Source organism: Ictidomys tridecemlineatus, chromosome 13 (genome assembly GCF_052094955.1).
Source record: "Ictidomys tridecemlineatus isolate mIctTri1 chromosome 13, mIctTri1.hap1, whole genome shotgun sequence".
NCBI lineage: Eukaryota > Metazoa > Chordata > Mammalia > Rodentia > Sciuridae > Ictidomys > Ictidomys tridecemlineatus.
In genome coordinates this window covers 99881359-99953447 of record NC_135489.1, presented here as the reverse complement: position 1 = coordinate 99953447, position 72089 = coordinate 99881359, and the positions used below count along the sequence as shown (strand labels likewise).

Here is a 72089-nt window from a genome sequence, read left to right as displayed (position 1 = left end):
AACACCAAGGCGAGCATAGAAAGCAAGTTTTATTTAGATTTATCTGTAGAAGAGGGGTCCCAGACCTGCATATATAAATATGTGGGGGTGCCCAGACCCTTTTATATTTTAGAATTTCTCTGCTCTCATGTCCTCCTTCTCCCCTTATCTTGCCTCTCCTCTCCCATCCTGCACACATGACCCAAAGGTGGGCCCAGTGGTGGAGTGATCCAGGCAGGAAGGCAGCAGCCCAGGAGGCATCAGATGACAACTCCTACAGCTCCCTGCAGGGAGGAGCACCTCCAGGGCAGGCAGCCTTAGCAACAAGTTGTAGAGGGGACATGGGAGGAGGAGAAGGAAAGAGCATTTGATTTCCTTTCCTCTTGGGACATCTTCCCAATGGGACAGATATATCATCTACAATGACTGCCCTTTGTCCACCCCCAACACACACACTTCACCTGGATATGGTTCTGGGACTTCCTGGTCAGAGTGTGGACAAGCTCTCATGCCCTTAAGACTGATCCTCTTTCTCCCCACAGGGAGTATAATGGGGGTTGGTGGAAGTGTAAAAACATGACAAAGTGCTGCCCCTGCCTGTGCCTTGCTATCCCTGTCACCTGTCCTGTGGCCTTGAACACTGGCTGGCCCTCCAGAGTCTACTCTCCCAGTCTGCCCCACAAGGACACTCCACTCACCTCCCTTCTCCACAATAACGCAGCCTCCATTTCCAGGCAACAGTGATTGCAGGAAGAAAGTGGAGGAGACTGAAGACCTGCTCTCACTTCTACAAAGGTGAGTCCTTCCCCTAGTCCCTGTGCCCTTCCTCCTGCTGCCTGTGATAAGATCCAACAGCACAACGCTCTCATGGGGCAGGATCTGACTAAAGCTCTGGGGTATGGGAGAGCAAGGCTTTGGAAACTCAGGGTGTGGGGTAGCGAGGGGCCACGACCACAGGTGCCCGCCCCTGCCCCACTTGCCCTACCTCCTGGCCCCATCTGCTCCTGGCTGCAGCCTGGGCCTCCTATCTCTTGTAGCCACCTAGGGAAGTGCCATGTTGACAGCGGCTTTCACCAGCTCTTAAAAGGAGACGACCTAGATAAGATGTGCAAACCAGGGTCAGCTGGAGTCCACCAGTCACGTACACTGCCTGGGGAGGATGCTTTGGCCACTGCCTTCCTCCCTTTGGCCTCCCTGACTTTGAGCAAGCGTCCTCTGCTCCTGGCCTCTACTTCCTCAGCAGACCTAATGACTTCCTCAGATACTGTTGAGTCTCACTCATCCCTGAGTGCCTCTCAGTCTCCAGAGCCTGTGACTCCTCTAGAACGACGTTCACCTCAGCCACGAGGACTTTCCTCTCCCCCATCTCATGCTCCTGATCCCACGGACCACCCTCCATCTCTGCCAATGCCAACTCCTGGCCAATCGCCTTCTCTTGTACCACTGCCATCTCATGTGCCATTGCCATCACCTGTCCCACAGCCACCTCCTGTCCCAGCAGTCTCAGGCCATATTCTCTCTACCTCTCCCATCTCATCCCTGTCCTGGTGGCAGATGGCTGCCAGAGTCTGTGGCCTCTCCCACTCCCCACACAGTGAATCCAAGAAAGATCATGCTCCCCACCCTCCAGAGCACTCACTCCGGGCAAGCCGCCCACCCTCGCAGGTAGAGGCTGGAGGGACCTCTTTCATTAACCCTGGTGTCCAGAAACTGCTGGAGACAGAGATCAGCAAAAGAGCAGAAATGAAAACTTGTAATCTGAAGACAAAGGGTGAATTAGACAACTCCCTGAATAATCTAGGAATGACCATAAAGTCACTGGGCAGGGAACAGGACACCACCATCCCACAACCCTTCTGGAACACAAAAAGCAAGCCAGAGAAGCTTTCTGTTCCTCAGCAGCTCTTTTACACTGAGATTCTGAGCGACCATTTACAGCAGAAATGGAGCCAGTTCTTCTGGGGCCTCCCCATTCTGCACAGCGAGTCCCTGGTGGCTACTGTCAGCATGTCTGGGCCCTCAGCAGACTTTTCCTCTATTGGATTCAATGAAGTCCCTAAGTACATTCCAGGGCAGGTGCAGGCTGCACCTGGGCCACTCTTTGCCTCCCAGTTGCTCCACCCTCTTGTCCAACTGCAGCCTGTGATTCCATCTTTATCCTGGTCCCAGTCCCCACCGCTGGCTCAGATCCACCATCAGGACCCTGTCCCACCGTCTCTCCCAAGCCTGCCATGCCATCTTCCTCTGAAAACTGCCTGTGGGTTTCCATGCCCCACAAGCCACAAGGGGACCCAGCTGCTTCCCCCTTCTCTTCAACACCTTAAATATGAACACCTGAGGAAACAACTAGAAATTGGAGAAGCTTTATCTCATTTGTTCCAGAAGTCTCAGAAGCTCTTTAGCCATCTCACTTCAGAGAACAGGGCCTCCTGTGACCCCAAGCCCCCAGGGGACTTCCCGAGCCTTCATCTTCAGGAGAAACTGGATCAACACCTTCAGAAGAGGTTCCTGCTACATCAGTGTGGACTACCACCCAATATGGACCCATTTCTGAATCAGAAGGAGTCCTGGGATAACATCCCAAGAATAGATCAGGCAAAGGACAGTTGTGGGTCTTCCTGGAACTCAGTGATTCCAGACAACAGGAGCCCTGCTGTACAGAGGACTAGTTCTGAGAGGCCAGAGATAATACAGGAGGGCACGATTCCTGTGGGTGTTTGTGATTCCAGGCTTGGCACATACCATGTCTCTGTCCGGCCTGGAAGTTCAAATACCCAGAAGGAAACTTGGGGTGGACCAACCTTAAAAGGTGGGGAAGCCTTCAGGAGCACCTCCCAGGAGCTCTCCCTCCTTGATGCTGGCATTCGGCAGGAACTGGAGGCGCATGTTACAAGTCTAAGAGTGAGGCACAGGTGGGGCCTAGCCCTCAGGGTCCTCAAGCATATTAACATCTTGGCGATGAGGAACTCGGAGGCTTCACCACCTCCACAGCCTGCCCTTCCCTCTTCAGCCTCCTATGACTCCAGGGCTAACCCCATTGCCCATGATGCCAAGGTCCTGGGAAAACCCACTCCGAAAGGTCCAGGACTGAAGGAGGTAGCACAAACTCCAGTTCCCACCCAGAGGAGTCCTCTCTCTGGCCCCTCTTTTGAGTCCCTGAGCAGAATTCCATCTGGTGACAACTGTGGGCTCCCAGATGCTCCTTCAACGGTACATGAGGGCAGCCTGCCCTCTCGGCCCCACACTTACATTCTCGTGGGCAGAACGTGGCACAGTGATACTGTCCTGGGATCTGCAAGAGACAGTCTGGAACCAAGTCCAAGCCTGGAAATGGGCAGACAGGAATCCCCGGGGAGTGGAAGTATGAGCTCACAAGGCTCATGCCACAGCGTGTCATCATTTCAGGTAGGACCCCAATTTTTAAAGACTGAAGAAGTCAGAGAGCTGGAGGATGACTGGGGAATCACCAAGGAAACCAGGAACATATCAAATTTCCCAAATGTTCATATTAATTCCCTAGGGAGTTTAGAATCTCAGGGGACCAGTGAAGGACCCTCCTCTTCTATAAGTCCTATTTCCCAGGGCCAAGAATACTACTCATGCCTGAAAGCACAGACTGAGCCAAAGAATCAGCCTCAAGATCTGGCTACAGGTGTCATCCTGCAAGACTGTGCCACTGACAAGTTTCATCAGGACTGTGCCCCTGAGGTGCTCCTGGTTGCAGACATCCTAGCTTCCCAGGAGAGAGGGTCCAACACTCTAAGCATGACCAGTAGGAGTTCATCAACTTCCCAGTGTGGACTCAGTGAAGACAGCATCGAGGACCTGCAGGGACCCAAGATCCCTGAGCTCCAGGATCCAGGGAAGAGCAGGAGAAATACGTGTAAAGCAACTACCAAGAGGGAGGACAGTGTGAGGCCCAGGTCAGAAGCACAGAAAGAAAGGCTTTCAGAAGGGAGGCCCGCCTGTGCTGGGGAAATGGGCCCCTCTGTCCCAGTTATGGATGTAGGGGACACTGTGGGGGACAAGTCCTCCCAGGCTCCTTCAAAGAGAAGCTTTGGAGACAGAATAAAGAACTTTCTGCAAAATATCTTCCCCAGTAAAGCCAAAGAGCAGGCAAACTCTCTACCCAAAGTCATGATCCCATCAACTACTACCCAAAGCCAAGGGTCAGTCACAAGCCAAGTGCTTATAGGCAATGCAGTGTCAGAAGCCCAGGCACTCATGACTACTTTTGGATGGATCATAGATCAGAAAATGAGGTTTCATGATGAACATTCGGCCTCAAAGAAAAACACACTTCAAGAGGAACTGCAGGCCTCTGTGGGTAGACAATCCCATTATTCTAGCTGTTCCTCCTCCCTGGAGAAAAGAAGAGGGATGGGAGCTATGGCTCATGGTCACCAGGCCAGCCTCAGGGTCAGCCATCCTCTGAACAGGTGGATCAGAAACCCGGACAACCAGCAGGTCTTGCTGCTTAAGAAGTTTGCACCTCTGCCCAGCCCCTGCCAGCAGAGGTTCAGAGTGGCGGGTATCTCGGGCCACAGTGTCCACTGTCCAAGGCACTGTGCTCTTCAGAGACATCTGTTGTCTCATCAGCATCAACATGCTTCCCACTCCTGTCCTGCTGGCAAGAAGTTTTTCCCACAATTCAGTCCATACTGAGAGAAGCTGTCCTCATGTGAGCCCAACCTTTGTTTGATAATGGCTTCTTTCTAATGGGGTGATGATGGCTTAATAACACTGTTTTCTTAAACCAGAGAGCCTTTTGTCTGTGTTGTGCTTGGTCACAGGGAAGGGGAGGTCATGTGTGCTCTTTATTAGACTGGTGGGCACTCAATGCCACTGTCACCTTCATGCATGTCCAGTCTCTTCTAGAATCCAGATTCCCTCATTATACCTTAGGAATTCATGACTCGATCATTACAGAAATAATACAATGCCTTTGGGACTCGTCAAGATGGGGCAAGCCCACAACGACCCCACCCTGAAGTCTAACAGCCTTTTCTCTATTCTGAAATTTGTGAGGCTGTAGGGATTGGGGTGCAGGTTTACCATGGAACCTAGTAGGTTCCCATGTTCATAAAGTTGGGGAGGGGTGGGATCCAGGCCCTGAGTTCAGAGGTGGCTGGAGAGTCCTGCCTGGTGGGTACCTTGGCGGGGATCAGAGGACCTGTCCTGAGAATCCCTGCCCTATGGAGCCTGACATGGAGATGGGCCTTGCCAGCTCCTTTTAGCTTAAGGTTCATGCTGTAGCCATGTCACCTGCTTTTGCCATCTTCCTCTCTTTCTAGAGCAGTGTCCAGAATAAAAATTGTAGATGGGTGTGTGTCTGGGCGGGAACTGTAAGTTGGCCGCTAAGGGCTGTTTCACTTGCAGCTCGCCACCTCTCAATCTGCCTTATAGCCGACACAAATATGCATGCACTAGCCATCTGACAGTGGGGCACAGAGGGCAGAAAATGGGCTGTGAATTAAAACGGAGCCAAACAAAGAGGCAGAGTAACATGGGGATACCACAGATGATGTGTTTAGCTTGAGACCAGCACTGGCTTCATGAATGAAGGTTCGAAACTTCTAGGGAGTTTTGAATTAAAGAGACAAGACTTCTAATTACCTTTAAACCAGCTCCAGGACGGCTCCTCCTAGCTCTAGCCTCAGCCATCTATTATGGTAGCAAGGTTTACTGAAGAGGTGAGAGAGAGAGAGAGAGAGAGAGAGAGAGAGAGAACATGCCTGAGAGAGAGAGAGAGAGAGAGAGAGAACATGCCTGGGAGTGGACTTTTATTGGGGAACAAAAAATTCTGGGGAAAATCCCATCCAATGAAGATTAAGGGGGGCAGTGTCCCAAGGTCAGGGGTGACGATTGGGTCTTTGGGGTAGTGGCCAGATACGCCTCCACACGGACAAGCCCTGGGACCTCAGAAGGGTGGGGAAAGCTCTGGACAAAAGAGTGGCTAAGCGTCTCTCATCCAACCAGGGAGGTAACTCAAATCACGTGAGAGGATGGCCTCCCACAGGTGTGGTGGACGGCACAGCCATGGTGGATGGTGCCAACCTCAGGGAGGAAACCTTATGGACTCATCCTGGCCCCACACAGACCACGAACCTGGAGAAGCCTCTTGAACAACGACACAGGCAAGACAGGAAGCAGCCTTTTGGTAGAGAAAATTCATTTCCTGGCATTATACTGAATAGGGCTTCATGTCTTTGACTGTGATTATAGAAGGGATGAGTTATAAAACCGGCCCTAGAGTGCCGCAGTCCGGCTGGAGTAGCCAGGAGCAGGGGACTCTAGCTGTGACTCCCAGTTTAGGGACCTTCAGACAAACACAGGGCCCTAGCACTTCTTCTGCAGTGGAAAGGTGGGGACCAGAAAGGCCAAAGGGGTGGCTTGGGCTCACGAAGCAAGATTCTCTAGGCTTCCAGAACTTGTTGTCCACAGACTAAAGAAGAAGAGGTGGTTCAGTCAGAACTTGTCATATCAGGGCAGTGACTGTCCAAAAGGGCTCACAGACATTAAAGAAGGTTCATAGATAGAGGATCATGGTAGAGATAGAACAGCCAAAAAGTGCCTGAAGCCTTGGGAGAGAGATGAACCTCCTGATACTTGAAGCATGTAGGAACTCACAAACCAAACCAGAAAAAGAACTTTCTCACACCCTATTATAATTGCAATGCCAAAAATTTTAGTTCAAAGAAAGAATTTTAAAAACTACAATAATTTTAAAAGCCAGGTTACATTTAGAGAAAAACCAATCAGCTTAAGATCAATTTCTCAATAGTAACCCCAATGTCCTGGAGGGCTTGTAACATTGTATTAAAGTCCTGAAAGAAAATAACAGCCAACCAAGATCACTGTATCCAATAAACCATCAGAATCATAGTAGCAGAAATGAAGAAGAAATAAAAACCTACTAAGGTGAGCATAATAAAAAAAATTCATTACTACTATGCCAGCATTACAGAAGATACTTAGAAGAATTCTACACATAGAAGAAGATTAAAAACAACTCAGAGATCTTGGATAAGAATAAATTAAATTAAAGTGCGGATGAATATGTAACAATTAGGATGGAAGCAAACATTAAATGCAAATCAACATGACAAGAAGTAACACATTCTTCCCTATAATAACACTGAATATAAATGGTCTCATTTTTCCAAATAATAGACATACATAAGACTGGACTAAAAAAACAAGACCCAATTATTGTCACCTGCAAGAAACACATCTATGGTCAAAGGTACTACAGGCTAAAAGAAAAAGAATGAAAAATGACATTACGGGGCTGGGGATGTGGCTCAAGCGGTAGCGCACTCACCTGGCATGCGTGCGGCCCAGGTTCAATCCTCAGCACCACATACAAACAAAGATGTTGTGTCCACTGATAACTAAAAAAAAATAAATAATAAAATTCTCTCTCTCTCTCTCTCTCTCTCTCTCTCTCTCTCTCTCTCTCCCCCCCCCTTCACTCTCTCTTTAAAAAAAATGACATTACATGTAAATGAAACCTGAAAACAAGCAGGAATACCTATTCATACCCAACAAAGCAGATTTCAAGAAAAATTAGTTAAGAGGAGAAAAAGGTCACCACATACCAGTAAAGGGAACTCCAACAACAAAATATAAAGATAGTAAATATGTATACCCCAAACACTGGTGCACCTAATGACATAAAACACCATGCAACATAAAGGTGCATACAGGCCCCAATATAATAATACCAGGTGATTCCAATATAACTCACTAATAGGTCATCTAGACACAAAATCAACAAAGACACTACATAGTTACAGCAAACTCTAAATCAAATGGATTTAAGAGATATTACAGAATATTTCATCCAACAACAGCTAACACACTTTCTTTTCAGGTTTCTCCAAAACAGATTGTGTTAGGCAACAAAGCAATTGTTAGCAAATATGAAAAAGTTGAAATAATTCCATGTATCATATTGAAATGATAATGGAATGAAATTAAATATGAAAAGCAAGAAGAAAACCATGGAAACTATAGAAACACTTGGAGAATTAACAATACACACTTTAATGATAAGTGGATCATCAAAGGATTCTGAGAAGAAACTAAGTAAAAAAATTCTAAAAATCAAATAATAGAAATACAACATACCAAAATCTCTAGGAGACAGTGAAGACAGTTGTGTGTGGAAAGATTATAACTATGAGTGTCTACATTAAAAGATCAGGAAGATTCAAAATAAATTAACTGTTCATGTATCCTGAGATCATATACAAATAAGAACAAACCATTCTCAAATTTCAGATGAAATACAGACTAAAAAAAAAACACATGAAGGAAGTATAAAATGAAAGATCCATTCTCTGAAAAGATAAATAAGATTGGCAATTTCTTAGCCAAAATAACAAAACAAAAAGAAGACTCAAATGAATAAGAGTCAAAAATGGAGATATAAAGGAAGATATTTAAGAAATTCAGAGTATCATTAAAGGTTAATTTGAAAACATATATTCCAATAAATTAAAAATGAATTGAAAAGTCTAGAAAAAAATAGATACTTTTTAGACACATACAAAATTGAACCAAGGGGATAGAGAAAATCTAAGCAGAAAAATAACCAGCAATAAGATTGACACAGTAATAAAAAGACTTTCAACAATGAAAAGCCTGGACCAGATCGATTCTCAGCTGAATTTGGCCTGAACTTTAAAAAAGAACAAATGCCAACATTCCTCAAATGATTAGATGAAACAGAAAGGAAAGGAACACTCCCAAACTCATTTTATGAAGCCAGTAAACCCTGATACAAAAACAAAATAATAACACTTCAAGGCAAGAAAACTACAAACCCTGATGAACATGGATGCAAAAATCCTTAATAAAATATGAGCAAATCAAATTAATTAACACATTAAGAAGCTTGTACATTGTGATCAAGATGGTTTCACATCAGGTGTGCAAGGGTGGTTCAATATACGCAAATCAACAAACATAACCTACCACATAAACAGACTCAAGGATGAATCTCATGTGAAAAAATCCTTTATGAAATAATTCAGTATGCACTCATGATAAAAATACTGAAGGGACCAGGGGTGGAAGGAACTCGCCTTAACATCATAAAGGCCCATATATGAGAAACCCAATGCCACAATGAACTGAATAGAGACAACCTGAAAAAATTTCCTCAAGGATGTCCACTCTTATCACCCCTATTCATATTGTCCTTGAAACTTTAGCCACAGCAATTAGGCAAGAAAGAGAAATAAAGGAGATTCAAATAGAAAAAAAAAGGTCAAACTGCCTCTGTCTGCAGAAGATATTATCCTACACTTAGAAGATCCAAAAAGCTCCACCAGTACACTTCTAAAGCTGATAAACAAATTCAGCAAAGTAGTAGGACACAAAAATCAACATATATAAATCAATCACTTTTCTATATACTAGTGATGGATATGCTGAGAAAGAAATCAGGAAAAAACTTTCATACAAAGAAAAGGCTGCCATCTACAATTCAGGATGAAGGTCTTCACCAGATCCCAGCCAGGCTGGCCCTCTAAACTTGAACTTCCAGCCCCTGGGAAGATGAGAAATAATCCAGCCACGGTGTAGCATCCTGAGCTGACTAGGGCATGGGGTAAGCAGAGTGATTCAAATGCACTACTTGAGGACAATGAGAGGGAGCCTCAGCCTGAGCCCACTTGGTTCTAAAGCATGGAGATACTCTGAGAGGGAGTGGGAGAGGAGGTCATCCAGGTTATTCAGGTGCTGATTTCCTGGGTTAGGAATTCAAGGGCCAGGAACCTGATTCAGGCCTGCCCAGCCCCTTCCTCCAAGAGGAATTTGGTACCAAGGCCCTTGTGACTGTTCAAATGTAAATGTCTGGGCAAGGCTTAGACCTCAACAGAGGGGAAGGAAAATCCAACTGTGGGTCATCTCCACCCATATAAAAGATTTCAAGCCCCAGGTAAGCTCTTTGATCTAGGTTAGGTTGGAGTTTCTCTTTTGGTGGTGTCAAAACCACAGAACAGGGGCTGGGATTGTGGCTCAGTGGTAGAGCACTTGCCTGTATGAGGCACTGGGTTCGATTCTCAGTACCACGTATAAGTAAATGAATAAAATAAACATTTTTTTAAATAAAAATAAAATAAACATTTTTATTCACTTACTTATTCATAAGTAAATGAATAAAATAAACAACAAAACATAAACAACAAAAACAAAAATCCTGCAGAACAATGCAGATGTGTTTTGCCCTAGAGCTCTGTAATCAGTTACTGGGGAAGGTTTCTTTCTGCTATTTTCTCAGTCTCTAAATTTTGGGGTCTTCTTAAGATGATTTTCAGTCATTGCATCCATTTAATTCTTCCTTCTTTATCCATTTTCTTGTAATCATTCTTTGTCAAATTCATTTCTTCCTTTGCACTTCTATTGTGTATCCCAGCTCAGCCTTTCAATCAGACTCCTGCAGTAATTTGCCAACTCACCCAGTACTTCTAGGCTCCTCAGTACATCCTAAGCATTGCTAAAGCAGACAAACTTGTGCCTCATGTATGGTTCGATCAGCTTCTTCCGCTGGTCCACACACTGCAGTACCCCACACCATCTACCAGGGCCCTTCTAAATGCCTCAGTGCATGTGTCCAGCACTCCCGTCCATGGTCTCTAAAGCTCCTCCTAACCTGATATCCACTGCTGCTCAGCCTGGTTCATGGTCATTGAAGGGAACCACAATGGAGAGTAGAAGCCACAGTTGCCTCAGAATTGTATGCAATATTTTAACTCTTCTTTTTTTCTGTTTCTGCTTTTGTTTTGTTTGTTTTCACTTCTGGGAAGTTTTCAAAAGATGCTCTAATACAATTTGCATTGCCTGAGTTCACAAAATCCTCCCATTCAAGCTTGACTGTTAAATATATACTCAAATAATTCAAATTCTTGGTGCATGAAGGCAACCAGGGGAGCAACAACTACCTGCAGCATGGTGGACAAGTGGGTTACAAGTACATGGGTGTACATCAGGGAACAAGGCATCAGATGTTGGAGGAAGTCAAGCAGCGAGAAAGTGACTGACTCACAGAACGGTTCCATGTAACACTAAAATCAGAGATTTCTTCCATGACATATGCAGAAATGTTAGGCAAGTAGAATGTTATAAGAAAGTTACCAGGATAGAGGTATGACAAAAAGGACAGATACAAAAAGTTTGTAGGGAGATAAATAGGAGTGAGCAACAATCTATTTACAGATGAAAGACCACTTTGATGACTGTTACAGTTTGGATATTAAAAGCCATCTAAAGGCCCATGTGTTAAAATCCTGGTCCCCCAGGTTAGCACATCCTGAAGAGTTTGGGCTTAGAGTGACGTCTTCAGCCACTGCCAATATGGGATACTGGTCTCTTCATCTCCTTGGGGTGTGACTGAAGGACACTGTGAGATTCTGGTCTGTCTTTCTATCTCATTTGTTTACCTGCCAGTTAGGTGAGTAGTTTTATTTCACCACCTGCTACCATAATGATTTGCTATGTTGTCACAGGCCCCAAAGCAATAGAACCAATAGATCTAGGGTAGGAATCTCTCAAACTGTGAGCCAAAACATATTGCACTTCCTAAGTTTTACCTTGGGTATTTGTTTGGTAATGGAAGGCTGACTAACACAGAGACTGTGTGAGGAGAACAAGTTCTCTCTCCCCCTATTCATTTTCTCCCAGTTACACAAATTTGTGGTGATGCTGAGGGTCCAAAATACATATCTGTGTTATAGAGAAAGATCTCCAATTCTGTAATTCCTCTCAGGATATTATTTTATTTAGGAATGAGATGAGGATATAAACTAAGAAGAAGAGGTTAAAAAAATCCTCTTGAGGTCTTTACCAACTTCATCAACCTGAACTCAGTGGCGGCTTCATACTGAATTGCTTTTCTCCCTGCCAAACTGTTAGTTATACACTTGTGGGCACAGGACAGAAAGCCAATGAGCAAGCTCCTTCTCCAAAGAAGCCAGGTTGGGGTCTCCATACATGAAGATCACTTTTCAAAGCAGCTGGTTGGCTTTATCTTTGCCAGTGATGCACTGCTTGAGCACCAATCACTATCTGCTTTTATCTATGACAATGCACTAAAGGCATGAAGCCTTAATGGAGGAGACATGTTAGCTTAAAGACAGGCTGAATAAATGTGAGCTGCAGGGTAAAACTGAGTACCCAACCCCCACTCGTTGTTAGCGCTTCCTTCTCGGGATATTTATTTGGTGCCTTTTCCCTTTACTTCCTCCAGTTATTTTTCTGATTTGAAACCCCGCACCTAGCCTATGCCCAATCCGCTTGAAGGCAGAAGATGACACCCATAGCAACTACTGTGTGATCCAATCGCTGTACGCCACAAGGCAGCTTGCAGACACAGAGACCCTATTAGACTTAAGCAACACAGCAAAGGGCTATAAAAACCTTCTCCTGCCGGGCCCTCTCTCTCTCTTTCCTCTTCTTCTCTGGTCGATCAGATACCACCGCAATAAAGATCTCTTGGTCACTCCAAGTGTCATGGTCACTTTACTTTCAAGACATATACCTGTGCCTGGGGGTAACACCATATCACTTTCTAAGAATAGAATTGAGATTCACTCAACTACTGGAATGTATTTTTAAAATCCATCCACTCCCAAGTGTACATTTAAGATGAAGGTCTTTACCATGACACCATGGGCTCCCTTTCAAATAAAAAATGTTGGATTTCAGTATACATATATGAGTACTTAAAATACACACAGATGTTACAGTATAAAAGATACATCTCCTATTTCAAAAAAGTTATTAGATATACAGGTGAAGATATTTTTATATACTTTGGGGTAAAAGTTACATAGTTTATCTGCCAGATATCATCTATATTATAATTAACATCAACTCAATATTGCTTATGACTTTTTTGAACACAAAATCCTGGGTATTTATATAGAATATGCCAAAATAATCAGTAGTTATTATAATAGCAAATGACAATAACAATAATAGCTCATTTTTATTGAGTGATTATTATGTGTCACAGCTGCTGTTCTATGCACATAAACTCAGTGGAAAAAAAAGGCTTGAATCAGGAGAAGCTTTTGTGTCTGTTTCTCAATACAACTAGACTAAAGCAGAGTCTGAATTTAATTAGCTAAATGAACACAATTAATAGGCTATAATGTTATACTAATGGTCTCCCAGTGTGGGAGGTAATACTGCAACTCCCTTTTGTGCTTCTTAAATTCATCTCATAAGGTTTAGTTTGTGACTTAGTAATATCCTTAGAAAGGAATTATGGCAAGATTCAAGGACACTGTGGAAAATGATGAAATGTCCTCTTAGTTACCAGTGAATGAACACATTTCTAACACAGGAAACCACCACTTCAATGACTGAGTCAAAGTCAAATGAATTCTTTATAAATTTCTATTCCATGTAAGTCATACAGTGTGATTACTATTGCTATTAGTTAAATCATAGAAAATATGGTAAACTAGCTTTTGGTGATAACTTTCCCTAAAACCCAATGAAAGTCGGTACAGAAAATTCTTTATCAGTACAGTATTTTTATTACATGTTCTTCATTCTTTTTTTGAGAGGAGGGTGTGGAGTAATTTGCTATTAATGTGTTTGGAACTTTACAATGGTTAACATTCAATTGCAATCTTTAAAAACAAATCATGGTTAAAAAGCCATTTTAAAGTCACATGATAATTCCTGGAACACTTAAGAATTTTTTCATGTGCATTTGAAAGTGAAATTCCCAGTGTAGTTTTTGGATATCTTCCTGAAAAATAGGGGAAAAAAAGTCCTTGGGTTTGGCTCTCCCAAAGGGCCTTGCTCCTCGATGGCTCTATTCCCCTGAAATACATGTTGAAGGACTAATGAAGCCCCCAGAAGGCACGCACCCCCTGGCCCATCTGCCGGAGGTCAGGGTCACATCAGCCTTTCCAATCTTACTGGAAGAACACCAATCTCATTAAAGATTCAAAACATGTCACTCTAGTGACAATCACTCTACAACAAGCATGTGTGCTGACATTACATATTCCAAGAAGAGCAGAGCAACATGGAAACTGAATGACTCAAGATATAGGCATAATGATGAGGGAAGCCATTTGCTAGGTACACAGGAGTTTAAAAGTGTGTGCCCAGCTTATCATTTTTCCCACTAGAAATCAAAACAAGGACCCACAAAATGTGGTCAGGAGCACAGTTCACAACAGAAATATGAAGAGCCCCTAAAAAGATTTTCCCATGTTTGAACCATTTGTTATTAAATTCCCATTCCTAAAGTGGACACCTGAGACGTAAAATAATTTCTTCTAGTACCCAACAAGTACTTTGTTTGGGTGGTAGGGAATATTTGGCGAAACCGTGTGTGTGTGTGTGTGTGTGTGTGTGTGTGTGTGTGTACCATGTTCTATGTGCTGTTACTTATTGCTCCCAACTTCCTGGGTCAGGTGCCCACTCTAGTCTAGTAAGTGTACAGGATGGAGAGGAAAGTTGCACATCAACTGTTCTACTGGCATTCTGAGCTTCTAACATGGCAGAGGAAGATGTGAGAACCACATCAGTATACAAGTTATCTCCACTGGCAAGCAGCGTCCAAGTAACCGTGGGAAAACTTGCAGTATAATATGCACAGGACATACTTAGTCCCTGCAAAAGTTTTCAAGTTCTATGGCTAACGACAAAGGAAATTGCCTTCTTATATTTGTCAAAACATTTCAGTTGCTATCATAATTTCTTTATCAAAAATCCTGCCCATGTACCATATTCTTTGGGGCCAGGTCTACTTTATAATTCTAAGCACCAAGTTAGGAGAGGTAACCCATCCATTCTGTTCAGTGACAGCCTGAGGGGCAGACCTCCCCATGACAGGGCTCAGGCATGGGCCCCAAACACACCCTGCTGGAGGGTTGTGTGGGTCAGATCAAATCCCCAGCTTCCCTCCCAGGCCCCTCTGAGCGTGGTATTTCTCTTGCAAGGAACTCTTCCCCTGTTACCTGGATGCTTAGGTGGGGGCAGCAGGTCCCACTGGGATTCTGGTGGCAAACTGGGCATTGTCAATTCTCTTTGGGGGAAGTCTGCAGCTGGAGACCCAGACTGTTGGGGAAACCAGGCTGGAGGAGTGGGCCTGTGGCGTGGCTGGCAGTCCTGCTCTCTCCTGCTGAGGGCGCCTCTCAGGAGCCCGTCCTCCAGCTGCAGGGAAGAGGCAGGAGCCTTTGTGCAGGGCTCCAAGGGGGCCTGGTTCATGGAGCTCATGGCAGTCTTGCCCCTGTGCCTGCACAGCAGCTTCTTCAGCGGCAGAGGGAGGGTCGACCCCTTCTTTCACGCACGCTCATGTGCTCATGTTGGGGCAGGAACATGAAGTCTTTGTGTGACTGGCTCATGCTGGGGTCTTTCTCAGGTGCCATCGGTGGAAAACCAGCTTGGCACCCCTCCTTAAAACTCCTCCTTGGCTTCTTGGCAGCTCCTGGCTCTAAGACACTCAGGGAGCTCTCAGATAGCTTGTCCCCACCAAGCTCAAGCAGGCTGGGCCACCCAATGCTGCCTCCAGGGGATCCTTCTCCAAGTCCCAGGAGTCCGTTCCTTCTCCTGGGGCTCCGGGGTAGCTGGGCCTGGGATGGCTCATCTGCTACCAGTGGGACAGAGGTCAAGGCTGTCTCTGGGAGGCCAGATGGCATGTCCTGGTGGGTGCTGTCCATGGAGGATGCATAGTCCTGCATCAGGGCAGCGTTGTGGTCCTCAGAGAGGGAGGTCTTGGAGATCCCTGAAATGATGTTAGTGCTCTTCTTCTGAGGAGAAGACTTGGTGGGCTCCCGGATGGCAACTTCAGCGACCTGATGGAAGCCGTTCAACCAGCAGCAGTTCTGTATCAGAAGAAGAGCATGTACTGCTGTCGGAAGCACCACCTGGCCTGGGTGGAGATGTCCTTCTCCTTGACCTTCACTGGATGGACATCTTCAGAGGAGACTCAGGTTAGCCAAGACATCCCATGTCACAGTAAGGCTTGGTCTTCATGGCAGTGACAGAAGTGACCAAGGTCCCACACGGCATCTCTGTCAGTCCGTTTCTCTTGGCAGCAGCATCAGGGAAAAGGGTTTGCGAGGATTTCACTTCACTGGTTTCCATGTAAGGAAACTGTGCAGTGACAGAGCCCTGTGCTGAGCTGCTGAGGGTGGGCCCACAGATCTGGAAGGCTGCTGCTTTGACAGGTCCAGAGAGAGAGTGGTCATGGCCAGCAGACCTTCAGAGGACTGCCTGCCCTCTGTAATCTGCAGGTGTAACTCCTTGGACTAGGTGTTCAGCTTGAAGGTGAACTCTTCCTCCCGAGTGAGGTGAGTGGAGTGCTTGGCGAGGGTGCTGGTGAACCTCTGGGTAGGATCATTCCGCTGGGCACTGCACAATGGGGTTATACTACCTGAAGCACCGGGATCATTTAGCAGCAAGGCATGGATGTTCTTCACCAGTGGTTTTAGTTCATGGGCCCTAGGAGGTTTAGGAGGACAGGATTCCTGAGCAGTAGATGCAGTGCACTACAGGTTCTGAGCTTCTTTCATGTCCCTGGGCTTGGTGCTCAGAATCAGTGACAGAGAGGCAGAGCGCACCAGGTGCTTCAAAACACCCTGGAGGGTTTCAGACACAGCGTTTGTCTCACCACCGGGCCTTCCCCTAGTGCTCCGGGCTGGACCTTGATGGTTACTTCTGGCATGTGGATGTAGGACCTCCTAATCTGGATGTCTTCTCTCTCTTCTTTCATGTGTAGCTCCAGCTATAGGTGAACCAGGGAGAGCTGCATGTCACACAGCTGATATCCCAAGCCCAGCACTGAGGGCACTGCGCTGACCAGGAACTGAAGGGTCTTGCCCACCATGTGACAGGCCACCATGTGACAGGCCACCACCCTCTGGGCTGACTGAACCACAGTGGTGACTTTTCCAACTGCCAGCTCCTAGAGCTGAGGCCACTAATCCTGCTGGAAGGAGAGCTGCAGGGGGCCCCTTCTCCTTTTGGCCTCATGGTTCAGGGTGATCACCCAGCCTGCCTGCCACTGGTCCCTCCAGCTCTTCAGCCTCAGGATCCAAGAAAGCAGTGCATAGGACCCCAGGCACTGCTCCTCTTCCAAGTTTGCCCACCACTGCGGCAGGGGTCTGCCCTGGCCAGTGCCCCCTGCTGTCAGTTACATGTCCACCGTGGCCTCTATGAAGAGCCAAATCAACACAAACCACTGAACCTCACCATGCCACCAGCCCAGCTGGCTATGCTGGTGAATACCCAGCCCACCTTGCCCCAACTTCCTGGAGCAGCCCCCGTGCCAGGACACAGAGTCCTCCAGCTGCAAGCTCAGGATATCCATTGATGGACTGGCAGGAGCTGCATGGGGGGAAGTGGTCCCAAGCCTGGTGAGGTGTGGAGTCTGGGATCCTGAGGCCACACAGGGTGAACAGGAAGCAGATACCTGGCTGGAGCCAAGTGGCCACGGTCTGGCACATCTGGGAAAAAGGAACACAGGAACAGACCTTGCAGCCAGAGGGCCTGATTAGCATGTTTCTCTTCATTGTTTTATAAATTGAACTTTAAGAAATATCATTGCTATTAATCATTCATTGCAGAGATTCAATGAAAGCATCATCCAACTAACAACATTCTTTACAGAACTACAAAAAAAAATCCTCAAATGGACGAACAAAAGACCCTGAATAGCAAAAACAATCCTGTAAAAGAGAGAAATGCTGGAGACTTCACAATAATGAATTTCAAAATATATTCCCAAGCCATAGTAACAAAAATGGCATGGTCCTAGCATAAATGCACACATATGGACCAGTTAAGTGGAATAGATGGCACATAAATGAACCCACACAACTACAGCCATCTGATTCTTGACAAAGGTAACAAAGCCATGTGCTGGAGAAGTGACAGCCCCTTTAACAAACAATGCGGGAAAACTGAATACCCATATGTAGAAGATTGAAACTAGATCCCTATCTCTCACCTCTGTCAACTCAAAATGGATCAAAAACCTTAACAAAACACCTGAAACTTTGAAAGGACTAGAAGAACACACAGGGAAAACACTTCAAGACACTGAAACAGGCAAGGACTTCCTGATCAGAACTCCCGTCTTCTCTCGGGAGATAATAGCAAGAATCAACAAATGAGAGAGCGTCAGTCTAGAAAGCTTCTGCACAGCCCAGGAAGAAGCTTCCACAGACAGACTTCAGAAAGGGGAAAACACTTCGTCAGTCACACTTGAACAGAGAGTTAATATCCAGAATATATACAGAAGTCAAAAAATGTAACACCAGAAAATCAAACAGCCCAATCAATAAGTGGGCAAATGAACTGAACAGACACTTCTCAAAGAAGTACAAATGGACAATTATTATACAAAAAAAAGATGTTCAACATGTGTAGCCATCAGAGAAATGCAAATAAAACTACACTGAGATTCCATCTCACCCAGTCAGAATGGCAATCATCAAAGGAAAAAAAGAAAAAACAAAACAATAAACAAATGCTGATGAGTATATGAGGGAAATGGAATATTCACATACTTTTGGTGAGAATTTAAATTAGTACAGCCCTGTGGAAATCAGGACGGAGGTTCCTCAAGGTAAAAATATAATAACTTATGACCAGCTGTACCATTCCTTGAAAGAATTAAAGTCAGCATACTATCCTATAGTTAATTCCTTCTTGTGAATCACAGCATAATTCACAATAGACAAGTTATGGAATCAGACCAGGTATGTCTATCCATAGAAGAACAGGCAGACCATACTACCAAAAGCACTATACAGATTTAATGCAATTCCAATCAAAATCCCAATGGCATTCCTAGTAGAAATAGAAAATGCAATCATGAATTTTATCTGGAAAAATAAGAGACCCAGAATAGCTAAAGCAATCCTTAGCAGGAAGAGTGAAGCAGGTGGTACTGCTATACCAGACCTTAAACTATACTACAGAGCAACTGTAACAAAAACAGCATGGTATTGGCACCAAAACAAGATGGTAGACCAATGGTACAGAATAGAGGACACAGAGACTAACCCACAAAATTACAATTATCTTATATTAAATGAAAATGCCAAAAACATGAACTGGAGAAAAGATAGCATCTTCAACAAATGGTGCTGGGAAAACTAGAAATCCATATGCAACAAAATGAAATTAAAACCCTATCTCTCACTATGCACAAAACTCAACTCAAAATGGATCAAGTCCTAGGAATTAAACCAGACACTCTGTGTCTAACAGAAGAAAAAGTAGGCCCTAATCTTCATCATGTGGGACTAGGCTCCAACTTCCTTAATAAGATTCCTATAGCACAAGAATTAAAAGCAAGAATCAATAAATGGGATGGAATCAAACTAAAAAGTTTCTTCTCAGCGAAAGAAACAATTTGTGAGGTGAACAGAGAGCCTATATCCTGGGAGCAAATTTTTACCCCTCACACATCAGATAAAGTACTAATCTCTAGCATATATAAAGAACTCAAAAAAAACTAAACAGCAAAAAATAATAATAATAATAATCCAATCAACAAATGGGCCAAGGACCTGAACAGACACTTCTCAGAAAATGCTCATCATATCTATCAACCAGAGAAATGCAAATCAAAACTACTCCAAGATATCATCTCACTCCAGTCAGAATGACAGCTATTATGAAGACAAACAACAGTAAGTGTTGGCGAGGATGAGGGGAAAAAGGTACGGACTACAAATTAGTGTAGCCAATATGGAAAGCAGTATGGAGATTCCCTGGAGATCTGGGAATAGAACTACCATTTGACCCAGCTGTCCCTCTCCTCGGACTATGCCCAAAGGACTTAAAAACAGCATACTACAGTGACACAGCCGCATCAATGTTTATAGCAGCACAATTCACAATACCTAAACTGTGGAGCCAACCTAGATGTCCTTCAATGGATGAATGGATAAAAAAAATGTGCATATATACACAATGGAATTTTACTCAGAATTAAAAAGGAACAAAATCATGACATTTGCAGGTAAATGGATGGTGCTGGAGAAGATAATGCTAAGTGAAGTTAGCTAATCCTAAAAAACCAAATGCTGAATGTGTTCTCGGATATAAGGATGTTGATTCACAGTGGGGTAGGCAGGAGGGGATGGGAGGGTTAGATGAATTCTAAATAGGGAAGAGTGGTGGGAGAGAAAGGAAGGGGGCAGGGGATTAGCAAGGACGGTGGAATGTGATACACATCATTATACAAAGTACATGTATTAAGACTTGAATTAGGCGTCAACATCCTTTATATACAGAGATATGAAAAATTGTGGTATGTATGTGTATTAAGAATTTTAATGCAAAAAATACAAAATACAAGTATAAAGGCATGAATTGTCGTGAACATACTCTATGTGTAAAGATTTGAAAAATTGTACTCCATATGTGTAATAAGAACTGTAATGCATTCCACTGCTGTCATGTATTTAAAAAAATAAATAAAAGAAAAAAAGAAGAATGGATAAAGAAAATGTTGCGCGCGCAGACCCACACACACACACACACACACACACACACACACACACACACACACACAAAGAGTAGAGTATTATCCAGCCATAAAGAAGAATAAGATCATGTAATTTATAGGAAAATAGATGGAATGGAGATCATATTATTAAGCAAAATAAGCCAGACACAGAAAGACAAGTGTTATACAATTTCCCTCATATGTGAAGTCTGGGGATAAAAAAATATGAAAGTAGAAGGGAGACTTAAAAGAGAAGACAAAGGAGAGTGGAGGAGCAGGGTAGAGGGTCACAGGCATGGGTATCACTCTTGACATATTTAGAATCAGAAGTGCAGTCCCAGCTCCCACACTCTGAAGCCCCTCCTGCTGTACTCAGGTGTTGCATCCAGACTACAAAGCTTCTTAGCTCCTTAGCACATTGATGGATCTCCCAAGAACACTGGTGCCCTAGGGTGCTAGTCAATTCCCCCCACTATGATAAATACCTGACGGAGCCAACCACAAAGAGAAAGGTCACTCTGGTTCACAGCTTCGGAGGCCATGATTGACCAGACCTGTTGTTTTTAGGCCTCTGTGCTGGGGCACAGAGTGGGGTGGCAGGCAACTCATCATGGAAGGAGGGTTGGCCAAGCAAAACTGCTAGCCTCAAAGCCAGGAAGAAAAAGAGAGTCAGAGAACGGGGTCTTAAAATCCCCTCTAGGAGGACACCCCTGGTAACCTAAAGACTTCCCACTAGGCCCCAATCTCCTACAGGTTACACCAGCTCCCAAGAGCACCACCCTGGGAACCAGCCTCGACCTCAGGGGCCTTTGTAGGACTTTGCAGATCCCAACTCTAATACATCCACACTACAACACCACCTCCTAGTGCACAGTGACAGCACACTACTTTGGGATAATGCTGTTGCTGTGTTTACCCTCTGCTTAGTGATGTTTGAGGGCCTGAAAGGATGTAAAATCAGTAGATTTATTCTGGATATGTGAACTCTGTGCCAAACTAGTTTCCTCATTTTTGGGGGGCTCTTTTTATTTATTTTTTTCATATAAGCTTTAATTCCTATATCTTTATCTGGCAACATCTACTCTAATATTTAATGAACATTTCCATTTGTTTTTATCAGAATCATTGTGACCATTGTAGGGAAAAAAAGCCTGCCATTGAAAATTCAGGGAAAGAATGTCTTTCTTTTAAAAATATTTCAAGAATTAAAATTATTGTAGTCTTCACCTTCTTTCCTAAGGTAGATATGGTACATAAACATTACATAGTGGATGCTAAATCAATTTTATGATATATCTAGAAATTCACATTTCTAAACTCATTTAGCTCACCCAATAATCCAAAATTTCAAAAACATTTTTTTCTGAATTATTAAGTTTTCTGTTGCTATGATAAAATACCTGAGAAAAACAGAGGAGGAAAGATTTGGGCTAATGACTTCAGAGGTTTTCATCCATAGTCACATGGCTCCATTGGTTTGGGGCCTCTGGTGAGGCAGAACACCAAGGCCAGAGGGTTTGGGAAAATAAAGCTGTTCACCTTATAGCCGGGAGAGAGAAGAGGGAGGGGTGAGAGAGAACACTGGGGACAAAATAAACCTCCAAAGGCGCACCCCAAATGACCCACCCCCAAGGGGACCCAACCTCCTAAAGTCTCCATTACAGGGGACCGAGCAACCAACACATGAGTCTTTGAGAGACATTCCAGGTGCAAACTAACACTTTCCTAAAAGGAAATGTGAAGGTAAGAGGGAGCTCTCACCTGAGTCCTTTAAAACTGCAGGCCAAGTTCACGTCTTAAAATCTGGCCCTGATCAAGCAAACTGCGTGTCCCTAGGTTCCACATGAACCCCACACTTTGTAAAATATCAAGCAATGCATCAAAATTAAGTGGCATAATTGTCCAAATTGGTGTAAGATCTTAAACTCTTGGCACTTTTTCTTCTAAGACTATTTTTTTAAAAAGTTAATTGTCACTAGGTACAGTGGCACTCGCCTTTAATCCCAGCAGATTGGGAGGCTAAGAGAGTAGAATTACAAGTTCAAAGCCAGTCTCAGCCAGCAACTTAGTGAGGTTCTAACCATCTTAGAGAGAATCTATCTGAAAAATAAATAAATGAAAAGGGCTGAGGATCTGGCTCAGTGGTTAAGATCACTGTGTTCAATCTCTGGTATCACAAAAAAATTATCTGTCAATCAATGGGTACCCAAATACATAAAGTGATGTTTTAGTACTCTACAGCACAATGAGGGGATTATAGTTCAAAGAGTCTATCAGATATTTCATAAAATAACCCAGACCCAAACTCTGGGGACCTCACACACCAGCAAGTAGAAGCCGGGGGCCTCTCTTTCATCAACCCTGAGGTCCAGACACTGCTGGAGATGCTCATCAGCAAGAGAGCAGAACTGAAAATGTGGAAGGAGAATGCCAGGAACGGGTCCTCCTTCAAACCTGTGGGCCCAGAGCACTGCCCGGACTCTCTGGGGACAATGCTGCAGTCACGGGGGGACAAGAGGGACACCACCGCACGCCCCTTCTGGGGCACAGAAGGGAAGCCAGAGCAGCTTCAGCATTCCCCTTATCACCAGGCCTTGGGGGACCCTTTAGTGCATGAATGCAGCCAGCTGTTCCAGAGCCTGCCCTCTCTGCCCAGTGAGTCCCTGAGTCTCTAAAAGGTCCTCCTCTGCACAATCTAAAGCTGTTACATTAACACAGTCTCTGACTCTTCCCCAGTTCAATCTCAGGCTGAAGAATCTCACAACTTTCCCAGGACCAGCCCTTGTGCGACTTTGTGGTCCAATTACAGTTTTCAACACAAACACGGCCCCCATCTCTGTGTCAGGCCCAGAACCACACACACCTCACATCCACTCCCCCAAACCTACCACCTTCTTCTCCACCCCAGAAGAGGACCCAGAGAACAATTTACCTTACATCCAGGAGAAGGTGTGGCCTCTCATCCCAACTAAAAATCATCATGTGAAATGGTCCTTGCAGAAGCAAAAAAAAAAAGAGATGAAGGTTTTACCCTCTTCACTCCAAAAATCTCAGGAAGGCAATAGCCAATCCATTTCAACCATCAACAGAGCCATTGTCTCTCCCTGATCCCCAATCAGCCTCCATCCTTCCTGGGGATTCTAACAGCACTGAGCTCCTTTGGGGCCTAGCAATGAACAGTTTGCATTAAAGAAACTATCCATCCATCGCTGCACATGCATCTGTCACATGTCACCTCCAGGATCTGTGTGTCCAATTTTCATGGCAGAAACCCAGAAGAAGTATTCCAGGGGGTTCGATCCATTACAAAGATATTCACATTACAGATTTTATGGTTGTCTATATTTTATTTTAATATCATTTACCTACTGTTGGGCTAGGGTTGTGGCTCAGCAGCAGAGCACTCACCTAGCACATCCAAGGCCCTAGATTCAGTCCTCAGCATCACATAAAAGTAAATAAATAAAATACAGGTATTTCAAAAAACTTAAAGAAAAAAGATTTTCCTACTATAAATCTCATAAACATTTCAACGTTTTTATACATACCAAGAAATAGATAATCAATGATGAATCCTAGAAAAACTACCCTATTCACAATAGCTTAAAAAAAAACTTGGGAATCAAACTAACGAAAGAGGTGAGACCTCTACAATGAAAACTACAAAACACTAAAGAAAGAAACTGAAACATCTTCAAAGATGGAAAGATCTCCCATGCTCTTGGATAGGCAAAATTAATATTGACAAAATGGCCGTAACTACCCAAAAAACGCTATACAGATTCAATGTGATTCCAATTAAAATCTCAACATCATTACTTATAGAAATAGAAAAAGCAAGCATGAAATTCATTTGGAAAAATAAGAGACCCAGAATAGCCAAAGCAAACCTTAGCAAGAAGAGTGAAGCAGGAGGCATCAAACACCAGACCTTAAACTACACTTCAAAACCACAGTAACAAAGAACAGCATAGACATGTAGACCACTGGTAAAGAATAGAAGACACAGAGGTAAACACAGTTATCTCACACTAGACAAAGGTGCCAAAAAATACTTTGGAGAAAATATAGCCTGTTCATCAAATGGTGCTGGGAGAACTGGAAATCCACATGCAGCAAAATGAAAATAAACCCCTATCTCTCACCATGCACAAAACTCAACACAAAGTGGATAATGGATCTAGGAATTAGTCCAGAGACTCTGTGCCGAATAGAGGAAAAAGTAGGCCCAAATCTTCATCAAGCTGGATTAGGCCCTAACTTCCTTAACAAGACTCCTAAGGCACAAGAAATAAAATCAAGAATTAATAAATAGGGTAAACTCAAACTAAAAATCTTCTTCTCAGCAAAAGAAACAATCAGTGAGGTGAACAGAGAGCCTACATTTTGGGAGCAAATTTTTGCTACATACATGTCAGACTGAGCACCAATCTCCAGGATATAAACTCAAAAATGTTAACACTAAAAAACAAACAATCAATAAATGGGCTAAGGAGCTGAACACACATTTCTCAGAAGATATACATTCAATCAACAAATATATGAAAAAATATTCAACATCTCTAGTAATTAGAGAAATGCAAATCAAACTACTCTAAGATTTCTTCTCACCCCAGTAAGAATGGCAGTTATCAAGAACACAGACAACAATAAATGTTGGTGAGGATGTGGGTAAAAGGCACACTCATGCGTTGCTGGTGGGACTGCAAATCTGTGCAACCAATATGGAAAGCAGTATGGAGATTTCTTTAAAAACTTGGAATGGAACCACCATTTGACCCAGCTATCCCACTCCTAAGTCTATACCCAAAGGACTTAAAATCAGCTTACTACAGGAACACAGCCACATCAATGTTTATAGTGGCTCAATTCACAGTAGCTAAACTGTGGAAGCAACCTAGGTGCCCTTCAATAGATGAATGGATTAAAAAAAACTGTGGTATATATACACTCAATGAAATATTACTCAGCATTAAAGGAGAATAAAATTATGGCATTTGCAGGTAAAGGATGGAGTTGGAGAATGTCATGCAAAATAAAGTTAGCCAATCCCAAAAAACCAAAGGCAGTATGTATTCTCTGAGAAGTGGATGCTGATCCATAACAAGGATGGGGGAGGCACAGGAAAAATGAAAGAATTTTGGGGAAAGGGGAGGGAGAGTAGGGAGTGTACATGGGGGCAGGAAAGATGGTGAAATGAGATGGACATCATTACCCTAGGTACATGTATGACTGCACATGTGGTGTGACGCTACAGCGTGTACAATGATAGAAATATAAGGTTGTGCTGCAATTGCGTACAACGAATCAAAATGCATTTTGCTGTCATATATACCTAATTCAAATAAATAAATAATTTTTTAAAAAGTAAGATATTAGAGAACATCACATAAATACATCTCCTTTGTTTTTAAAATTTTCACATCAAAATATTTTGCTGCAAGTGAAGTACTTTGTTTTGTTTCACAGGACGAGAGAATGAATCTGGGGCCTGGTGTAAGCAAGGGCTCTACAACTGAGCTACACCCCAAGCCCCTTGATTTCATTTTCAGGCAGGGTCTTCCTAAGGTGCTGAGGCTGGTTTCCAACTTGCAATCATCTTCCCTCAGACTCCCGAGTAGCTGGGACTACAGTGTGTACCACTGTGCCCAGCTTGAAGCAATTTTTTTAAACCCACAGATGACTCTCTTAATGACATAGAATCTATTGCAAATTTGTTTTTTTTTTATTTTGATGAAATTTCTTAGTGTTTAATTTTTTATTGGTTGTTCAAAACATTACAAAGCTCTTGACATCATATTTCATACATTAGATTCAAGTGGGTCATGAACTCCCATTTTTACCCCGTATACAGATTGCAGAATCACAATTGTTTACACATCCACGTTTTTACATAATGCCCTATTAGTAACTGTTGTATTCTGCTACCTTTCCCTTCCTCTACTATCCCCCCTCCCCTCTCCTCCCATCTTCTCTCTCTACCCCATCTACTGTAATTCATTTTTCCCCTTGTTTTTTTTCCCATTCCCCTCACAACCTCTTATATGTAATTTTGTATTACCCTGAGGGTCTCCTTCCATTTCCATGCAATTTCCCTTTTCTCTCCTTTTCCCTCCCACCTCATGTCTCTGTTTAATGTTAATCTTTTCCTCCTGCTCTTCCTCCCTGCTCTGTTCTTAGTTGCTTTCATTATATCAAAGAAGACATTTGGCATTTGTTTTTTTAGGGATTGGCTAGCTTCACTTAGCATAATCTGCTCTAGTGCCATCCATTTCCCTGCAAATTCCATGATTTTGTCATTTTTTAGTGCTGCATAATACTCCATTGTGTATAAATGCCACATTTTTTTAACCATTCATCTATTGAAGGGCATCTGGGTTGGTTCCATAGTCTAGCTATTGTGAATTGTGCTCCTATGAACATCGATGTGGCAGTATCCCTATAGTATGCTCTTTTAAGGTCTTCAGGGAATAGTCCGAGAAGGGCAATAGCTGGGTCAAATGGTGGTTCCATTCCCAGCTTTCCCAGGAATCTCCATATTGCTTTCCAAATTGGCCACACCAATTTGCAGTCCCACCAGCAATGTACAAGAGTACCCTTTTCCCCATATCCTCACCAGCACTTATTGTTGTTTGACTTCATAATGGCTGCCAATCTTACTGGAGTGAGATGGTATATTAGGTTGGTTTTGATTTGCATTTCTCTGACTGCTAGAGATGGTGAGCATTTTTTCATGTACTTGTTGATTGATTGTATGTCCTCCTCTGAGAAGTGTCTGTTCAGGTCCTTGGCCCATTTGTTGATTGGGTTATTTGTTATCTTATTGTCTACTTTTTTGAGTTCTTTGTATACTCTGGATATTAGGGCTCTATCTGATGTGTGAGAGGTAAAGATTTGTTCCCAGGATGTAGGCTCCCTATTTACCTCCCTTATTGTTTCTCTTGCTGAGAAAAAACTTTTTAGTTTGAGTAAGTCCCATTTGTTGATTCTTGTTATTAACTCTTGTGCTATGGGTGTCCTATTAAGGAAAGTGGAGCCCGACCCCACAATATGTGGATCGGAGCCAACTTTTTCTTCTATCAGATGCCGTGTCTCTGATTTAATATCAAGCTCCTTGATCCACTTTGAGTTAACTTTTGTGCATGGTGAGAGGAGGGGATTCAGTTTCATTTTGTTGCATATGGATTTCCAGTTTTCCCAACACCATTTGTTGAAGATGCTATCCTTCCTCCATTGCATGCTTTTAGCCCCTTTATCAAATATAAGATAGTTGTAATTTTGTGGATTAGTCTCTGTGTCCACTATTCTGTACCATTGGTCCACCCGCCTGTTTTGGTACCAGTACCATGCTGTCTTTGTCACTATTGCTCTGTAGTATAGTTTGAAGTCTGGTATCACTATACCGCCTGATTCACACTTCCTGCTTAGAGTTGCTTTTGCTATTCTGGGTCTTTTATTTTTCCATATGAATTTCATGATTGCTTTATCTATTTCTACAAGCAATGCCTTTGGGATTTTGATTGGCATTGCATTAAACCTATAGAGAACTTTTGGTAATATCGCCATTTTGATGATATTAGTTCTGCCTATCCATGAACAGGGTATATTTTTCCATCTTCTAAGATCTTCTTCTATTTCTCTCTTTAGGGTTCTGTAGTTTTCATTGTATAAATCTTTCACCTCTTTTGTTAGGTTGATTCCCAAGTATTTTTTTTTTGAGGATATTGTGAATGGGATGTTTTTCCTCATTTCCGTTTCAGAAGATTTGTCACTGATATACAGAAATGCCTTTGATTTATGCATGTTGATTTTATATCCTGCCACTTTGCTGAATTCATTTATTAGTTCTAGTAGTTTCTTTGTAGACCCTTTTGGGTCTTCTAGGTATAGGATCCTATCAACCGCAAATAGTGATAATCTAAGTTCTTCTTTTCCTATTTTTATGCCTTTAATTTCTTTCGTCTGTCTAATTGCTCTGGCCAGTGTTTCGAGAACTATATTGAATAGAAGTGGTGATAGAGGGCATCCCTGTCTTGTTCCAGATTTTAGAGGGAATGCCTTCAGTTTTACTCCATTCAGAATGATGCTAGCCTGAGGCTTTTACAATATCAAGGTAAGTTCCTGTTATCCCTAGTTTTTCTAATGTTTTGAACATAAAGGGATGCTGTACTTTGTCGAATGCTTTTTCTGCGTCTATCGAGATGATCATATGGTTCTTATCTTTAAGTCTATTAATATGGTGAATAACATTTATTGATTTCCGTATATTGAACCAGCCTTGCATCCCAGGGATGAATCCTACTTGATCATGGTGCACAATTTTTTTTATGTGTTTTTGTATCCGATTCGCCAGAATTTTATTGATTATTTTTGCATCTAGGTTCATTAGAGATATTGGTCTGTAGTTTTCTTTCTTTGAGGTGTCTGTCTGGTTGGCCTCATAGAATGAATTTGGAAGAGCTCCCTCTTTTTCTATTTCCTGAAATAACTTGAAAAGTATTGGTATTAATTCTTCTTTAAAGGTTTTGTAAAACTCCACTGTATACCCATCCGGTCCTGGGCTTTTCTTGGTTGGTAGTCTTTTGATTGCTTCTTCTATTTCATCCATTGATATTGGTCTGTTCAAATTGTGTGTATCCTCCTGACTCAGTCTGGGCAAATCATATGACTTAAGAAATTTATCAATGTCTTTACTATCTTCTATTTTATTGGAATATAGGTTTTCAAAATAATTCCTAATTATCTTCTGTATTTCTGTAGTATCTGTTGTGATGTTGCCTTTTTCATCCTGTATGTTAGTAATTTGAGTTCTCTCTCTTCTTCTCTTCGTTAGCATGGCTAAAGGTCTGTCAATCTTATTTATTTTTTTGAGGAACCAACTTTTAGTTTTGTCAATTTTTTCAATAGTTTCTTTTGTTTCCATTTCGTTGATTTCCGCTCTGATTTTAATTATTTCTTTCCTTCTGCTGCATTTGCTGTTGTTTTGCTCTTCCTTTTCTAGGGCTTTGACATGAAGTGTGAGCTCATTTATTTGTTGGTTTTTTCTTTTTTTGAGGAATGACCTCCAGGTGATGAATTTCCCACTTAAAACTGCTTTCATTGTGTCCCATAGATTCCGATATGTTGTGTCTGTATTTTCATTTATTTCTAAGAATTTTTTGATTTCCTCCTTGATGTCTTCTATAACCCATTGATCATTCAGTAACCTATTGTTCATTTTCTATGTGATGTAGGATTTTTCCTTCTTTCTTTTATCATTGATTTCCAGTTTCATTCCATTAGATCAGATAAAATGGATGGTATTATCTCCACCCCTTTATATTTACTGAGGGTTGCCCTATGGCATAATATATGGTCTTTTTTTGAGAAGGATCCATGTGCTGCTGAGAAAAAAGTATATCCACTTGATAATGGTTGATATATTCTATATATGTCAGTTAAGTCTAGGTTATTGATTGTGATATTGAGTTCTATAGTTTCTTTATTCAACTTTTGTTTGGAGGATCTGTCCAATGGTGAGAGAGGTGTGTTGAAGTCACCCATAATTATCGTGTTGTGGTCTATTTGATTCTTGAACTTGAGGAGAATTTGTTTTATGAACGTTGCAGCACCATTATTTGGTGCATAAATATTGACAATTGTTATGTCTTGTTGGTGAATGGTTCCTTTTAACAGTATATAATGTCCTTCCTTATCCCTTTTGATTAACTTAGTCTTGAAGTCGATTTTATTCAATATGAGGATGGCCACCCCTGCTTGCTTACAAGGACCATGTGTATATTTTTTCCCAACCTTTCACCTTCAGCCTGTGTATGTCTTTTCCAATCAGATGTGTCTCCTGGAGGCAGCATATTATTGGGTTTGTTTTTTTAATCCATGTTACTAGCCTATGTCTCTTTTTTGGAGAGTTTAAGCCATTCACATTCAGAGTTACTATTGATATATGGTTTGTACTTCCAGCCATGTTTGATTATTTATCTTTTTTTTAAATTTAGTTTGTTTCTCCATGATTAGTTTTTCCCCTCGCCCTCTGTCTTTACTGAGACACTTCCCACTGATGGTTTTGGTTATTGTTTTTCATTTCTTCCTTGTGTAGTGTTTTGCTCAAGATGCTTTGCAGTGCTGGTTTTCTGGCTGCAAATTCTTTTAACTTTTGTTTATCATGAAAGATTTTTATTTCGTTGTCGTACCTGAAGCTTAATTTTGCTGGATACAAAATTCTTGGTTGGCATCCATTGTCTTTCAGTGTTTGAAATACGTTGTTCCAGGATCTTCTTGCTTTCAGTGTCTGTGATGAAAAATCCGTTGTTGACCTTATTGGTTTACCCCTGAATGTAATCTGCCTCCTTTCTCTTGTAGCTTTTAATATTTTCTCTTTGCTCTGTATATTGGATATCTTCATAACAATGTGTCTTGGCGTTGGTCTACTGTGATTTTCTATGCTCAGTGTCCTGTATGCATCTACAATTTGTATATCCGTCTCCTTTTTTATTTCTGGAAAGTTTTCTATAAGTATTTCATTCAGCAGGTTGCTCATTCCCTTGGTTTGAACCTCTATACCTTCCTCTATCCCAATGACTCTTCCGTTTGTTTTTTTTATGTTATCCCATATCTCTTGGATTTTTTCCTGTGATTTTTTTACCAGTCTTTCTGAGTTGGCTAGACTCTTTTCAAGATGATATATTTTGTTTTGAAATAGACTTTTATTTAACAGATTTCACACTGCAACAAATCAGGCACTCTAGAAGACAATGTGGAGTGTAAAATATGTGATGCCTTTTTCATATTCCAAGGGAAAAAGCTCTATTGAAAATAAGCAAAACCCAATACAAAAACAGGGAGGCATTCCACAATATTATCGGTAAAAACAATTCCCCTTCATAGACTATAATGCTGTTGACAATGTCAAGCACTCTTGACTTCTAAAGAATTCCCATAGGAAGGAGTTCCTCCAACCTTTCCCAGACACAGCTACACTTTGTCCTTCTCACCACCTTAACAGTACCACACATCCAGCTCCAGACAGTCCCATTGGCTTCCCCCTGTGTCTCTCATGTGGGTCACATGCACAACCATTCTTGTAACACAATCAATTGCTGTAATTATTTCTGGGGCCAATGTGGATTGTTGCATTTTCCAAACAGTTTTGGGTTTTTGTGTTACAAAAAGATATGCAAGGGTACCCCTCCCTGGGCTGAGTTGTCATGACCAGAACAGCCCATCTCCCCATAAACATGTGGTCCACACTTCTCAGACCCATGAAACCAGTTACGCAAACCACGCAGGTGAAACTAATGTCCAGAAAGCTATAAAGTGATGCTGTGCCAGCCACAGTGAATGGAGATTATAAAATGCTAAACTCTTCTCTAGGGAACATGGAATGAAACATGGAAGTGGTCATGAACATTTTTGTTCATGACCTGAACATTTTTGTGCATTAGCTTTTCTCACCCACATTCACTCTCATTATGTCTGCAGCTCTTCCTTCCCCACATTGTCCAATACTTGAAATTGCTGCCAGCTGCTCCTTGATGTGCTCACAATCTCTACCACTTTTTTCCAATAACTACTCAACCAGACAGACATCTCTCAGCTAAGGAATCCTCCTGAAACTTTTTAAGTAAGAGCATTCCATCACCCTTTTATACTCCTGCCATAAACTGCTTCCAGGAACACTTTATATACCTATTTCCAACACCAAGAAAAACTTTTTAAGATATATGAATTTCTTTTGTACACTGTGGTCCCTGGAGTGCGAAAAACTTTCCACATTCCAGTTATATAACTTAGGCAAGTCACTCAGTGTCTCCAACCATCACTTCCTAAAATAATAATGTATATCAATAATGTTACAGTGAAGGGGAAATGAGTTACAATATTAAAACACTGCATGATTCCTATTGGATGATTTTGATATTATCATTTTTGAAATACTTTTTTTTACTTGTCAAAGAACTGTTATTTTATTTATTTATATGCAGTGCTGAGAATTGACGCAAGTGCTTAATTTTTAAAACAATATATCACAATTGTGTGTCCTTTGTTTAGCAAGTAAAAGTTAAGTTGGCAATCATGCAGTAGAAATGAAAGTAATGGAAAGGGCTGGTGTTGTGGCTCATCGATAGAGCACTTGCATAGCATGTGTGAGGTGTGAGGCACTGGGTCCAATCTCAGCACCACATAAAAATAAATAAATAAAATAAATATATTGTGTCTGACTACACCCTAAAAAATTATTAAAAAAGAACTAAGCAATTAATTTTCTAGCACAAAAGCTAATGTTTAATATATCTTAAAGATTTACAGTTCTAAGAATAAAGAGAATATTCTTTCAAGTAATTTTTCAAACCACTATTTTGAACACATTTAGTGTATTTCTACTAATTTACCTTGGTGTTAAAGGACTGTTTTCTGTAATCCTAATTACAGATTACAGGTGGTTTCCATATGGCACTTCCTTTTCTCTGGCGGTGAGTGTAATCTGAGGAGGTAGTAGGGTTAATCATCTTTGGTTCCAAGTGCTTTGGAACTGCTCTGTGAACAAGCTGCACTCATGGAGTTCCTCAAAACTGACTTTGTTCTCTCCACACTACCTTTGCACAATTGCTCCTGGGTGCTAGTGTATCCAGCCCTTCAGTGAAATCTAGGGGCCCCATGGCTTACCTGCTTATGTTCAAATAAGGAAAAATGCACTGGTTCTCTCCAGGGACAAAATGAGGTCTGGATGTAGTAATCATACTGCTGGTCCCAGGTTCACTGCACTGAAACAGGAAGTTTCTCTCAGGAAGAGCCTGGCTTGGTGGATTCTGCAAAGCCAGGCCAGCAAGCAGCAAGGAGACTGTCCCTCTGCATTTGGCACAAGTACCTCTTCTGCCAGACAGTGGTCTGGTCTTCTGACCACTTCAAGTCCAGCAGGTACCCTGGGAGTAGAAGAGCAGGACAATATCACTTGATGGGTGCTGCTCTTCCCTGAGCCCCCAGGATGCTGTCTGGTTCCCAGGGCCTAAACCTATACTTCCCCTGGCGGGTCCTCACAGCGGTCCCCTCCAGCCCCTCATCAGGTCTATCTTCCTCCCCACCCCAGGGCTCTCAAGCTCGGGTCTACCCTGTGACGCTGTGGTGGAGAAGCAGTCGATTCCAACTCAGCCTCTTCTGTGTCTGGGCGCTACAGCTTTTTCTACTCCTAAAAGGCGCAGAGATGGTGAGAAAATGGTGTTTGAGCTCCCCCAAGCGACAGGCGGCTCGCAGTCAGGTTCTCGCAGCTGGTTCCTAGACGGGAATTAAAAACTGAGAACACTTCATTTAGCAGAGTTTGCTTAAAGAAGAAAAAGAAAGAAAGACGGTGCTAGCACCAGGTGGCACCTGGAGCAAAAGACGGTTCACCCCGCCACCTCCTCACATCACCCTCGCGCCGGGGAAAAGGAAGGGCTAGGCGGAAACCTCCTGATTGGACGCAGTCAGCCGCCGACCCATCGTGTGCGCATGGTCAGATCAGGCCACAGCACGTGATTGGCTGAAGCTACTCTACTGTGATTGGTGGAAACTTAGTTGCTTAGAAACATGCGAACCCCCCCCCACTATTGTATTAGGTTACAGTTCATTTGCATAGCAAGCTAGGTTACAGATCATATATATGGAGGCTGCCTTGGGACAAATTCATTATCCAAGTATGGCGGCGGGTTTAGGACAAATCAATCAGCCCCATTTTGGTCATATTTTAAAATCTGGACAGAGTGACCAAAATCATGAAATGTGAACAGTGACACTCTCTTCTACAATCATCAAAATGGATCCGTTTGATTTCCGTACAGACTTCGCAATTGCAGAATGTCAAATTCGATGTCAGACGAGCCGGGCACAGTGCTGCAGGCCCATAATCCCGGCCAGCGAGGAAGCCCAGCCTCAGCAACTTAGAGACTGAGGCCACGTCCTGAGACCCTGATTAAAATGAAATATAAAAATAAAAACGACTGGGGAGGTGGCTCAGTGTCAAAATACCCCTGGGTTCCATCTCCAGGACCCTATCTCCCCCCTAAAAATGTGAGTTTGCTTGTAGGTTTGATGCCTACTGTATACAACAAGACCCCTGCCGGCCCAGGACAGCAGTGTGTGAGCACTTCAGCTTGAGCACAGCCTGGGGACTGTCCTGCCTGAGTCTCACCCTTAGGAGAAAATATGGGACACAGCCCATTCACACTTGGCCCGGGCCTCCTATCCCATAATCATCGTGTAGAATCCAGCCTTTTACAACAAGGAATTAATTTCTAAATCTCTGTCGTATGCCTATGATTTTAAATGAAAAAAAATTAACAAAATAAAATTGAATTTGTATTTTTTTTGAATTTCAATAATATATTTTATGTTTTTTTTCATATTACATTCTTTTTTTATTGTTGGTCGTTCAAAACATTACATAGTTCTTAATACATCATATTTCACAGTTTGACTCAAGCTTAAAATCTCATTAATTTGGGGCTGAGGCTGTGGCTCAGAGGTAGAGCGCTCACCTAGCACGTGCAAGGGCCTGGGTTCCATCCTCAGCACCACATAAAAATAAATAAAGATTTTTTTTAAAAAAATTCTCATTAATTTGCTTGATTTTTCTCTTTGATACAAATTGACTTTTAGTTTTAATTCACTAAAAAAAATAAGTGGCAGAGATATTAAGGTGAGAAAATAATTGTTTTGGCAAAAACGTGGTAGAGTAACTTATTAGAAATGCTTGGTACAAGTATTGTTTCATATTTCAGAATTTTCAGATTTTGGAATAATTTCACAGATTTTTACCAGTTGAACATCCCTAATTCAAAATCCAAAAGTTAAAAAGTTCCAAAATCTAAAATGTTTTGAGCATTACTATAATGTTCACAAGATATCATATTTGGGATCATTTTCTTTTTGGTTTTCAGATTCGGGACACTTAACCTGTATGTAAATTATGACATATGAGCACTTGATTAATTTTGTTTTAGTTCTTGTGGATTTGAACTTCAGAGAGCTTCTCCCTCTGCTTGCTTCTCTAAAATATGAGAAATATCCACCAGAGTGCAATATACAATATTGTTAGCAAACCCCAGACTCCAAACTTTGATCCTAGAGGAATAAGTGCAGGTGGAAACATAATGAAGGGCATAAAAAGAGCAGGAGAAGGGAGGTAGCTGAGCGAACCCTAGGGTCATCTGCTCACTGTGGTTTTAAAAGGCAGAAAGAGCAAACAGGAGGGTAGAGGTGACCCCCATGTACAGTCAGCAATGCTGCAACAGTAGCCCCCCAGAAGGTGGTTCTCAGTGGTGGCAGTGGCAGAAAATACATTGAGGGACATTTTCTCTGGACTCTACTGGGTTTTTGAATGGAGCCAGATACTTCATCCTTACTGAAGTGTTTCCTTTGTCTTTCCACGGGGGGATGTGTCACACACACACCTATCCCACTGTGAAGGAGCAGCTTCTCTTTTGGGTCCCCTCTGTCTGTCATCAAATGCATCAAGGGCACCTGTGAAGTGCTGGCCCTCCCTGGGTGTGGGTGACACTCAACATCTCCCAAAGGGCAGGGGGAGTCCTTGCTCAGCTCTCATTGGCTTGAGGGACTTTTGTGCTAAGGTGTTAACAACAAGCTCAGGAGAGTGCTCTTGGGTATCTGGACTCAGACGTGGTCTGTTGCTCTTTGCCCATTAATATAATTCACAAGGATGCATACTGTAGAAATGATGCTTTAGCTCCTCCCTGAGCCGAGATTTTATTTTCTTATTTTTGGAGGAGCCAGATTTTAAATATTTATTTTTACTATAATTATTATCACATAATAATTGTACAAAGAAATAGAATCACTGTGGTATTTCCACACATGCGTACATTGCCCTCAAACCACCTCCCCCACTCCCTTTGCACCTTTTCCAAACCCTAGCAATCTCTATTCTACTTTCAAATCTTTTTTTTTTAAGTTTCACATTTGAGAAAAAATAGGCAAGACTTGTCTTCTTGTCTTTCTGTATCATTTCATTTAACACAATATACCCAGTTCTATCCACTTTGCTGCAAATGACAGGACTTTATTCTTCTTTAAGTTTACACAATAGTCCATCATATATATATAAAGTATATATACATATAAAGAACATTTATATGACTGGGGTGGTGGCTCAGTGGTAGAGCACCTGCCTAGCATGTGTGAGACACTGGGTTCGATTCTCAGCACCACATATAAATAAATAAAGGTCCATTGACAACTAAAAAATATTTTTAAAAGAATTAAAAGATATATATACATATAAAGAAGATATATGCACAATAAAAAACAAAGTCTATATACATATGTATATAAAATATACATATATACATATGAATATAAAATACACATATATATAAAATATATCTAGTACACATACACTTATATATGTATGTGTACACACACACACACACACACACACAACCATCGTTTCTTTCTCCATTCCCCTTCTGATGGACACCTAGGTTGATTCTTATCTTAGCTATTGTGAACAGTGCCACAGTAATCAGAGGTATGCATATATCTCTATATGTCAACTGAACTTCCCTCAGATAAATACTCAAGTGTGGGATAGCTGAGTCATATGAAAGTTCTATTTTCTGTTTTTTTTTTTTATTACAAGCTTTCAAACCCTTTCCAACGTGGATATACTAAATTACATTCCAAGTGTTCCTTTTTCTCCATATCTTAGTCAGTATTGGTTAATTTTGTTACAATAGCTATTATAACCTGGATAAAATAGAATCTCATAATTTTAATTTGTGTTTTCCTGATGGCTAATGAGATTGAGCATTTTTCATGTATTATTGGCCATTTTATTTCTTCAAAGAAGTGTCTATTCAGATTAAACCATTGTATTATTTTGTTTTGTGGTTTTGAGTTTTTTTATGTTTTCTGAATATTAATCCTGTGTCAGATGTATAGCTGGCAAAGATTTTCTCCCTCTCTGATGGTTGTCTCTTCCCTTTGCTGATTGCTTCCTTTGCTGTGCAGAAATACTTTAATTTTATTTAATCCCATTTGTCTTTTTTTTTTTTTTTTTTTTTTTTTTTTTGCTTTTGTTGCCCGTATGTTTCGGGTCCTAACCAGGAAATTACTGACTGCGTCAAAATCTTAAAAAGTTTTCCCAACACATTCCCCTTGCAGTCTCAGAGTTTTAAGTTCTACATTAAGGTCTTTGATGCATTTTGAGATGATTTTTTTTTTTTTTTTGGACAGGAGGAGAAACAGGAGTCAAACTCCAATTTTCTGTATGTGATTATCCACTTTTTTCAGCACCAGTAGTTGAAGAAACTGTCCTTTCTCCAAGACATGTGTTTGGCACCTTTATTTATTTATTTATTTATTTTTAAAGAGAGAGAGAGAGAGAATTTTTTTAATATTTATTTTTTAGTTTTCGGCGGGCACAACATCTTTGTCTGTATGTGGTGCTGAGGATTGAACCCGGGCCGCACGCATGCCAGGCGAGCGCGCTACCGCTTGAGCCGCATCCCCAGCCCCTGGCACATTTATTGAGAAGCAGTTGGCTATAGAGACGTGGGTTTATTTCTGGTTTCTCTATTCCGTCTCATGGGTCTGTGTGTCTGTGTTAAGGCCAATACCATGCTCTTGGTCCCTATGGCTCTTGTCATATGTCTTGGGATATCTCCATCTTAGGGCAAGGTGCATTGTTCCTGGTGGGTTATAAATCTGTATTTCAGACGTCTTGTCAGCAATGTCTGATTTCTTGTGGGTGTGACTAGTTTGCTATTGGTTTTACCAGCCAACTAGCAGATTAAGTGCTATGCAAGGATCAAGACTGTGGGTACCACCATTTCCTCCTTACTCCCTGGCCCTGCTTTGTGATTCTAGCACCTTAAGTCTACAGGTCCTTGATAAGTACCTTCTGAAGCCACATGCCAACTCTGTGAAAGTTTCTTGGCTTTAATTAGGCAATGTCATTGGCAAGTCCCCATAGAGGGCATCCATAGCCAGGATTCATCGCCGTAGGCTGAGAGGGGATGATTGACAGAAAGTCTACCCACAGCCCCTCTACGTGGGAGACATCTCTTTTCTGGAGACCCCCAGGATCCACAGGGACCTGGTCTTCCAGCTTCTGTGTGGATAACCAAGTCCACTCATCCTCTCAAACTCACTTGACTCATGTCCCATCAACCCACTGGCCAGCTCCTTCTCATGCTAACCAGTGGACATGAGGAAACTCTCCCCACCTCTCAGCTTCTAGCAGCCTTTCCACTGCCTGGAGACCCTGTTCTCCAAGAAGCACCCACCTGGGGTTACACAACCAGCCAGGATGCAGCCCTTCCTTGCCCTCCCCTGGACACAGACTTGGACACTACACTGCCCTGTCTGCAGCCAGAATATTCTACAACTGAGCCCTCGCCCTACATCAACAGCCTATTGGTTAATTTTAATCAATCTTCATATCATTAATTTCTTACATGCAGGGGAAAAAAGATTTGTCAATAGTTACTGTTAAACTAAAATTCCTGAGATAAAGGATATCTTAAGGAAAAGGGTTATAGAGCCATTACAGAGGCCATCAAGAAAAAGGACCAGACCCTGGCACAGGGTCCACATCAGCAAGGCCGTATTGCAATTTCAACAATGTTCACTGAACCAAAGAGCCAAGTGTGTGTTTATAATGAAACTTTGAGGAAGGAAAACCAATCATTCACCTTGAACCTCCATTGGCTCTAGATTAGGGGGTGGGATACTATGAATCATAGAAAGCTTTGGGATAAGAGGACAGAGCAGAAGGAGAAGTGCTAACTGCTTCTGGATTGGTCAGTGTTAATGGTCCACGGAGTTTTCACATGAACAGGGCATGCTATGCCTGCTGGTCAGCCATGGGATTTAAGTCAGGATTCCAACATACATGCAGGAATGTGCAAACCCAAAGATGTATTGATCAATTTTCCTTAGTTCCCCACCCCACTACCTACTGATTTTTGTGACTAAAGTTAAGAAACTTCAGAATTTTTTTCTTATCAATATAATAATGGATAAAAACCTAAGCTAAGTTTTGTTAGCTTCCTTTTAGTGAAATATGCAAAGATTCAAATTATTGAACAAGATTCAATGTTGTCTTTTCTACACACATTGACTTATACATCTAATACAATCTTTTTTTTTTTTTTAGAAACAGAAAGAGAGAGGGAAATTTTTAATATGTATTTTTTAGTTTTCGGTAGACACAACATCTTTATTTTATTTATATGTGGTGCTGAGGATCAAATTCAACACTGCGCACATGCCAGGCCAGCATGCTACTCTTTGAGCCACATCTCCAGCCCATCTAATACAATCTTAATCAAAATCCCAGCAGGCTTTTTTTTTTTTTTTTTGGTAGAAATAAACGAACTGATTGTAAAATGCATATGGGAATTCAAGTGACCTAGAATATCCAAAATGATTTTGTAGGAGAACTAAGGATCTATATTACCTGATCTCAGGGATGAAAGGATAATTAAAGCTACAGGAATCAGGGTAGTGAGGTATCAGCATAGAGGTTGGCAGACAGACCAGTGGAACTGAAGAGGGAACTCAGAAACAGATCCACAGACAAATGGTCATCTGATTTTCCAAAAAGATTCTGAGATGATTTAATGGGGAATGAATGGTTTTTGAACAGACAACAATAGAATAACTAACTATCCAAATATAAAAATAACGACCTACAAACTTCCTCTCCCATCACGTGTGTAAGAGGTTGGATTGTGATCCCCCAAGGCTAATCTAAGTCGTGGGCTCCAGTCCAGCAAAAGAGACCTGGTGCTGGGATAAAGGGTCTTTGCAGAGGTAATAAAATCAGGACTTTCAAATGAGATGGTCAGGGGGGGCTGTGTATCCCATGACAAGGGTCTTTACAAGCTGAGGAGGAGACACAGACAAGAGAGGAGAGACTCAGAGAAGCCTGGAAAGAAGAGAGTGGAGCCTGTAGTTGTGCTGCCACAAGTCGGAGAACTCCCGCAGCCCAGGAGCCGGAGGGGTCAGGAGGACTGAGGGAGCAGGGCCCTGGCAACCCCCTGATCCAGGCTTTGGGCCTCTGGGACTGCAGGGAGTAGGTGTCTGCTGTTAGGGGCCATGTGTTACAGCCTCCCCAGGAACCTGCAGAACACACAGAAACCAGTTGGAAAGCTCGACAGGCCTAAATTGAATCTAGGGCTATAATCTAACCTACAGCTACGAAGCTCACAGAATGAAACAGGGAAAAGTCCTCAGGACCTTTTTAATGAAACAGAAAAAAATGTTAACCATTAGAGAAAACCAAATGAATTAAAACGATTTCATTTTAAAAAGACACTACTAGGGAGCTACTGAGGAGAGCAGGAGGAGGTGGTGGCTGGGGGGAGACGCTTCTCTTTGGCTTAAATTGCCATCCATTAGGGATCATTTCTCAGACTCACGTTAGAAATGAGAATTCAGTTAAGTGAGGCCGCCATTGCCGCTTTGAGCACCTCAAGGGGAGAATGCATTTATCAGGAGTGAAAAGAAGAGCTTGCCAGAGTCAAGGAAAATAAGAAAAAGCTCAGCGCTAGGGCCCCTTCTCCTAGGGATAACTGGAAAGACCACGGGACCACCTACTAAGGGGTCAAGCAAGAAGGACAGGGCAGGGGGAAGGCTCGGAGAGACGCAGGGCTTGCAATGGAAGCAGCAGCGCCAGGTCTCGGTCCAGCTCCACCTTCAGCTCGGGATCCAGCGCCAGCACAGGCTCAGGCCGGGCTCCAGCTCCTCCTCCGCAGCAGGCTGCTCCAGAGCTCCCGCAGGTCGGGCTGCTGGTCCCGCGGCAGCTGGGGTCTCCCAGACCTGCGAGGCGCAGACGGGACAGCAGGCGGCGCTCAGGCTCCAAACCCAAACCCAAGGCGGAGCCCTTCCCCTAAGCCCACCAAAGTGCATGCGGAAAGGCTCATCGGGAACGTGACCAAGGATCACGTCGTGGAGGTAGTCTCCACTTAGGGAAAATTAAAATGGTCAACGTGCCTGCAGAAAAGTCGCGTCCTTACCTGTTCAAAGGCCCCGCCTAGGTGGAGCTGCAGAGTCCAGGGGAGCTGAGAAGGCGCTGCAGCGCGTGCATGGAGGACAAATCAACGACCAGGAGATCACTGCTACCCGGTGCTGGGCCCTGGCCGAGGCCACCCCCACACCCTCCCCCTCCCGCGGCTGGTCAGCCTTCCCCAGAAAATGCTGCAGCCACCGCCAGTGGCCTAGATCACTCCCATGGATGAGGAGGGGGTCACCCATGCGCAGGTGGTCCAGCTCTCCCGCTGCCGCCCCCAAAGAAGCCGCTCCAGTTCCAGCTCCTCCCCATACACAGAGCCTCGGGAGCTCATCTATACCTGTTCCACCCAGCTCAGTTGTGTCACTTTTCTAGCCACAGGAGGGTCAGCAGGAAAGCTGACCCCCCCCCCCGCCCCCCGCACTGGGGCAGGCGTCAAAGGCAGCAGTGAGGCCTTTCCTCTGCAGGCAGGTTCTGGCTGCAGAAGCGCTGATGGATCAGGGCGGGGCCCATCGAGGGGCCTGCAGTTTTCTGGCTAAAAGTCTCACCCATGCCTGTTCCAAAGTCTGTTCCGTGGCAGAGCCTGCAGGGACCAGCAGGCTTCCAGGTGGCAGTGTGGCCCCGTCTCTTCACAGAAGACCTGAGCCAGTCTGCAAACCCGGTTGTGCCCTTGCTGTTGCTATGCTAGGTCCTCAGGAAAGGGGACCAAGCTGCTGCTCCTGTGAGGCCTGGCCTTTTTCACACCCCGCTTGAGCTCTCTTCCAGCCTCTAGGGGGGTCCCCCCACCTGTTAGTTGCTATAAATGGTTCTGTCTTTCCATGTCCTCCCACACCCCACTGCCCTTTACTCTCTGAAATTGCTGAGCAAGTTGAGAGCCAGCTCTGTGAGGTTATTACAGAGCCCCCTGTTCTGGCTGCCACTCACGGTGGTCCCGCAGGATACCTTGGCTACATGCACATTGCTTCTCTCTCTCTCTCTCTCTCTCTCTCTCTCTCTCTCTCTCTCTCTCATTGTAGACAGTACTATAAAATTTATTTTGAGTTTTGTAACTTTGTAGCATTTTATATAGGTTAGGTTTATACTTTGTTGTGGAGAGTGGTAAAAATGTATTAGATTAGGATTAGAATGCAAAAAAAAAAAAAAAAAAACAACTCCTAGGAAAGTAAAAGCAAGCCAGAAACCGGGAGAAACATTTCACAATGCAGATATCTGATAATGAGCTCATATCTACATGTACAAAGCAAACTTATCATTTTGTAGTTACAAAAAAGCCTAATTAAAACTTAGGTAAACTATTTAAATAGACATAAATGGGGGGGAACTTTATACCAGGGATTAAACTCAGGGGCACTCAACCACTGAGCCACATCCCCAGCCCTATTTTGTATTTTATTTAGAGACAAGGCCACACTGAGTTGCTCAGTGACTCACTTTTGCTGAGACTGGCTTTGAACTCATGATCCTCTTGCCTCACCCTTATGAGCTGCTAGGATTACAGGCATATACCACTGCACCCAACTAAACAGACATATAAATTTTAAAAGCTAATATATGAATGGTCATTAAGCACATTAAAACACACTTAAGTCAATAAAGAAATGAAAATGAATACCACAATAAGATATGTCACATATGTTACTTATTCAAATAGATCAAATTAAAAAGACTTGATAGTACCAACTCATGGGAAGAATACAGAGGAATTAGAACTCCCGTACTCTGCTGCTAGATTAAAATGGTACAACTACCTTGGAAAACAGTTCAGCAATTTCTCTAATAATGTAAGCATGGAACTACCATACTATTCACCATCCTACTCCTAGAATTTACCCAGGAGAAATGAAATCATGCATTCATACACATGTGGGGGGAATTAGAGAATTAAAAGAAGCTGTTTTTGCTAAAAGCACTGACTCTTCACTCAGACCTTTCAATGTCCAAAGAGTAACTAACAAGCAGGATAAAGCTTGGTATCTCTGCTTTCAATTTGCATTTTATTATCTTAAATTTTGGACCAGGTCCCCATTCCGTTCTGTACAAAGGCTAGTTAATCACTCCAGAAGTAGAATACAAGGTTTATTAGCCCTAAATTTATCTAACCTATCATGTCTCCCTTCAAGACTGAGGACACCGAGAGAGGTGTTTTCAAGACTTGTATGGACATTCAATTGCCAGCTTTTACAACCCCCTGTTCCAGATCCTCGAGTGACTCCTACATGTCTCCTGTGACTGCCCCAAACCTGCAGTCAATTTGGGTTCTAGGGACAGCAGAGCCTCACAGACAGATCATGACTGATGAGCTCATTCCACTAAATGAGAGCAATTACCCCCCCATGGGAACTGAGGCTGCCCTGCTCAGAGGAGCAATCACCCCATGTGTACTGACTGCTCCCATTAACTGTGATAAGGATTTCTCCAGAACCACTTCATAGAACCAGTTCTGAGACAATGATCAACCAGAACAAGAGCCTGACCAAAATGAACTACTTTACCATCTATGAAAACCGACATTTAAACCCCCAACACTTAATTTTGTTGTCTTTTCTATAAAACATTGAGGTTTCTGTCAATGTCTTAAAGAAGTTCTTTGGTCACTGTACTCCTACACCTGTTCTTCCTGGGGTGGCCACTGATTAAAACTCCTTTCCTGCCCTTCACCACTGCCTGTGCCTTTGATTGGCATATTGGGACAGGTAGCCCAGCCTGAACTGTTGGGTCACCTTGGGGCTAGGGTCTTCAAGGACTCTAGTAACATTCATAGTAGCTTTATCAGAGTCAAAACCAGGAGATGAGCCAAAAATCCATCAACAGAAGACATATCCACACAATGAAATTAGATTCAGCAACCAAAAGGAGCAAACTGCCAATGGATGCAATAGAATAAATATTTGCCAAACAGAAAAAGCAGGAAAAACAAAAGAATATAAGCTATGAGATTGCATTTATGTAATCACAAAGTTTGTATGAAGTGCTAGAAAAGGCAACCCTAACTCACAGTATCAGAAAGCAAATCAGTGGTTGTCAAGGGCCATGGGAAGGGTGAGGTTGTCTGTAAATGGGGCAAAAGAGAACCTTTTTGAGGTGATAAAAATTTTGCATCTTGATTCATTTTGTGTTTACAAGGCTGTATGTACTTATCATTGCTTAATGAGTACATTTTGTTGTATGTGAATTTACCCCAAAGTTGGTGGTTTTTAAAGTGAAAACAAGTGGAACCAGTATCTACACACTACTGTGAATTCTTTCAAGAATGAGAAGACAGACTAGTTGGTGAACTAGCTGTATTTAAATGAGTCCACTCTTGAAACTACAGCATCATCCCATTATGTTCTTAAGTACCCATGCCCTGCCTGGGCTGCTCTTAACCTTCCCTGAGGATAGGGAGACATAGGCTGGGGCCTTTCTATTCCCCCCTGCGGCTCCCAGGACCTGGAGCAAGGCACTACCTACTTCGGTTCCCAAGCGCTTAGTTGACTGAAAGACGGTCAAATGATTAACATGATATATACAGTCTCTGACCTCAAGCAGATGTCAGTATACCTGGAGAAAGCAGATCACTTCAAGAAAGAACACATCACTCTCAAGAATGGGGTATTTCCTTCGAATCCAAAATAAATAAGAAAGCTAATGTATCATTAAAGAAAAAGAGATGGTATTTCCAGTAAAAACTGGGGTTAAAAGAGATAGAGATAGGGAAGACTTCATAGAAAAGTTGGAGCTAATGGATCTTTAAAAGGAAAGTCTCTTGCAGATGGGGGACCACTGTATACCCCCAGAAACAGTCAAGGAAGCGAAAGGCCAGCTGAAGAAAAATTGAAGGTGCAAATGGTGTGACTGCAGAGGAGGTAAAACGTGTGGGACACAGAGAGAAGGAGCAGCTGGGGTCCAACCCTGAAGTGCCTGAAGGCCAGGCTGAGTCAGCTGTCGGCAGGGCAGGCCACACAAAGTTAGCTGCAGGGTGACCTGGCCTCTCAAACCCTCTGTCTGGCTCTTTATCACCTGTTTGCTTCAAGCCCAAACGCCCAGCCCCCGCTCAAGGCCGAACACTCAACCCCCTGCTCCAGGCCGAACACGTAACCCGCCTTGTGCCAACAGGCAGCTTGCAGACCCAGAGACCCCATTAGATTTGGGCTATAAAAACTCCCTCCTGCTGGGCCCCTCTCTCTCTTGCGCTCTCTCTCTTGCTCTCTCTCTCTCTCTCTCTCTCTCTCTCTCTCTCTCTCTCTCTCTCTTCTCCTCTGTTGCACTGCTACAATAAAGATCTCTTTGTTGCTCTGAGTGTTGTGGTCACTTTTCTTTCAGCTGAGTCTTCCACAGCAAGGGATCAGTACACCAAACGGAATTGTGAACTGGCTGACAAAATTAAAGGTCTGATGAAATATGTAGAAATAAAGACAAAGACAGGAAAATAGCTTAACAGGGGGCCACAGTGGGTGGATCAGATCTTAAGGGTCTGATCTCTTAACAAAGTAATAAAGCCTGCTGCCTTTTATTTATAGGGAAACACATCAAAGGGATTTACTGTGAGAGAAAAACTTCTTCAAGATAAATAAAAATTGAAGTCAAGCACCAGGAATAGGGTAATTGGAGCTTATCTACTTACTGAACATCTTCTTCTAGCTCTGGACACCTGGATTCTGAAGGCTGTTGAGCGCACTTATATTTTTTCCACCCCATAGCAGCAGGTATTAGAATGCAGAGCTATGGAACCCATAGATTCCATGCCAGGCATGGAATCTGCTCCATTAACCGCGTCCACCTGCAAACGGGCGTGTCTTTTAGCACCAGAAAGATTTCCAGAAGCGGCAATGTGATGCCCAAGCCGATGGTGTTCAAAGTGATGATTTATTTGCTGCTCCCAACACCTGGGTATGTATGTGGAGGAACAAACAGTATATGTGGGGGTTAGGAGTACCTGCGGTTTCAGACATCCACAAAGGGTCTTGGAGTGCATCCCTACAGATGAGGGACCACTGTATACTTCCTGAAACAAAGCTGGCATGGGATAAGCAACCTGAAATATAATGAGAAACAGGGGAATAAAATGAAGAGCGGAACTTTGTTTATCAGGAAAATGACCCACAGGGAGGCAGAAGAGAAGGGATTGAAGCTAGGGCTTGCAAAAATGTCCTTGTCCTCTCTGCAGCAGAAGAACAAACACAAACTCTGCCCAACAACGTGACAGGCCAAGCTACTCTGCTATAAAGCCATCAGCTTGGTTGTTGGCTGAATAAGGACAGCGATGCCTGAGCAGAGCTGGGATCAAAACCTCACACTCAAACCCTGAGAGCTTGTGGGCAGCTCAGTGGACACGAAGCCCTGCTGCATTTCTGGGCAACCACCTGCTGGGAGCCCACCTTCCTGCTCTGGCCGAGGCTCTGCTAGGGGGCTCTATCCACTTAACCACCGTCTCACCAGCTCCATGCTCAGAGCATGCCACTGCACCAGCCTGCAGAGCTGGGAGCCAAGCCACGGTCACGGAGCTGCCATGAACGCAAGCACCACTGCATCCCGCCTGCTGGATGCTTCTCAGTTATCTCAATCTGCGTATTGCCATATGACGTGTGACATCTGTCAAGAACTGACAGCCTGAGCATCTGTCAAGAACTGAGCAGCAGCCTGCACTTCTCTGATGGCTGGAAGCAACCTCTTCCCACTCCAGGATGAAGAGGGGAGGACCCCTGATGCTCACTCCTCCACCCAAGGACCGCAGGAGAGAGAAGGCTCCTTCATTCTCCAGCTGGAGCAGGAGGTTCCCGAGGACGACTGGCCATCCCAGTCTGCCCTCCAGGGGAGGGGCCCCCTTAGTCTGGTAGGGAGGGGGAAGACAGGAAGGCGGGGCTGAGAGCAGCTCCGTGGATCTGAGAATGAGGAAGGAGATGTAAAAGAATACTGGGAAAGGGGTTTGGGGTTTTCCTAGCAAGGAAAACTTGAGCAGCAGAACAGGTAGAGCAGAGGGGAAGACGGGAGTGAGTATCCCAAAAAGCCTGTGAGGGACTTTAATTCTGAGTAACCTGTTTTCAGTGATGACAAAGCAATTTTAAAGGCCATTTTTACTAGATCTTGGATAGGGGTCTGAGGGCTCTCCTCAGTTGGTTTGAGCTTTGGGTTAGCTGGTAAGAGGACCTGGTGGGACCCGGGGTGGGAGCTAACAGGAGTGAGTGGGTGGAGGGATTCCTTCAGTAACTGCTACCTCAGCAAGGGGGCAACGTCTGAGGAAGGGCGGTGGTGTACATTTTTGATCTAGTAATTGGAGGGAGAAAGCAGGTTACTGAGGTGGGAGTGACGGTGGAGAGCCTGGGGCAAATGGCTGAGGGTGAGGACCTATTCCAGCCAGGCGATAGGGTGGAGGTTCATTAGCAGGGTCAAAAGTAGTGGATGAGTGGTTGGGGATCGTGGTTGGGGGAGTTGGTTTGCAAGCTGGAAGAACTTGTAGAGGTTTGCAAGAGGTGCAGAGAGCAGGATTGGATCAGAGCAAGAAGAAAGTGATCTTTTCCCATTTTTTCGAACGCTCACAGTAATTGTAGAGATCCCTCAGAATGGAGGGATCCGGGGACCCAAAAGGGGACCATCTGCTTTGGTTGTCTAAGGGATAAGTGGGCCAGACCTGGGTGCTATATTGGATCATTTTTTTGGGTTTGATGTCTGGGGTCAAGGAGAGGGTTTTGAGGTTATCCAAGAGGCATTGTAGGGGACAGTGGACCGGCAGAGAGGACACATTACCCATGTCTCAAACTTAGTATAAGGAGGAAGGAAGAGGATGCAAACATAGTATAAGGGAGAAGGAGACACAAACGTAGTATAAGGGAGAGGGAAGGAGACGCAAAGATAGTATAAGAGAGAAGGAGGAAACTGATTTATTGGCAAAAGGGGCGTCCCCGATAGAGACAAAAATCAGGAGTGCCTTAGTGGCAGGTTCGAGCTGCAGAGATTGGTCGTCACCAAATCCTGACAGTCAAAGCTCTCGTCCTGGACTGACCAGGAGCCGTGGGAGACCTTGACCAAGGCTTTTCGGGACCCCTGCTGGAGAGGCCGGATACTCCCAGGGCCAGAAAGAAGGGAGAGAGAGAGACAGGGGAAGAGAGAGGAAGGGGAGGGTAAGCATCTCTCTGGCGGCTGAGTCTTGAAGGTGAGGACTAGGACTTTATGAGCCACCAAAACCATGGAGGTCTGGGTGGGGTGTGGTGTTCAGTTTTTTTGTTTTGTGTTCCTGGAGGTTACACAGTCCTCTGAGGGAGACCTACAAAGCCTATGCTGGGAGACTATCAGCTGGGAAGGGAAGGGAATAATTTTGAACCCAGGAGTCTATTCTGCCCGAGGAAGGAGTCCCTGAGGGCCACTGTGGCCTTAAAGGCTGTGGTGGGGTGTTTTCCTCCCCACGGTGGGCAAAGAGGTTTGCGAAGGATCAACGGTCAAATCCTCCTGACACCACCATGGGGTTTAGGACTCCAGGAAGGGGAAACTCACCAATCGAAGGCCCGTGGTGGATGGAGTTCTGGGGTCGAGAAAATGGGTTCAGGCCGTCCCGTGAGTGGCACTTCCGAAGGAAGAGGGACCCAAAAGTGGGTTTTAACCCTCTCCTGGGTTTTCGGCACCAATGAAAGGAAAGTGACCATAACACTCAGAGCAACCAAGAGATATTTATTACAACGGTGAACAGGAGAGAAAAGAGAGAAAGGGGGGGGGGAGAGAGAGAGAGAGAGAGAGAGAGAGAGAGAGAGATTGAGCAAGAGAGAGACAGAGAAAGCAAGAGAGATAGCAAGAGAGAGAGGGGCCCGGCAGGAGGGAGTTTTTATAGCCCAAATCTAATGGGGTCTCTGGGTCTGCAAGCTGCCTGTTGGCACAAGGGGGGTTACGTGTTCGGCCTGGAGCAGGGGGTTGAGTGTTCAGCCTTGAGCAGGGGCTGGGGAGTTTGGGCTTGAAGCAAACAGGTGATAAAGAGCCAGACAGAGGATTTGAGTGGCCAGGTCACCCTGCAGCTAACTTTGTTTGGCCTGCCCTGCCGACAGCTTACTCAGCCTGTCCTGCACCTAACAGCTTGTAGGTGCCATCTGTGCGCTACATGGTGACCTGTCTGTGAATGTCCATGTCCCAATCTGTTCTTAAAAAGGTACCCACCAGACTGGATTAGGGCCCACCTGGAGAGCTTCAGCTTCCCTCTTTGAAGGCCCTGTCTTCAAATTCCATTGCATTCTGGGGGGCTGGAGGGGAGGGGAATTTGAGGAGACACCCACGGACCAGCTGAGGCAGTCCTTTATTTATAACCATCTAAAGACAGAATCTTGGTTTAGAGATGTTAAAGCACATGTTTCTTTACACTCATCAAAAATAAAAGTTATCTATAATCCATCCAGTATTCTGGTGGGTCCAGAATAGGTCTGTAAATGAAGAAGACATGGCATCCCAGGTCCCTGAGGAACTGATTCCCAGAGAGCTTCATCAAAGGGCACATGCAGCCAGGCCAGGTGCCTGAGGAGAGCACAGCACCAGGGACTGGCACTGGCTTGAGGATTCCTCAGGACTCTAGCCCTCTGGACCTTCCTAAACCTGTGAGTCCTGACCCTGGTGAACGTCTGCGGCCTCCTCCGTCTCTGACCATCTTCCCGGGAAGCAGCTGCTTGTGTCTCACAGGGGTGGGAGCTCCAGGTAGCAGAGTGCAGGTGGTTTCTTTATCTCCATGAAGGTTCAGAGAGTTTTCCAACCTTGTCAGAGAATGCTTTTAAAACATTTTAAATGTGTGTGTATGTGTTTTTTAAGTACAATCATGCTATTAAGCTACATCCCAAAGTGGGCATCCCCTCCCCATCTCTATATTTTCTGTTTGGCTCAGTAGAAGCCACAAATGCATGCAGGTAGTGAGGGTCCCTGCTCTGTGGGTTTGGTGTTTCCCGTACTGTCTTAGGTTTGGGGATCAGGGCAATCTGTCCATGAGGAGGTGAGTTGGGACATGATTCCTCCTATCCAATTTTTCTGTAAGAGAAAAGAATGAAACTGATGTTATTTCTTCTTGAGATGTTTAGTAGAAATGGCAGTGAACCTATCTGGGATTGGAGATTTTTTTCCCCCATGGGTTGTAACTGCTAAGTCAATTTCTTTGATGGTTACAGGATTATTCCAGTTCTCGTTATTCATCTTTAAAAAGAGTTTTGTAAATTTGGGAGTTTTGAGGAAGGACCCATTCCCCCGTGTTGTCATTTGCAGTGAGTTGTCCTAGCACGCCTTCCTCCTCCTTTCCAGTCTCCCTGGCTTAGGGGAAGAGCTCCTGTTGGGGTCAGCTCTTTCACTGCTGTGACAAAAAGACCCCACAAGAACGATTTTAGAAGAAGAAAGGTTCATTTGGCCTTCATGGGTTCAGAGGTCTCAATCCACAGCCAATTCATTGCTCTACGCCCAAGGGGAGCCAGAACCTCCTGGTGGAGGAGAGCAGCTCAGAACGTGACGGCCAGGAAGCAGAGAGTTCTGCTTGCGAGGGACAAAATAAAACCCAGTGACCCACCTCCTACAGCCACACCCCACCTGTCCACAGCAGCCACCCAGGTCACCCCACCAGGGGATCAACTCACGGATTAGGTCAATGCTCTCCTAACCCAATACTCACCTCCAAACTTTCTTGCATTGTCTCACATGTGAGCTTTGGGGGCCACCTCAGATCTATATCATGACAGCTTCTCTTTCACAATATTCTTAAATCATATCTCCTTTCTATTGTATTTCCCTGTCATTCTAGAGATTTATCAATAGATTGATTTTTTTTATAAAACTAGCTTTTGGTGCCATTGATCTTCCTTTGCTGTTTCCAGCTTTATTGCTCTGTCCTTATCTCTTTATTTTTACACAACATCTTTATTTTATTTTTATGTGGTGCTGAGGATCGAACCCAGTGCCACGCGCATGCCAGGCTGGTGCGTTCCACTTGAGCCACATCCCCAGCCCCCTGTCCTGATCTTTATTGCTTCCTTTCTTTTACTTATATCGGCGTTAATTTTTTGGTCTTTGTGGGCGAATTTTTTGAAGTGAACACTTAGTTAATTAAATCATCTTTTTTAAATTAGTTAAGGAAGTTATTTTTTTCATAATGTGGGCATTATACGGCTATAAATTTCCTTCAAAGCACTGCCTTCATCTGTAACCCAGAGTTTGATATTTTGCTTCGTTCAAACTATGTCCTAAATTCCAGGAGAATTCCTCTTAGGGCCGTGGACCATTTAGAATTGAACTGGTTAATATGTGTTTAAGGAATTCAGTGGTTTCTTTCCAGTAGGGATTTATACATTACTCTCAGGTCATATAAAGTGCTTTTCGTGATTTCCATTCCTTTAAATCTGCTAAGGTTTGATCTGAGATGCAAGATGCGATCTGTCCTGGTTCACCTGGCAAGAACGTGTACCCTCTGGGCTGGGTGGAGGGTCTAGGAAAGTCCACTCTGTGCACTGGGCTCCTGGTGTTGCTCTGGTCACTGCCCTTGACGATTTCCTATCAGTTTGATTGATGACTTAGAGCACAGTGTTGAAATCTTTATTTCCTCTTGTGGATTTGTCACGTTCTCCTTCAAGTGCTTTCAATTTTTTCCCCCAGATTTTCAAGCTCCGACATTGCACATTCAGGATGATTGTGTCTTCTCATAAGGTGACCCTTACATCACCATGGAATGCCCTCCTCCTCCTGGTGGTGCTCTTTCTCCTAAAGTGAAGGCTGTGTAACTTTCATACAGAGGCTCAGTTTTTTTCATTAGTGTTATCATAGTATATCGCCTTCGTTCTTTTACTTTTAACCTACGTATATCCTTGCATTTAAAGGGAGCTTCTTCTTCAGTCTTTAAAATTGATATTTCTAAAAGTGATTCGACACTGTTTGCACATGGATATTCTCTATGTGTAGAAATAAGTTGACACTATTATTATTGTAAAACAACAACATATGGTTTCTATAGTGTTTTTGTGTATGTTTTATTTTTTGTTTCAGCAGGTTTTGTTATTTTTTTAATTTTTATTTGTGTTTTGCTTTGGTCAACATTCTACTTCTGGGAAATTTATTGTTATTGTGTGTTATAATTATGCACAATAATGGATTTCATAGCTACTTATGGGTGCATGCACATAACAGAATGTGGTCATTTCATTCCCCAGCATCTCCCCTTTCCATCCCCTCCTCTTGCTCCTTTTCCTCTACTGTACTGGTCTCCCTTCTCCTGTAGTCTTTAAAAGCAATCTGCCAATCTGTGTTTTGATTAATGTGCTGAGGCCATTTGCATTTAAGGAAATACTTGATCTATTTGGATTTAGCGACATTATTATTTCCCATTTGTGCCATCTGTTTCCAGTTTCTCTAGTTTCCTCTTCTGTCTTTCTTTGGTTATGGAATCAGTTTGGGTGTTACATTAATTGTGCTTTTTGTGATGTCTCCTCATGCAAATATTTTAGTGGCGGTCTCAGTACTTAACACTTTGCATCTCTACTTCAGGCCACATCTACAGAATTCAAATCTAGGTGAGTTAAAATCCTAACTGTACAAATTACACTGTGAAAACATTCAGAAGAAAATGTTCTATGTTGTTTGGTAGACAAAGATTTCCTTAAAAAGACCAATACAACATGCCAGAAGTAGAAACAGGAACCTCCCCCAAAATGCGAGTGATGAATAAACATATGAAAATATAAACTATCTCAACAGAGAAATGCCACTTAGAACTATAATCAGATACAATTGGCAAATCTTAGGCCCAGCTGGGGGAGGCTGAATTCTTACATGACTTAAGGGATGGATTACTAGTAAAACATGTACTTCGGTGCCCAAGTACACAAAGAGACATACAAGTATATCTGCAGCAACACTACTTGAAACAGCAAAAAAACTCAGATGCAACTTGAACTTGACTAAATTATGTGTTGGTATATCCATTCAACGGAATACTCTATAGCAGTTAAAAAGAATAAGCCACATTGTCTCAACATGGGCAAATGTAGCCTATAATTTTATTGACTAGAATGAGCAACTTGCAGGAGCATGCACACAGTGCACCTGCACCAGCCTTTAAGAAACGGAGGGTGGTAAAGCACCACATCCTTGGAATGCTCCTTCAAGTTCCCAGGAACCAGGCTAAGTCAAGGGAACACAGAGAGCAGGCCTGGGTCAGAATGTCCAGATAGTGCCATCCCGAAGGACCCTGGCATTCTCTCATGTAGGCTGGGAACTGGGACATGTCAGTGTCATCTGTAGAAAGCCGCCTTTTTGCACGCATGATAGGACATCTGCTCCTTGGGATGTGGTCATATAAAGAACAAAGCTGATGCTGATGTCACTCCTCTGCAGGCTGACCACAACACCTCCCTCCACACAGTGACCGGTGCTGAACGGAGGCACTGCAGAAAGGAGAGGTGTCTTTCATTCAGTTGCCACCACCAGACAAACGCCAGGAGGAGTAGGAGACCTTGTCTTCTGGGGTGGCATCTTGAGGGACAGGAGGGGCTACTTGGTGAGGCACTCTGAGGGAAGGAGGTCCAGCCTTCACCACTGGACGCTAGTGAAGCCTCCCATCCAGCCTGTCACCTTGGGCCTTCCCCCAGAGCATTTCCCCCACATGTCACCCACCATCGTGGCAACCTATTCCACTGCCCTGGCACAACTGGGCAGGGGACATTACCCCATGTATAAACTGTTCAAAATATACAAAGTAAGTCTCGGGCTGTTTAGGAATCACACACACATAGTGGAGTCTAAAGGGAAATGCAGGAATCGTGAAGGTTAAATTCAGGTTAGTGTCATATTCTGGGAGAAAATGTGAGGATGGATTAGACAGGGAGATTCAAGGGGTCCTGGTCAGGAAACCAGTCAAGGTCCTCTTTATTTTTGAAAAAACAAATTGTATGTTTTAAATATCAAATAAGAAAAACCATATGTTTATTTATCATGTACGCATGAAGAAACACACCCCAAATCTCAGAAATATGTATTATTGAGCCATAAGAACATGAGGCATATTAATTTTTCTTATTAATACTTTTTTAAAGATTTCTTTTAGGATTGATATCATTCCTATTATCAGAAAAAAAAGTTGCAAGAATAATTTTTGATAAAAGAATGTTTTATCACAAACGGACATACAGGGACCGACCACGCAATACTGAGATCCGGATGTGCCTGGCTTTCTGAAATAGACTCTTTCCATTTCTCCAACGTTTTGTGCTCCTACTGTGAGGTGTCAGTCTCAAACATCACTCGGGTGATCACTCAGCAGTAGTTAAACCGGATCTTAAATGGTTCACTTTCCTGCACACGCCCTTAGGCTGTTGGACTGCGTATCCTCTTACTGTGGCTTCTGCAGATTCTGAGGTCACATGAACTTGGGAACTATTCCCAGGTATCTAAGTGGCTGAGTGAGGGTCTGCAGGGGGTTGGTTGGACACAGAAGTGCCGCCCACCTGCCTGCCCCTGCCCCCTGTTTCTCCACAGAGACTTCTCTCCCTCTAACTTCTTTCTTAGGTTTCCTCGAGCACCATCAGGCTGTGTGTGGAAAAGTTCACAGGAAAGTCCAGCCCAGCTGGCCCAGCTGTGTGCAGCCCTCAGGCCCCGGGGGGAACCAGGTGTGGCACTGTGATGCTGTCAGTGAGCCCCACAGCCCAGACGAAGGGCAGCACCCACCAATTCATCCTCCAGACCCTGATCCTGGATGGCTATTTTAAAATATCATAAATGAAATAACTGCATTGAACATCCTCAGGAACATTATGACAGGTGGCAATTACATTTCTTTAAAAATACTACAAAAATGCATTTGATTTCTTTAGTAAAAATATAGGCAAATCAATTCAGAATGAAGGGTTCCCCCCATATTTATATTGGTCAGTTATAATTACACCTGTTAGTGGGATTTGTTGTTTCATATTCACTCATGTACGTGATTTAACAATATAACATGATCAACATCATTGCCCGGGTATTTCCCCTTTTTAATTTTACATGACAGCAGGAAAATTATAGCAACTTTCCAAAACCTCTTCGTGCCAGCTTCTGAGTAGCTGAGGAAAAGACAGAAACACATATGGAAAAATCCGTTATTTTATTATGTCAAAAGAGATCATCGTTAACTCTATAATTAAAATGGCAAGACTTAGATCGCGTGTTCACATATACATATACAGGTATAATCTTTGATTTTAGGTAGCACTGATTTCTTTTTTGAGGACACTTTGTATACAGCATACATATAATATACATGGGATTTGAAATGGAAAATTTGAACATTAATAAGGAAAACAGCAATGAAAAACTCCTACTGGAATTATTTAGAATAACTTTTTATGTTTTCTGTCTAGAGTTTTTAATTCATATTCATCAGCTGCTCAAGAGTTTTAACACAGACCAAAGTGCCCACTTCCAAAGAATTCCAGTTTGATTTCTCCATTTAAGAAACCTCACTTGGCAGAGAAAAGTACCGTACGTAGCCTTCCTCCTAAGCCCATAAACCAAACTACTTTCTCAGACTATGTGTTCAATGAGACCTATGTCAGAGATAAGGCACTCACCTGAACCGTTTGGAAAAGGTTTTACTCAGTTTCTTATTTGAAGGTTCGTATGTGTGTTCAGCATTAATCTCATTGCTCTCAAATGCCCATTCATCAAATCCATAATAAATACACCATCCAAAACGAAAGATCCCCCTCTGCAGAAACCAGCCTTGCTCCGTGTTGTGTACCACTGCCATCTCGTGGTCAGATCACTTCATTACACAGGAACCCAAAATAATGGTTTCAGTGAATTAAAAGTACACTTTTTTTAAAAAACTAATAACCGTTAAAGCAATTCGAAATACTCAACCAAGCACAAAAGTGCTATGATATTTACATGCTTATCACACATCAAATCCATTTTAATATTTTGTGATGTACAAATCTTACATTCCTGAACAATCTAAAAAGTCCCATTTCCTGAAGTTAAACTCAAGTCTTGAAAAGAGTATTAAACAGGTCACAAAGACTAGTGTGAAATTCCTATTAATCTCCCCAATGATGACTTTCCCAAGACTTATGGAATTTTTAAAATTTATTCTAATTTACTATCTATGACAGTAGAATGCATTACGATTCACATTACACATATAGAGCACAATTTTTCATGTCTCTGGTTGTACACAAGGTAGCGTTACACCATTCATGTCTTCATACATGTACTTAGGGTAATGATATCCATCTCATTCCACACCTCCATACCCCTCCTTTTCCCTCCCTCAACTTTGCCCTATTTATTGTTCCTCTGATCCTCCAACGCTCCCCCACCCAACCCCATCATGAATCAACATCCTTATATCAGCATTCGGCATTTGTTTTTTGGGATTGGCTAACTTCACTTAGCATTATATTCTCCAACTCCATCCATTTACCTGCAAATGCCGTGATTTTATTCTCTTTTAATGCTGAGTGATATTCCATTGTGTATACATACCACAGTTGTTTTTTTTTTATCCATTCATCTATTGAAGGGCACGTAGGTTGCTTCCACAGTTTAGCTACTGTGAATTTTGCTGCTATAAACAGTGATGTGGCTGTGTCCCTGTAGTATGCTGTTTTTAAGTCCTTTGAGTATAGGATGAGGAGTGGGATAGCTGGGTCAAATGGTGGTTCCATTCCCAGTTTTCCGAGGAATTTCCATACTGATTTCCATGTTGGCTACACCAATTTGCAGTCCCTTTCCCCACATCCTGGCCAACACTTATTGTTGTTTGTATTCTTTTTTTTAAAGCCTTTTTATCTTTATTTTGTTTATTTATTTTTATATGGTGCTGAGGATCGAACCCAGGATCTCACACGTGAGAGGCGAGTGTTCTACCGCTAGCCACATCCCCAGCCCTGTTTGTATTCTTGATAGCTGCCATTCTGACTGGAGTGAGACGACATCTTAGAGTAGTTTTGATTTGAATTTCTCTAATTGCTAGAGATGTTGAACATTTTTCATACATTTGTTGATTGATTGTATATCCTCTTCTGTTTAGTTCTGTTTAGTTCCTTGGCCCATTTATTGATTAGGTTATTTGTGTGTGTGTGTGTGTGTGTGTGTGTGTGTGTTTGTGTGTGTGTAAAGACTCATGGAATATCGTATGCATTTGTGTCTTAATATTGTACTTCCATTTATAAAAGCTAAACATACTCATTTAGAACATTCAGAAATCACAGAACTTGATTCTTCTCTTTTGACTCCCAGATTCCTCGAGAGCATTTCCTGCCTGGATGGTGGTGGGAGGGAAGGGCTACCTCCTTCTCATGGGTCACAAGGTCTGGCCAGGTAACAGGAACTTGGAAGCTTTGAACCTTTGGTCCCAGCAGTACCCTTCCCTGGGCCTGCACTTGGCTTTTCACAACTGAGGGACAGAGGTGACTCTGCTATAGGGGAAACGGGCGGTGCCACCCTCAGGGCACTGACTGACCCAATATAACAAAGATGGTCTTGTGTTTAAATTTAAATATGATTTGGTACATTTTAAGTTGCTATTTGTACCTGCTGTGAGAAGGGGTTCAACTCTGAATTTGTGCAGAGAGATAACCAGCTGTCCCAGCACCACCTGTGGAAAAGGTTCTTCTTTCCCCAAGTGAATTGACTTGTGCCTTGTTAAACGTCAACACACCATAAAGGCTTCCTCCTGGACTCAATCCCATTCCACTGATCTGCACCAGCAATGATCCTACGGCTAGGCACTGTCTGCAGTGCTCACTGATCGCCCTGGGGACCTGGGTCTCCAGGAAGCCTGCGAGTTTCTCTGGCTGCTGCTCTTGCTGGGGTCACGAACTCACAGAAAGGGTCTCTGACCCCCAGGCTTTGTGCTTGACAGTATCATAAAACTGTGAAAAGGAACCTAATAACCTCAGATACCCATAGTTCCTTTTCCCAAGGACTCTCTTCAGTATTTCTTCTAGTCTAAGAACGCTAGCCACCAATCCAATCCCGGGCCTCTGTCTGCAATAATTCATTTCCTCTTTGCTTTCGAAGGAATCTTGGTGGGTATAAAACCTGGCCACTTAGTCATTCCGCTGACTCCTGGATGTGTTTCCAGGCAGCTGTCATTTGTCCCTGTGCCTTCTCTCAATGGCTGCGCTCAACATTTCCCTTAAAGCTTTGGTTGTGAGCAGTTTTACTGGTATGTGCTTGGGCACTGATTTTGCAGAATTTGTTGAATCTCTGGGTTAATGCCCTTCATCCATTTAGTTAAAATTTTGATCCTTCTCTTTTAATATTTTTTTGCCATTTCTATTTCACTTTTTTTAGGACTCAAATTTTGCATGTTAACTTTTGAGTATGTCACAGATTTCTCCTGTGCCGCTATGTGTGTTGTCTGTCTTCTCTTTACTTCAGTTTGGATGTTTGCTGTTGCTCTGACTTCTTGGACAATAATTCTAAGCTGTGCTATATCAAATCAGCTTCTAAATCCATTTTCTGATTCTTGATTTCATAAACATGTCAGTTCTACAGTATTCACTTGATTTTTAATGTAGAGTTACATTCCCTAATGACAGTCTGGGTCCTTCTAACTACTCTGACCATGTTTTCCTCAATGGTTTTCCACACGTTAACCAAGGGTCATCTTAAAAACCAATTCCGACATCAGGGCCACCTGGAGATCTGCCTGTATTTCTATCCCCTTGCCTATCCACCATTGTTGCTTGTCTCGTCCCCATACGGCTCTTGTTTTGATAGACATGGTGTATATAAAGCCTTCCAATGATCCAGACAACATCATAGTCTACAAGAGATGCCTCCCCTGTTCCTCTCTTCAGTAAATCAATGAGAAGCCTATTATTTCAGTCCCATGGGGTTGGGATTGGGTTGAGCTGAAATTTTTGTTGGACTCAGTGCACCTTTGTTGACTTCGTCCTCAGACGTGGGCTCCCTGGCTTCTGAATGACAGTCAGGCCCCCAGCCTTGACTTGCCACCTAAGACCAGTTCTGTACTCGGGATTCCCACTCCAGGTTTCTCCAGCCTCCTAACTTGCACAGTTTCAATGTGAGGCAAAATCATCAAGAGGAAGCCTGGTATTGTGGTTGACCCAGGGTCTCCTGCCAAGTGGTTCCTTGGAGGCAAAGCAGTGCAAACTTTTAGGCACATTTGCTCAGGCTTCGAGGCTGAAAGCCAGGCTGCTGAACCTCCTGCACAGTGCTGACTCTAGCACGCATCCCTTGAGTCAAACAGCCCCTGTAGAAGACGAGCTGCACAAGGGAGACCTTTTGATTTCTGATGTGTTGTCAGTCTGGCCCCACCTGATCTTTAGAAGCTTCTGTATGAACTAAGGAGAGATCAAAAAGAAAGGATGCAACAAATATTTAGATATCTAATGCTGCCTCCTGTTGCTATAAATAATGATGAGGAAAGGTGATGTGTGAGATGCAATCTTACTTCTGGTTTTCCGCCATGTTGAGAATGAAGAAGCTGTTACAATAGAGAATTACAGTGCCACTGAGCCAAAGTTCCAGGAGATCATTTTGGTAGATTGCCACATCAAAGGCCCTCGGTTATCCATAGCTCCAGGATCTGCAACCTTGTGTTGGCCCCGCATAGACTGATTTTGACCTAGCCACGGGGCTTCTGTTATGGTTTGGTATAATGTGTCCCCCCCAAATTCATGTGTGAGACAATGAAAGAGAGTTTAGAGGTGAAATGATGGGTTTGTGAGAGCCTTAACCTAATCAGTGCATTAATCCGCCCGAACGTGTTAACTGGGTGGTAACTGTAGGCAGGGAAGGTGTGGCTGCAGAAGGTGGGTCACAGGGGCATGACTGTGGGTATATTTTTTTGTTCCTGGTGAGTAGGGCTCTCTTCCTCTGCTTCCTGATTTCCCTGTCCTGAGCTGCTTTCCTCCTCCACACCTTTCCATCACGATGCTCTGCCTCAGAGCTGGCCAGTTATGGACCTCTGAAACCGTGAATCCCAAAATAAACTTTTCCTCCTCTAATTGTTCTTGTCAGGGGTTTTGATTACAGTAGTAATTTTTAAAAAATGGCTAAAATGGCATGCTTTGGCAGATATGGCAGAAGCATTAGCTTCATGAACACATTAATGCACATTAGTGCTTACCTTTTGCAAACATGAGAACAGCATGCTATGACGAGGTCAGGCATGAAAAGCCTGACACGGGCCAAGACCCTCTGTCCCAGCTGGGCCAAGTGGGAGGCCAGCGTAGATGGTTGTGTTTCAAGTTGAGTCCCCAGAGTCACCACATTGTCTGAGACAGGACCACCAGAAGAACCATCAAGCAAAGCCAAATCCCAAAGCCTCAATCTACCAAAGATCATGACCAGAACACTAACTCTGTCTGGGTACACCCCACCTATTCATCCTCCTGCATTTCCTCCAACCCCAGATGAGTCTCCATCCAGACGTGCAGCTCATAATTCTCTTGATTTTAAATATGCATGTTCTGGGACGATATGGATGTGTACACATATCAAACATATGCAAACACGTGTGTGTGTGCATGTACAGTTTACACAATTGTGACATGTTGGCCACAGGAAATTTTTGCTTTTTAAAATATTTCTTGTTTCTATGCATATGGTTTCATTCTAATTTGTAGATTTCTACGGTTGCTTTTTCACTCTGTATCAGAGATTCTCAACCAGAGGTGACTTTGCCTCCCCGGAGACATTGGGCAACGTCTGGAGACATTTTTGATTGTCTCAATGTGGGAAGGCTGCTGCCCTTTCCTTGAGAAGATGAAGATGCTGATAAACATCCTCTGGTACACAGGACGCCCCCCTACAACAGGGGGTTAGCCAGCCCAAATGCCAATGTCAACGTTGAGAAATCGCACCAATCCCTGTTGTTGCAAGCACTTGGTCAGATAGCCCACTGTATGACTGTACTGTGATTTATTTTTTTATTTACTTACTTTGCTTTTACAAATGATGCCTCCATCTACAATCTTCATTATGAAAAGAGTCTATGAGCTTGGGAGTGGAGTGGCTCAGTCACCGGGAAGGTGCACCTCTGACAGCAGGAACAATGCCAAACTGCCTCCCAAGTCACAGTGCCAGCTAGCTCTGCCGCCAGTCTCTCACGGTGGCCTGATGGTGTCTTCCCATTCAAATGCATTGCAAGGGGAGTGAACATGGACGACCTCACTACAGTGAGAGCTGATCACTCAGTTTTTTCTGCTTATCAAGGATGGTCATTGGTGGGTGGTGCATGTTGAAAGTCTCACATTCCGCATTTCAGCTCTTTGTCACCTGAAAACGCAGGTGCCTTTCTCTGTCTGGTCTTTCAGATTCATCATCATCTTCCTCTAGAGTCAGAAATACTTTCCCCTCCCCCCACCACACCCTGCACGTCACAGAGATGTTCTTCCACGTGAGTTTCCTTTTCTTTTCCCCCCTCCCCTTGGCAAGCAGGTCTTTAACCCATGGAGAGAGTGCAGGAGCCCCTCCTGCTCTGCAGCGCCACCTGGAGCTCAACACCGGCAAAGCACGTCTTTAACCATCCAAAGTGTCCCATGGAGAGTACGGGAGCCCCTCCTGCTCTGCAGCGCCACCTGGAGCTCAACACCGGCAAAGCGCGTCTTTAACCATCCAAAGTGTCCCATGGAGAGTACGGGAGCCCCTCCTGCTCTGCAGCGCCACCTGGAGCTCAACACCGCGAAGCACGTCTTTAACCATCCGAAGTGTCCCATGGAGAGTACGGGAGCCCCTCCTGCTCTGCAGCGCCACCTGGAGCTCAACACCGCGAAGCACGTCTTTAACCATCCAAAGTGTCCCATGGAGAGAGTGCAGGAGCCCCTCCTGCTCTGCAGCGCCACCTGGAGCTCAACACCGGCGAAGCACGTCTTTAACCATCCAAAGTGTCCCATGGAGAGAGTGCAGGAGCCCCTCCTGCTCTGCAGCGCCTCCTGGAGCTCAACACCGGCAAAGCACGTCTTTAACCATCCAAAGTGTCCCATGGAGAGAGTGCAGGAGCCCCTCCTGCTCTGCAGCGCCACCTGGAGCTCAACACCAGCGAAGCACGTCTTTAACCATCCAAAGTGTCCCATGGAGACTACGGGAGCCCCTCCTGCTCTGCAGCGCCACCTGGAGCTCAACACCGCGAAGCACGTCTTTAACCATCCGAAGTGTCCCATGGAGAGTACGGGAGCCCCTCCTGCTCTACAGCGCCACCTGGAGCTCAACACCGGCAAAGCACGTCTTTAACCATCCGAAGTGTCCCATGGAGAGAGTGCAGGAGCCCCTCCTGCTCTGCAGCGCCACCTGGAGCTCAACACCGGCGAAGTAGGTCTTTAACCATCCAAAGTGTCCCATGGAGAGTACGGGAGCCCCTCCTGCTCTGCAGCACCACTTGGAGCTCAACACCAGCGAAGCACGTCTTTAACCATCCAAAGTGTCCCATGGAGAGTACGGGAGCCCCTCCTGCTCTGCAGCACCACTTGGAGCTCAACACCGGCGAAGCACGTCTTTAACCATCCAAAGTGTCCCATGGAGAGAGTACGGGAGCCCCTCCTGCTCTGCAGCGCCACCTGGAGCTCAACACCGGCAAAGCACGTCTTTAACCATCCAAAGTGTCCCATGGAGAGAGTGCAGGAGCCCCTCCTGCTCTGCAGCGCCACCTGGAGCTCAACACCGGCGAAGCACGTCTTTAACCATCCAAAGTGTCCCATGGAGAGAGTGCAGGAGCCCCTCCTGCTCTGCAGCGCCTCCTGGAGCTCAACACCGGCAAAGCACGTCTTTAACCATCCAAAGTGTCCCATGGAGAGAGTGCAGGAGCCCCTCCTGCTCTGCAGCGCCACCTGGAGCTCAACACCAGCGAAGCACGTCTTTAACCATCCAAAGTGTCCCATGGAGACTACGGGAGCCCCTCCTGCTCTGCAGCGCCACCTGGAGCTCAACACCACGAAGCACGTCTTTAACCATCCGAAGTGTCCCATGGAGAGTACGGGAGCCCCTCCTGCTCTACAGCGCCACCTGGAGCTCAACACCGGCAAAGCACGTCTTTAACCATCCGAAGTGTCCCATGGAGAGAGTGCAGGAGCCCCTCCTGCTCTGCAGCGCCACCTGGAGCTCAACACCGGCGAAGTAGGTCTTTAACCATCCAAAGTGTCCCATGGAGAGTACGGGAGCCCCTCCTGCTCTGCAGCACCACTTGGAGCTCAACACCAGCGAAGCACGTCTTTAACCATCCAAAGTGTCCCATGGAGAGTACGGGAGCCCCTCCTGCTCTGCAGCACCACTTGGAGCTCAACACCGGCGAAGCACGTCTTTAACCATCCAAAGTGTCCCATGGAGAGAGTACGGGAGCCCCTCCTGCTCTGCAGCGCCACCTGGAGCTCAACACCGGCAAAGCACGTCTTTAACCATCCAAAGTGTCCCATGGAGAGAGTGCAGGAGCCCCTCCTGCTCTGCAGCGCCACCTGGAGCTCAACACCGGCGAAGCACGTCTTTAACCATCCAAAGTGTCCCATGGAGAGAGTGCAGGAGCCCCTCCTGCTCTGCAGCGCCTCCTGGAGCTCAACACCGGCAAAGCACGTCTTTAACCATCCAAAGTGTCCCATGGAGAGAGTGCAGGAGCCCCTCCTGCTCTGCAGCGCCACCTGGAGCTCAACACCAGCGAAGCACGTCTTTAACCATCCAAAGTGTCCCATGGAGACTACGGGAGCCCCTCCTGCTCTGCAGCGCCACCTGGAGCTCAACACCGCGAAGCACGTCTTTAACCATCCGAAGTGTCCCATGGAGAGTACGGGAGCCCCTCCTGCTCTACAGCGCCACCTGGAGCTCAACACCGGCAAAGCACGTCTTTAACCATCCGAAGTGTCCCATGGAGAGAGTGCAGGAGCCCCTCCTGCTCTGCAGCGCCACCTGGAGCTCAACACCGGCGAAGTAGGTCTTTAACCATCCAAAGTGTCCCATGGAGAGTACGGGAGCCCCTCCTGCTCTGCAGCACCACTTGGAGCTCAACACCAGCGAAGCACGTCTTTAACCATCCAAAGTGTCCCATGGAGAGTACGGGAGCCCCTCCTGCTCTGCAGCACCACTTGGAGCTCAACACCGGCGAAGCACGTCTTTAACCATCCAAAGTGTCCCATGGAGAGAGTACGGGAGCCCCTCCTGCTCTGCAGCGCCACCTGGAGCTCAACACCGGCAAAGCACGTCTTTAACCATCCAAAGTGTCCCATGGAGAGAGTGCAGGAGCCCCTCCTGCTCTGCAGCGCCACCTGGAGCTCAACACCGGCGAAGTAGGTCTTTAACCATCCAAAGTGTCCCATGGAGAGAGTGCAGGAGCCCCTCCTGCTCTGCAGCGCCACCTGGAGCTCAACACCGGCGAAGCACGTCTTTAACCATCCAAAGTGTCCCATGGAGAGAGTGCAGGAGCCCCTCCTGCTCTGCAGCGCCACCTGGAGCTCAACACCAGCGAAGCACGTCTTTAACCATCCAAAGTGTCCCATGGAGACTACGGGAGCCCCTCCTGCTCTGCAGCGCCACCTGGAGCTCAACACCACGAAGCACGTCTTTAACCATCCGAAGTGTCCCATGGAGAGTACGGGAGCCCCTCCTGCTCTACAGCGCCACCTGGAGCTCAACACCGGCAAAGCACGTCTTTAACCATCCGAAGTGTCCCATGGAGAGAGTGCAGGAGCCCCTCCTGCTCTGCAGCGCCACCTGGAGCTCAACACCGGCGAAGTAGGTCTTTAACCATCCAAAGTGTCCCATGGAGAGAGTGCAGGAGCCCCTCCTGCTCTGCAGCGCCACCTGGAGCTCAACACCGGCGAAGTAGGTCTTTAACCATCCAAAGTGTCCCATGGAGAGAGTGCAGGAGCCCCTCCTGCTCTGCAGCGCCACCTGGAGCTCAACACCGGCGAAGCACGTCTTTAACCATCCAAAGTGTCCCATGGAGAGAGTGCAGGAGCCCCTCCTGCTCTGCAGCGCCACCTGGAGCTCAACACCGGCGAAGCACGTCTTTGTTCTTGGACTTGATGCTGTGTCCTTGGCCCACCCCCTAATTATCCCAGTGTGCACACCACGTCGCATTGTCACCAGAGCTTTATGTCTTAGCTGCTAGCGTCCCTCGGCATCGGAAGCACGGGCATTCTGAACGGTGTAGCTCCCTGTGGGAGCTGTCGTGGGTAAGGTGGGCTGATGAGCAGCAGTCTGACCTCTTTACCAGATGAAGCTAGAGGTCAAAGCACAGACCAAGGAACGATGACCAAGATCTCTCTCTAGACCCCAGGCGCTCTGCGGTAGAGCAAGCCCTCCCAACTTCCTGTTCTCCAAGAGGGACACTGAGTTTGGAAAACCAATGAATCTATACTTCTACCTGGAAAGATTGACATTATTTTAAATAATGAGACTTCTGATTCATAGGCATGTGTGGTATTTCACTCCGATTTTTTAGTTTTTAATTTCTTCTGTCATATTTAAGCTCTCTTAATGAAGTTTTTATGTTTCTGCATGTATTTACATTTTTATGAACATTTATTACCCATTTTCCTTGTGTATATGAGTAAATGTGAGTTCTAGTGTATTGGTGGGGAGAAGTGCATCCAGGGTAAGTTCTTACCTGGGTACTGTCTTTTGCTTGGTTATATCAGCTGTGTCCATTTCATTTTTTCCTATTGTAAGGAACATTTTTTTGTGATTTCTTGTTTTGTTTTGTATGTTCGTCTGTTCATAACTATTAAAGTTATCCCATTTCCCAATAATATAGTTGATTAGTTTTTATTTTTATCTTTATTAAATAATTTCTTGTACTCTTCAGGGCCTATTTTTGTCATTGTTCTTTCATCCACTTAATGAAGATAATCTATAATTCCCTCTAATCATCATTTTATTGATGGCCTACAATTCTGACGCTCATATAATGCTAATTTTGTATTTGTTAGAATTTCTGCATTTTTAATCTTATTTCCTTTTTCATATGAATTATCAAGATATATATTTTTTACAATATCTTGATGAAAAGAGCTTTTCTGCTTCCCATTTTCCCACTAATTACTAATATTACCAAACTGTGGTCCCAGAATATTATAGGCAATAATACTGAGGTTCTCTGCTGACCTAACAAACATCTTTTCATTTTTTTCAATGAATATTCCATGGAGCATTAAAGGAGGTTTTTTCCTTTGTTTTTACAAATAGTGTTATATTTACTTCTCCTTTAGCCTCACTTGCTTTTTCTGTCCACTAAATTTGTTATTAAATCAGATTAGAACAATGCAGTCTCCCCCTTCTGGTGTGCAAACACTTCTTCAGCCCCTGTATCTTGTTTTCTGAATCCTGATGTTATTAGACACACCGATTTTTAAATGTTCATGTCTTCATTTTAAACCTTGCTATTTAGCTTATTAAAGTGATTTTTTAACTTACTGATTGTATTCCTTAAACTCTGATTGATATTGAGATTGTTTTTGTTGGCCTCGCCATCAGTTTTTGTGATCTTTCAACATTAGTTATTTGATGTAGTTGGTATAATATATATAGAAATGCTGGGTTTTTTTTTTTTTTGTCTAATGTATTTACAACCTAATAGTTTGTACTTACTGAATGGCAGATTATGTTTTGTCTGAACTTCATCCTACTGTATTGCCCATTTATTGGCTCTCTTTGAAAAATAAGCTTTCAATAAGCATATTCTCCTCCTAATAAGTGATTGTCTTTCTACTGCAGTAATTATCTTTATAATTTGTGACATTCCTTTAACTATTTTCCTAGTAATTTCATAATAGAAGTTGTATGTTTGCCCTACTTAACTGTCAATTTGAGTAGATTTTATGATCTTTGGTAGTTTTTATCTTAGTATATATTATATATCTTCACATATATACACACACACATACACACACATCTATATGTGTATATATAATTCTATTTATGTATGTTGATTTAAAAAAAAAAAAAAAAAAAGATCATCGTTCTGTGCTCTCTTTTGCCCCCTCCTTCCAGTGTCGTTGGGTAAATCCCAGGCTCCTAAGGAGCTTGTCCTTGCCCTGGATTCTGTGCCATCACTGACAACTCACCCGCTGTCCCTACCTGAACTTCCTGTGATGACCAGGATCTTCTCCTTGTTGGCTTTGAGATGGCCTCTGATTTGATGTGGTGCTGTGCACCTTGGTGGAGGCCTGGGCCTGCTGCCTGTGCTTAGGGTGAAGGAGGATGGGACTTCAGCACAGAGCAGGTGGTCACAGGGGAAGTGAGAGGCGATGTTATTTCTGGTGTCCCAAGAAATCTGATCCTCTGAGACTCCTGAATGGATTCCTAAATAGCATCAAACCCTAAACAGGGTCCACAGGCGGCGCCATTATGAAATCGATGCACCGGGGCAGTCCCTCGGTGAGCCTGCCCACTCTCTGGACCACGTGGCTGCATAAAGTCAAGGAGGAGGATACAGGTCCAGGGAAGACTCATGGCCCTTGATGGATTTAAAATACAATAAAGTAAAATGTTGTTTTAATGATTATTTAGGTTTGGCCAGACCCAGAGGCTAGGAGACGACTCACCTTGAAATGAATCTGATGATCTCCGTTCCCAGAAGGAAGGGGACCCACACACCACGCAGGTCACATGGGAAATACCAGAGTGTCAGGGGCACAGGGAGTAAGGAATCAAGGCAAGGGCCTCGGTGGCAGTGTCTCAGAGCAACAGCCTACTTTTGCTTCTAATTTCTAATTTAAAATGGAAAAATTAAATAGGTGCTGAAGGTGAGGACCTATTCTAAAAGTAGGGATGTCAGTGACTGAGGATGAGATAAAGTTTGCAGATTCCGGGGACCAGCCAACCCATCATTCCTTCTAACAAACATGACACATTAATTTAGCATCTGATATGTACTCTGCCTAAGAGTTTTACTTGTGATGAGGTCTCTATCTGACTCCACAAATCTTTCTAATGAAACATTAATAAGACCTACAGGTTTGGACCCATCTCCAGGCTTCCCCTCCTCTGTTCCAGAGGTTCAGGTTGCCCACTTGCACAGATGTTAGAAGATCTGTAGGGAGATGCCAGGCATCCCGAGAGCCAGGAAACCAGGTGCACTACCACTCAGTTACATTTCCACCCTGTTTTAAATTTTGTTTTGGGACAGGGTCTCACTAAGTTGCCCAGGCTTGCCTATAATCCCATAATCGTCCTGCCTCAGCCTCCCAAGTAGCTGGTATTACAGGTTCTGGCTGAGTTTCCCAGGCTCTCCTCAAACTTGGATCCTCTAGCCTCAGCCTCCTGAGTCACTGGGTCTACCGGGGATGATTCACTTCCCACTTGCTCTGCTTTTTGTAACTTTAACCACAGGAATACAGCTTCAGAACAAGTCTCTCCTTTTGGAGAATGGAACAAGGAAGCCATACTGTCATAGCAGATTTCCAAGAGGGAATTCATAGAGCTATTCAGCACCAGAAAATTGAGTCTACCAAGCTGAGAAAAGCAGGAAAGCTCTTTCAATTGAAATAGGCAATCAGAGCTCTGAGATTGGGAGTCCTTCTGTCACAGGTGGGGAAGGGGACTGAAACCCCTTAAATTCAGACCAACTCTGGGTACGAAGTGAGTCGTCTCTTCCAAGCCGAGAGAGGGCTGCAGGAGAGGCCGATGCACTCCACTCTCCCCGCTCAGCACATAGTCTGAAACTCTCAGCAAGAGCATCAAAGTCATCCCACCAAGAAAGGAATGAAACTCTCCCAAACAAGACTTGACCAAGCTTGGCCACTTTGGGTCAGAGCTGAGGAGAAACAAACCACACAATAACTGAAGTCCTAGAAAGAAAACACCCCACTGCAAAATGTGGCCAAGGAAAGCAGATGAGTGGGTTCCTGAAGAACACTGTCAATGGGCTCTCCTTACAGATTTATTAATGTCAGGCATTGGTATAAAGTGACTGTCATGAGGGGATTGGTGTCTCCTCTCAATGTGGTTTAAGAGACTGGTCTTAGTAGCAAGTTCAAATGGAGTAAAACATTGATCCAGAAATATTTGCCCAACCCAGGACACACAGTAGGGAGAAAACAACTCACTAAAAAGTCCCTCACAAAAAAGTAGTAGATAAAACTATCTCAGAAAACGGGTATAAGTCTGGAAAATCAAGGGAACAACCCACCCCAAATAGCTCACCCCACAATTGACCCCATGGACACCACAGGAGAGAAAAAGCCATAAAGAATCTGGAAAGTAGACAATTAAAATGTTCAATGAACTTAAAGATCTAAGGAATGAACAGAAGAACAAATATACAGAAAGTGAAAGAACATTTCAATAAAGGGACAGAGATTCTGAAAAAAAATAGAAATCCTGGAAATGACTTTCAATAAATCAAACTAAGAATTCAGTTGAAAGCATCACCAGTAGATTAGACCACAGAGAAGACGTATCCTCAGACCTCAGAAATGAAGTCTATGAACTAGAAAACGAAGTCAACAATGAAGAGAATATGTTAAAAGATCATAACCAGAATATTCAAGAAATCTCGGATAACATTAAGAGATGAAAACAAGAATCATTGGCATACATGAAGGCACTGAAATACCAACTAAAGAAATGCACAAAATTATATATATAGTAGGTGGACACAATATCTTTATTTTTTTGTGGTGCTGAGGATCAAACCCAGTGCCCCACATGTGGTAGGCAAGTACTCTGTCACTGAGCCACAACCCCAGCCCATGCACACTTCTAAATGAAATCCTATCAGAAAACTTCCAACCCTAAAGAATGAGACAGAAATCCAAATAAAAGATGTATTTAGAAGTCTAAATTGATAAGATCAAAAAAGATCCTCCCCAAGACACATTATAATTAAAATGACTCATAAACAGAACAAAGATAGATTATAAAACCTGCAAATGAAAAACAGCAAGTCACATTTAGAGGTAAGTCAATTAGAATTTGTATTGATTTCTCACCCCCAAACCCTAAGAGACAGGAGGTCTTGGAATAATATACACAAAACTCTGGAAGATAACAGATTCTAACCAAGATTTTTATGTATGACAAACTCCAAACCAACATCATACTAAATGGAGTAAAACTGAAATCATTCCCTCTAAAATCAGAAACCAGACAAGGATGTCCGCTCTTGCAAATCTTATTCCACATAGTTCTTCAAACTTTAACCAGATAATCAAGCAAGAGAAATTAGAAATTAAAGGGATATAAATAGGAAAAGAATAAGCCAAATTATTTATGTTTGCCGATGACATTATCCTATATCTAAAAAGACCCCACAAAAATTACACCAGAATATCTCTAGAGCTGATAAACAAATTTAAGCTAAGTAGCAAGATACGATATCAACATACAAAAATCGAGAGCTTTTCTATACTCTTCTGAGAAATAAATCAGAAAAATTATCCCATTCCCAATAACATCACAAAATAAAATAAAATACTTGGGAATAGATTTAACCACGGAGGTGAAAGACCGCTGCTATTAGAACTGAAGAACAGGAAAGAAAGAAATTGAAGATCTTAGGATGAGATCTCCCGTGTTCTTGGATAGACAGAATTAATGTTGTTAAAATCAATCATCACCAAAGCATCATACCGATTCAGTGAAATCCCCATCAAAATACCAACGACATTCTTCACAGAACTAGAAAAAAATAGTCCTAAAATTCATTTGAAACAATAGAAGACCCAGAAGAGCCAAAGAAATCCCAAGCAAGAAGAAAGATGCTGGATGCATCCCAATTCCCAATCTCCTATTACACCACCCAGCTAGAGGACTACAAGGAGCATGATACTGGCTCCAAAACAGACGTGCACAGGGACCAGTGGTATAGACTCAGAGACCAGCCCACCTGGACACAGTCATCTGACACTTCACTACGGTGCCAAAAAACGGGTGTGGGAGAAAAGGTAGCCTTTTAAACAAATGGTGCTAGGAAAAGTGGATTTCCACTGGCAGAAGAATGAAACTTGGCTCCTATCTGCCACCCTGCATAAAAGTCAACTCAAGGCGGATCAGAGACCTGGGGATCTGATTCAGTTCTTCCCACTGCTAGGACCAAAAATCCTGACAAGAGCAACTTAGAGGAGGAAGAGTCTGTTTTAGCTCCTGGCTTTAGAGATGCAGTCCATGGCTTGCCACCTTGCTAGTTCTGGTCCTTATCTGAAGCAGCACATCACGTCAGAAGTGTGTGGCAGAAGACAGCAGCTCAAGACGTGGCAACCGGGAAGCAGAGAAAGAGTCCTGCTCCAAGGGCAAAATAGAAGCTCCAAAGTCCTGGCCCCAGTGACACTCTTCCTCCAGCCACACCCCACCTGCCTATGGTTCCTGCCCAGTTAGTCCATGAGCAGACTAATCCTCTGATTAGGTTCCACTTCTGACAATCTCATCATTTCACCTCTGAAAATTCTTGCATCATCTCACACATAAGCATTTTGGGGATCCCTTGTCTCTAAACCATAACAGAATTGGAACAGAACTTTTCAACTGCTAGAGGAAAAAAACATGGTGTTGACACTCCAACGTATGGGTGCAGGCATGCAGCTCCTTAACAAGACCTAACAAGTTCCCCTAAAGCTCAAGGAAGAAAATCAAGAATCAATAAGTGCAGTGGCGTTAAATCTAAAAGTTTCTGCACAGCAAACAAAACAAAAGTGTGAACAGAGAGCCTACTCAATGGGAGAAAATCCTTTTCTGGCTACTCCTATAACCGGGTAT

At 43.8% G+C, this 72089-nt stretch overlaps 1 long non-coding RNA gene and 1 pseudogene across 2 annotated transcripts; both read right to left on the bottom strand.

Moving 5' to 3' along the window:
* Positions 1–14850: 14850 nt before the first annotated feature.
* On the bottom strand, positions 14851–16768 carry LOC110597001 (C2 domain-containing protein 2 pseudogene; annotated as a pseudogene).
* Positions 16769–40064: 23296 nt separating this feature from the next.
* On the bottom strand, positions 40065–42153 carry LOC120886515 (uncharacterized). Of its 2 annotated transcripts, none has more exons than XR_013430112.1 (2): positions 42032–42153; positions 40065–41293 (listed from the first exon to the last, which is right to left on the bottom strand). It is a non-coding gene; the product is annotated as an uncharacterized LOC120886515 (long non-coding RNA). The 2 variants fall into 2 exon arrangements; XR_013430111.1 differs by lacking the exon at positions 42032–42153 and adding an exon at positions 41491–41612.
* Between the last annotated feature and the right edge of the window lie 29936 nt (positions 42154–72089).